Here is a 72,089-nt window from a genome sequence, read left to right as displayed (position 1 = left end):
TTTATTGTTTCCCCACGGCACGGATTAGAATTAATGGAGCCCTTTTCAGACCTGGTCTTGATAAACAACGTTATGAGGCAGGGATGCCCCCTCTCCACTCTTATTTATATATTATGTATGGAGGCCCTTGCGTGTACCATTAGACTTAACCCAAACATTACAGGCCTTAAGGTTGGCAAAGTCGATTATAAATTGGCCTTGTTTGGGGACGTACTTTTGGCTGTCCTATCAAATCCGGTTGTTTCGATCCCTAACCTGATGGATAAGTTTCGGAAGTTTGGCTCCCTTTCTAACTTTAAAGTAAATTACTCCAAGTCTGTGGCAGTGAATGTGCCGACTTCACCTCACTGAGCTAAAACAATCCTTCTTGAGTATCTTGGTGTCAGCCTGCGTACTGACCCCTCCCATCTCTTTGATAATTTCAAACGATTACTCCTTATACTCTGGTCTGAACTCAGAGATTGGGGTACAAAAGGCTCTCGTAGCTCGGCAGAATTAGTGTAATGAAAATGATTGTGCTACCTAGGGTACTATACTAAATTCAAACTCTACCTATGCATATCCCAAAGTTTTGGTTTCGGGACTTACACAATGTTGTTAGAGATTTTGTAAAGGGTAATAAGAGTCCACAGTTTCAGCATGCTATTCTCTTTAGATGCAAACACATGAAGGGGGGCTTCAATTGCCACACTTTTCAGGTTACTATGACGCTGTTGTGTTGGGCAGGATACTGGAATGGTCCCGGCTGACTGACATTAAACAGTGGGTTCACATTGAGAATTACTCTTTACCCATAAATACTGCACAGTACCCTTGGATATCCAAGCCTTCCTTTTCCATTTTGCAGACTAAGTGGAACCTTCCCTCATCTGAGATTTGGAGATGTTTACAATTGAAGCATTTTGCACAAAGTGGGGAATTGCGCTGGGCTTCTGTCAGATCCCCAACTCCCTTTGAGGACATGTGCCTAGCACCTTCACACCCGGCTCATTTACTCTCGAGGGGAGATGTTTCCTGGGGTGCCGGACAGATGTTGACGGTGTAATGCCCAGTTTGGCTCCCCATTACACATTTGGTGAGACTGTAGGCTTCTAAGCCCCTTCTGGGACCAAGTGATATATATCTCTAAGTCAATTGTGGGTGAGGGAACACCCTCTGATCCCTCTTTCTGGCTTCTCTATTTATGCCATGCCCCTTTGGCAATGTATAAAAAGTCCTTATTAAAGTTTCTTAATAGTGCTGCAAAAGCTGTGATTACAGTTCGCTGGCGGTCTACTCTCCCCCCACTCTTAGGGAATGGTTCGGCTGAATAGATATGTATATATGTCTATGGAGGACCTTCGTGTGACACCGGAGAAGAACCAGGTGTTCACCTCTACATGGCACCCATGGTTGGTATTCAAATCTTCAGACACATACCTGATGACTGCGGTAGGAGTTTGGGTATTTCTCCCTTGATAGAGGAGTTTTCATAATTTATTTGACTTCTAGGGCTCCCAACTCTCCCCCACTTTTCCCTCCCCTCTAGTCCCACCCCTCCCTTTTGAGTGCTGTTTTTTGCTTTTGTCAGATTTGCTGTTTGTCTCTAATAATTTGTTTATTTTATGTTGGTCAATATTCAGCTAATGCTTTGTTTTGTAAGTATTTGTATTATATGCTTATGTTGTTCGTGATTTTTATTCCGCAATCTGATATGCTTTTGATTATTGTTTTTATCAAAACATATTACAGAATAAACATATTGCAAAAAAAAAAAAAAAAAAGGATTATTCCCACGTGTTTAGTCGAATCCTACTTGAATTCGATTTATCTGACATTTGGAGGGCTAACCTCTCAACCACAGACTAAACATTTTTTTCACATGTTTATAATTCCTAGTCGCGGATCGATCTGGCGCTCAGATAAATGGACATTGCAGCAGATTAAGAAGGCTTCTATCCTGCCTACAATGTGGTCCGACCATTTGGCCCTGACTTTGTTGTGGGAAGTAGGATCTACTAGGACCTCCCTCTAGATCCTGGTGTCTTGGAGACCACTTATTAAACGACTTAAAAACAAAACATTTCTCAAACCCTCATATTGTATTTGGAAACCAATAAACCAGGGAATACATCTTTGTTCACATTTTGGTGTTCCCTTAAAGCGGTGGGGGGCTCCCCAATTCAATCCGCTGTACAGTTTAAGAAAGCTGCCCTTAAAAATCAACCAGACCTGGAAAAACGACTGGCAGAGCTGGAAACTAGGCATAAAAACGCTCCTTTTAACTGTAAATTATACAGTGAATTACATAAAGGCACGAGAGGATTGGAATGAACTTGCTTTAATAAAAGGTCCATAAAGCCATTTTCAAATTAAAACAACACTTTTATGCATATAGTGATAGGCAGGGAGATTGCTAGCGCCGAAATTACAGGGGAAATTGGTTAGGGACATAATCTGAGCGGTTTTCAATACTGCTGGAGCTAAAGTAACAGACCCTTTGGAAATAGCGTATGCTTTTGCAGTTTATTACTCCAAACTCTATAATTAGTCCACCGGTATTGATACATTTTTAAATAATATACATTTACCCTTACTAGATGCAGATATTGTTTGTTCGTTAAATAAGCCATGGTCGATAGACAAAGTTGGAAAGGTTATAGATTCTCTACCATTGGATGAGACTCCTGGTCCTGATGGATATATTAACAAATTCTATAGGGAATTTAAAGATATGCTATCTCCAGTTCTAACTCAACTCTTTAATGAGGTCTCAGAACAGGGTTCTTTCCCCAAAGAAATATTAGAAGCGAGACTAGTAGCATTCCCCAAACCCAGCAAGATTCCAGTTTTGATTTCACATTATCGCCCAATAGCGCTACTGATATCAAAACTGATACCAAACTCATAGCTAACAGGCTGAATTCCCTACTCCATTCTTTAATCCATCAGGAGCAGGTTGGATTCATTCTGAGCCGACAATCTCTAGATAATACTAGGAGTGTTCTAGATCTTCTTGAAGCCTTCTCAGGTACTCTTTTGCCGCTTTCTTTAGACGCCAAAAAAGCATCTGGCTGAAACTATTCAATCCAGGGTAATCATACTGTGTCCAGTACTCTCAGGCTTGAGCCACAAAATCTGTTTGTTTGCCGACGACGTACTGTTAACTCTTACTGACCCTAGATCTAGCTTACCACACTTACATGCAGTATTAGAGGAATATTCTACAGTATATCATTATAAATTAAATGCTTCCAAAACTGAAGCCCTCTCGATTAATTTCCCCCCTGACCTTTTGGCTACTCTTCGAGCTTCATATTCATATGTTTGGCAGGAGAGAAGCCTTAAATATTTGGGGATCCAGATCACTCCAAGAGTTACATGACCTAATCTCCTGTAACTACCTTCCCCCCCCTTCAGCAAAATTTCATTGATGCTAAAGGATTGGATGATGCAGGACGTTTCGTGGATGGGGCGTATAGCTGTACTGAAAATGGTCTTTCTACCCAAGTTACTTTATTATTTATTTAGAACTATTCTAGTCCCGAAATCCTTACTCAATAAATTTAACACAATATTTGTTCAATATGTTTGTAAAACTAAGAAACCAATATTGGTTAGAAGGATTTTATTGCTTCCTAAATCTGAAGGAGGGCTTGCATCCCCAGACTTAGTCTTACCAACAAGCCTGTTTACTATGGGAGAACCCTAAAACAAATGGGTCCTCGTGGAGCAAGGCATGATCTCAACGTTTTCCTTAACAGATTTGCTATGGGTACCCCAGTCTTGCAAACCACAATTTGCTTCCAACTCGGTGGCAGTGTCAGCCACTCAAAGCGTGGCATGAGTTTTTTTCCAAGTTGGAGGCTGTTACTCTACCCTCAACAAACCTTTACTTATTCCAAATTTATGATTTGATAACTGGAAAGCTAAGGGAGTACTTACCCTAAATGATTTAACAGACAAAATAGGTTTCTTCACTCAGATTCTGGAATTATATTCTATTCTGACCAGGGATTTTTATAAATACCTTCAATTGCGTCACTGGCCATTTAGCTTTACTCCAGCTCCTCATTCAGTGTTTAAAGTTCCTAGATACAATTCTATGCAAAAGTTTTAGGCAGGTGTGGAAAAAATGCTGCAAAGTAAGAATGCTTTCAAAGATAGAAGTGTTAATAGTTTATTTTTATCAATTAACACAATTCAAAGTGAATGAAGAGAAATCTAGGTCAAATCAAAATTTGGTGTGACCACCCTTTGCCTTCAAAACAGCATAAATTCTTCTAGGTACACTTGCACACAGTTTTTGAAGGAAGTCGGCAGGGAGGTTGTTCCAAACATCTTGGAGAACTAACCACAGATATTCAGTGGATGTAGGCTTGCTCAAATCCTTCTGTGTTGTCTTCATGTAATCCCAGACAGACTAGATGTTGAGATCAGGGCTCTATGGGGGCCATATCATCACTTACAGGACTCATTGTTCTTCTTTACACTGAAAATAGTTCTTAATGGCATTGGCTGTATGTTTGGGGTTGTTGTCCTGCTGTAAAATTAATTTGGAGCCAATCAGAAGCCTCCCTGATGGTATCGCATGATGGGTAAGTACCTGCCTGTATTTCTCAGCATTGAGGACACCATTAATCCTGATCAAATCCCGAACTCCATTTGCTAAAATGCAGCCGAAAACTTGCAAGGAACCTCCACCATTCTTCACTGTTGCCTGCAGACATTCATTGTACCACTCTCCTGCCCTTCAGCGACCAAATTGCCTTCTGTTACAGACAAATATTTAAAATTTTGACTCCTATGTCTAGAGCACCTGCTGCACCCCAGTTCCTATGTTTTCATGCATAGTTGAGTCACTTGGCCTTGTTTCCACGTCGAAGGTATGGCTTTTGCCCACAATTCTTCCATGAAGATCACTTCTGGCCAGACTTCTCCAAACAGTAGATGGGTGTACCTAAGCCCCACTGGTTTCTGCCAGTTCTAAGCTGATGGCACTGCTGGACATCTTCCGATTTCGAAGGGAAGTAAGCATGATGTGCCTTTCATCAGATGCACTAGGTTTCCTTGGCTGACCACTGCGTAGACGGTCCTTAATGTTGCCCGTTTCTTTGTGCTTCTTCTTGAACAGCACATCTTGAAACCTCTATTTGTTTGAGCACAGCCATAAAACACAAGGTAGTTATATTACATCAGCAAGGTCTCTCTCAGTCAAAGATTTCAGTCTTGCCATGGTGTATGACCTGTGACATGAAACGGTCTTCCACAACCTCACCTTTGTAGCAGAGTTTGGCTGTTCCTCACCCTGTTTTAAGCCTCCTACACCGCTGTTTCAGTTAATGACTGCTTCAACTTACATATGAAAATGATGATCATTATCACCTGTTTGGTATGATTGGTTAATCATATACGGACTATGATCCTACAAAATCCCTCTGTTCAAGTGTATCTAGAAGAATTGATGCTGTTTTGAGGCAAAGGGTGGTCACACCAAATATTGAATTGATTTAGATTTCTCTTTTGTTCAATCACTTTGCATGTTGTTAATTGATTAAAATAAATTATTAGCACTTTTATATTTGAAAGCATCCTTACTTTGCACAATTTTCTCCATATCTGCCTAAAACTTTTGCACAGTATTGTATGTCTATGACAGAACTGTTAAAGTCTCATACAGAAGAGGTATAACTTGGTGTTATTCTCTTGCTGTTAGCACACAGAACCTTTTAAACTTTCTTCATTAGTGAAATGGGAGGCGGATCTGTCTTGTTCACTTACAGAAGAAGATTGGAATCTGGTATTTTGATAATGTTTTCGGTTATCTAAATGTGTTTCTCATATTGAACAATTATATCTATCTAACCCCAGAGAAATTGCATATTATGTGGCTCTTGGTTTCAAACTAATGTTGGCGTAACTGTGGCCAAGTTGGTACTTCACTACATATGTTATGGTCTTGCCCAGCTTTGTCTAATTTATGGAATCTAGTGTTTGAGCTTATTTCTAAGGTCTTAAATGTCACTATATTCCCTAACCCCATATATTGCCATATAACATATATAGCATGGGGACATCACTAGCAACGATCGATATATATTGGGGCATATATACTTATAACGACCAAATTGCTTACTGCTCATCACTGGCGTTCTGCAGTTATTCTGAGTATAGCTACTGTAGACTCCAGGCTACAAGCCAACTATGACTTTGAGACAGCAGAATGCCCATACTCATCTTCCAAACCTTTGATTCGTTGGTTTAGCTGGAGTGAATATTAGACACATAGGCAACTTATCATTATACAAGGGAATTCCCACTTACCATTTGCATGATATGGTTAGTAAGGTGATTTGCGTCTCGGAGATAATGAACCGGCAATTGCAATTTAACCTCTTGATATCAATTTTATTCCATGTGTCTCTATGCGATTTTAGACCTTTAATATACTATTTTGTTCTACATTTCAGTAGTGTATTTTTTAATGTTTTTTGATAAGTAATTTTTTATGACTACTATGGTTAATACTATTGTTCAGACTGGATCTGTGGACTTTGAGTGACATATGTACCCCTTATTTTAAATTGAATTTCTTTCCTGTTTGTTTTTTTTTTTATTTTAATTTTCAAATTTTATATCTGTTCAGTTGTTTCTATTTTGAGCATGTTGTCACACTGTTTAAAACTGTAAAATCTCAATAAAAATGTAATATTGGAAAAAAAAAAAAAAAAGATTTCAGTGTGTACGCACTGTATACAGTATATACTCGAGTATAAGTCGAACCGAATATAAGCCGAGGTACCTACTTTTTACCCCAAAAAACTGGGAAAACTTACTGACTCGAGTATAAGCCTAGTGTGGGAAATGGCAGCAGCTGGTAGTGCCCCCAGTAGTAATCCCTCCTGGTAGTGCCCCCAGTGGTAATCCCCCCTTTCAGTGCCTCCAGTAGTAATCCCCCCCTGGTAGTACCCCCAGTAGTAATCCCCCCTTTTAGTGCCCCCTGTAGTAAACCCCCCTTGTAGTTCCCCCAGTGGTAATCCCCCCTTTTAGTGCCCCCTGTAGTAATCGCCCCCTGATAATGCCCCTTGGTAGTGCCCCCTGATAATGCCCCTTGGTAGTGCCCACTGTAGTAATCGCCCCCTGGTAGTGCCCCCTGGTAGTGCCCCCTGTAGTCATCGCCCCCTGGTAGTGCCCCCTGTAGTCCCCCCCCCCTAGTAGAGAGAGACGTGAAAAGAATAAAAAAAAAATAAACACTTACCTTAAACTCCCGCTCCTGGTCCCGCCGCTGTCCGCTCCTCCGGCCGCTTTGCATGGGAGAGACGTCGTCATGACGACGTGTCTCCCATCACCCACTGCGGGAGCCGGAAGATGGCTCCCGCAGTGGGAGCAGCAGCAGCCACTGAGAGTCTGACAGACTCTCAGCGGCTGCTGATTACACCAAACACGCAGCTGCCGGCTCCGGCGGCTGTGTGTTTGGCAGTGTGTAGCGCTGACCGAACTCCGTCCGGTCAGCGCTACACTTGACTCAAGTATAAGCCGAGGGGGTACTTTTTCGGCACATTTTTTGTGCTGAAAAACTCGGCTTATACTCGAGTATATACGGTACTTTCTTCTGGGGTTCAAGGGAAATGGAGACGACCACTGCGTCGTTTGCACATCGTCTAGTGTGTACCCAGCTGATCGTTTTCCATGAAATAGGTCTTAATTCTCTAAATTATTTTCGGTAAGAGAGGACAACTTAACTTTGTACCCTTCCTGCATCGAATACTGCACAGTAACTGAACAATTTTAATTATTATATGCATATTATATACGAAAGTAACAATTATAAGTTATATTTTGCTTTTAAATGTTGCTGAGAGCTCCTGGGAGCACCATGGAAAATTAATTCACTCTTAATGTTGAAAATAGTTACTCTCTAACTGCCATGGGTTATCAAGACTATTAAACAATTATTTCTAATACACATGTACTCTTTAGATGTCTAAATTACAACTTTTTACTAGCAACCCATAATAATATGTAAAGTTAAATACCCTATGTGACTATACAACTTAATACCTGTACAACCAAATAGATCACTCTAATGGGATAAGTTCAGTAGCCCAAAACAGGGGATGCCGGCGTCTAGAATACTGGCGCTGTCATTCCAACACCTATCAGATTCCTGGTGCCGTCATCCTGAAGGATGTAGCGGGGTTGGGGGGAGGGTTAGGTTAAGGCACTAGGGGGGGGAGGTTAGGTTCAGGCAGCAGGAAAAGAGAGTTAGGGTACAAAGAGGGGGAGAGTTAAAGATACCTACCAACAGGTGTCGGTATCCTAACCCTGTAGGAATCCCTATATTCCTTTATTTGTTGTAGCCGTCGTTGGTCACTTTGATGGGATGTAATGCCTGTAAGGGGTCTTAGACTGGGTGGACGCTTATATGCTTTAATGCAGATAGGAGCCTGTTGAAGGTAAGAAGGTAAGAAACAGCAAAAAGCACCCCCCAGCACTCGGAATGAGATCAGCAATAAGATTTGAAAAACTACTTGGTGGTAGATAATTCAGTGATCTCAGTTGCATATATTTGCAAAAATATGGCTAAGCCTCCAGGTCACGTCACGGCTTCTGTTTACTGTAGGTCCCTAATACAATGGGCCGTATTAAATTAGCCATGAAAAGCCACGTCCTTTTCGCCTGCCGGACTTTTCGCCTACATCGCGTGTTTTTGGAGAAAACACTTTTCGTACGCACAGCCGCTTTTCACCCTATTCAATTCCAAAGGACGCAAAAACGCATCCCGGCGAAACTCAAACAGGCGAAAAGTGCTGTTAGATTTGGGGAAATCAGCCTGACACCCCCTAAAAGATGCACTGACATGGGGGATCACTATGGATACCCCCGATTAGCCCTGATGAAGGTATTTGTTGTGCTTAAATGCTCTCAATAGCTGTTATTTAGAGTCTTTGCACAAGTGGTGAAGAATAGCATTTAGCAGGTTTTTTTTGCAAAACTAAGTAGTCCCAGCAAATTTGGGGTACATAAAAATGGGTGCAAGCATGGTTAAAAATCGCTAAAGTGCGGTATTAAAAAACGCACCTTCAGCAAACACCTGCAATCAAAAAAAACACCTGGGGCATACTTGGGGGACCCCCTGGAGTCTGTCACTAGTTTTAAAGTTTGTCCCCCAACTTTGAACTTTGGGGGACAAACTTTTTTTGCGGTGATGTAATTTTTTTTTTTTTTTTTTTTTACTTTTTTTGATGCAGTTTACCTTTGGGCGACTGACCCAAGGCTGCAGAGGTGTTCCCGCAACTTTGCACCCCAAACCCCCAATTCTGCACTTTTTTTTCCTGCATTCAGAGGCGAATCTTTTCCGCTGGTTACAAGGCGCAAACTGTTTGCATTGGCGAAGAGTCTTTGGCATTGAATACGGGGATAAGTTCTCGCCTAGAGAAATTACGTAATCAGCGGAAACTTTTTGCCGAAAACGGCTTATGGCGGCTAACTAAATACGGCCTTTAGTCAAAGTCTGGGGCGCGGAACCCGAAAAAGTCGGCGAAGACAGCCACCCCTACGACTGAGGGAAGGGATCCCCTACAATCCCTCCCTTCAGTCAGCGCCCTCTCCTGTTGTGACCCAGGTCTTTTCTTTTTGTCAGGTCAGCAGTGCTCCTGCCTCAGTTCACTCCCTGTTCAACTACCACTAGCTTGCCACTGTCCCTTCTCATGTGATGTCCTGCTGAGCAGAGCAGAGGCTGCTGGGAAGGGATGCAGTGGCATCCTGACTGACAGGATCCCGTACCCAACCTGCTTGGAATAGTGGTCGGCCTGTGTAATGACATGCACATGTGCTGTAGCGCGATGCATAGTCTGCAGTAATATCTATATCAGGGGTATTACATCTATAGCCATGATTTTAAGGGGAAAAACTACTTCTTTATTTTAAGTTTCCAATTAAAAACATTCAATGGTAAAATATCAGGTAGGTCGCAGACTTGTTTTGAGACAAAGCTGTGATTGTGGGATAAGCTGCATCTTCCTGCACAAGACACATTTCCAGTATTTGTATCTATTGGAGAATAGAACACAAATCTCTCAAGATAGCCACAAAGTAAAATCATAATTTGTCCACATTTGCATCCAGCTTAATGTGGTTGGCCAATGACTGCATAATGCTTCTGCTACAAATGGAATAGCAGGAAGTTGGGCACAATTGGACTTTAACTTTAAAGCGGTTGCTAAAATGTGTACCTGTGGCTCTGGAGATTTCAGTTGACATTAGTCTACTGGGTCGAGCACAACTAATGTAATCTGGCCATAAGAGATCACATCCTTCTGTACAATGTGTCTTGGCTGTCAGCAAAAACTGTTGTTTTCACCTTGTTTTAATCTGCAAAACAGTTAATCCTAAAGTGTGAAGGGATTAATTTAAAGACTGTAATTTTGCTATTTACATAATGAAGCGTTTAGACATTCAATAAACGTGTTTGCTTTATTTTCCCCTGGAGCAACCTGGTACTGAACAGGTACTCACTTTACTCCGTTTTAGAGAATGCGTGAACAATTTGACAACGCCTCTATAGGAAATGTACATTACCTTACCTTAATAGTATTTGTTGTTTATTTTGCAAAGCTTAAATAAGCTTTAACCACCATTGATTTTTGGATTACTAGTGCAAGCTAGCCTTGTGTTTTGTGCCGTACATAACCATGGCCTATATAGTACCATTCCCTTGTAATGTGTCCATACTCGCCCACTATATGTGAACAGCACCAGAAAACGACAGTAGGTAGCTACAGCTACCAACTATAAACCTGGATCTCCCCCAGGAAATTACATCAAGAGGTCACTGCGGTGGGAATCAAACAGATAGGGTCCTGATCATAATGATCATTACACATGGCATTTAAAAGTGACTCCTCAAACACACCATACTCCGGGCACTATAACTACCTCAAACCCATATTTTTACATTTACAATCCCAAAAGAACTTTATAGCAACATTTTTGGGTTCTAATAATTGCATAGAAGTAAACATGACTTTATGGAGTCAATCCAATTAGCGGCGAAGGGTGCGAGTTGCAACGGCATTAAAACGAAAATAAATGTGCATCATTAAACCTTCCTCCTACTTTCAAAAATCTGGCACCAAGATTGAGGCTATTGGTGACTGTCCATCCATAGTTTAGAATACCATTTTTCAAACACAGCCTGTGACATGGCAGTTAGGAGCAGATTGGCTAGTACCTTATCACCGTTCACTTTATCTCCTAACACAGCTTAGTAAATAGACCCCTAAAGGCACACATCCACTAGACGACAGGCAAAAGACTGCATGATTACGACATTGTAATCATGCAGTCGTTTGTCTGTCTGTGATGTGCCTTCACTGAATGAGCAGTTGTTCAGTGAAGGCACATCAATCATCAGCAAACATGTTGACCTGACAACATTGTCAGGTTGTACAACATATTTGTACGATGATAGAGGTCTAAACGACCAACGATGTTCAAACGATTATCGAACGATAACGATATCGTTAAATCGCTCAATTTGTTTAGTGGATGTGTGCCATAAGGCACAAAAGTGCTTCAATAGACGCTCTACTCCTGTACAGCGCTAGGATTGTCCAACAAAATGAGAGAAACCAAGAGCTATTCATTGCTTTTTTTTCCCCTGGAGTGGGTTGGGCTTCTGATTGTCCACATATTTTGTGACTGGCAGCCAGCACTGGATTGTCTATTACATTGACCATAAATAAGTTAGAATTGGTCATGGATCAAAGGTGAGGGAGGGGAATAAGTTACTACAGGTGTGAGTGAGGGTAATGTGTTACTACATGTGTGAGGGAGGGATTGTATTTCTAGACAGGTGAGGGAGGGGAATGTCGAATGTGTTACAACACGGGCGAGGGAGGGAAATGTGTAACTATAGAAGTGAGTGAGGGTAATGTCTTACTATAGCAGTGATGCATTACTATAGAAGTACAGGATTATTGTGTTACTGGAGCAGTGAGATGGAATTCGAGACACACACACAGTATATATAGTAGCAAAAAACAGCAGAGTTCGGAGGCTAAATCACATAACAAAACAACCAATTTTCTCAGAGGGCGCCGAAGCACAGAACCCTATTTGAGAAGAGTGCCGCTCATATATATATTTTATATTTCACTAGCTGAAGTGCACGGCGTTGCCCGGGTTTACATCTTCAAGTTATTAAGTTAGTTTTCATCGACTACCATCCAGTGGAAGGCCCAGACAGGCTCACTGGGGCAAAGTTCTGCCTAGCTTCCCTGGGTCAAAGTTATGTGCAGCATACACGAGGTCCGACCTGTATGTAGTATGTCTTCTGGGAGCCAATGTTACCACTTTGTAAAGTTTTCATCCAAATCCATCCAGCGGAAGGCTCAGAACAGGCTCCCCAGGTCAAAGTTCTGCCCTGCATACACCAACAGAAGGTCCGACCGGGACCCTATACTCCCCTAAAACCTGGTCAGGATCCAACTAGACCACCTCTTGTGGGTTTCATCCCAATCTGTGCAGGGGTATCCGAATACATAACCAGACAGACAGACAAACAAACAAACAGACCAATGAATTTTATATATATATATATATATATATATATATATATATATATATATAGTGATAGGATCACTGGTAAAGGGGTCTGTGGCAGTTACATTTGTCCCAGATTCCTGTCCTATGTGTGTTAAATCCCCAGGAGAAAGTCTGCAGTGTAGCAGGCTTGAGTCTCGGCTTTTTGAAAAGCCGGTTTGGGTCCTGGGAGTTGTGGGTGAGAGGAAGGGCTCCACCCACAGCCGCTCCAGGTTTTGGGCCTTTCAGCCTGGTAACAGGCTCATTAGGGCTTCCAGCTGAGAATGGCCAACATATGCTTAGTTTGTTTAGGGCTGAGTGTCTCACCTGGGTGCGCAGACAGGGAGTCTGCTCAGAGACCCTGGGAAACCTAGCTATGAGGACTGTGCTGTGTTTTTGCGGCTGGTGAGGGCATTAGGCCCTGCCAGGATCATGTAGTAAGGGAAGTCACTTGTGAAGTTAGTGCCCCGACAGGGCTAGGATTTATGTTTAAGTTTTCTTTATGTTATTTCTGACATTGTACAATAAAGACTGGCGCCGACAGCTTGTACTCGCATCCAGACTGGTGTGCTGCTTCCCTGCTGCTGTGTGTGTGTAAGAAAGGAGTCCTTCCACCTAGGAGAGGGACCCTAACCCGCCTGACTGAAGGTCACTATATATATATATATATATATATATATATATATATATATATATATATATATAGTGTGGCATTTGAATTTTGGGCACTGTTGGCATAATATGAATTGGGGGCATTATATTACAGTACATGTAATTAAACATGTATCTGGCTTTTTCAATGTATTTTATGTGGATCATGGGGTAAACTATCTTACTATAACTTAAGTCAACTTTACTATATATCTAGAATATAGATATAGTGCTGAAGAGTGAAGAGTATATAGAAGAGTGACAAATTGGGGATGTGTCATAAGAACACGTCCCCTCCCGTCAGCTGCGACCCCTTCCGGGAGTGCCACAGAGAACCCCTACCCATACCTTAACGACCTACCCTGCCCTAGGTCTGCCATGAACACTAATTTCTATAATGCTTTTATAGAAATTATTATTATTTTTTTTTTTTGGAGGGGGCGGAGGGTGCCATTTTTCAATTTGCCCTGGGCGTCATAAACCCTAGTTACACCTCTGGTAGAGGAGATCAGTTCTGCACTTGTGGTCGCATCACATGCAACATCACCAGGGTTTGCAAATTAGGGGCAAGTTTAAAAGTTCTCCTAGAATAACAATACAGTACACTTTTCAGTGCCGGTGAACAATATTCTAATCACACTTAAATTAATACAGCACAAGTGTTGAGGGGAAAGATAAATCCTGCAGAGTGTGCTCACTGACTGCAGGAAAAGTCTGTACTACATTCAGTGCAAGTAACCAGTTTCTGGCAGCCTTACATCGTGACCAAGGGGCATTTCACCATATAGACATAAGGGCAGTACCCTTCAGTTAGAATTCCCTGCCATTTATCAAGGCTCACAGAAATTAGCCCACAAACTCAAGAGAATATTCTGCCTGTATATGTATGCGTCTTTTCATCACATACCTCACCTACAGTTAGATTGTGTATATCATGTGCATATAATTGATATGTTTAACATTAAAGTACATTATTTATACCACTTTCACATCGCAAACCCGGCTCCGACCCGAGATTTGAGCACGTGTCCAGCCCTTTTCCCACTGCATCCGGGTTAGCCCTGCAAAAACGCTATAGAATTAAAAATTTACATATTCAGACTCACAAAGATAAGGTCACAAAAGGGAGCAGTGGGGACTGCTCACAGCAGTGCAGGAATCATGGCTGATGAATTACCACTCTGTAGCCCTGAGTTCATGAGTGTTTGTGCTTTACTGCTATTTGATTCAGCCAGTGAGAGCATGACGCAGCTTCTGACAGCATAGTGTACAGTTCACTTCTTCATCACTTCAATTAGCCATCACTGTAATGACAGTAGTAGTATTAACCCCTTCCAGGCTGCAGAATGCTGCCTCTGCTGTTGTGTGCAGTGTGCTGCCTGTGTGTCTGGCTGCTGACATCATCAAGGGAGACCCAGGAACATCCAATCAGTGGTGTTTGCGGAGTCTCGGTAGGGCCTGTTCACACTGCACTTCAACCAGGCTTGTTTCCGTGTTGTTGAAATGTCGGGTTGCTCAACATATAAAATGGTTCCCACACATTATAGATAATAATCAGAGTTATTAAATGCATTTGTTAGCTAATAATTATGGTGTAAGATGTACTTAAGAGATCTAAGGTTCAGAATACAGTGGACATGTCATGTTTGGTATCATACTAAATCCCTGTTTATTTGCAGACATCAGTTTCTTTCGGCAAAGAAGTCGCATCATGCGTCCGCTAGTTATGGATGATAGGGAGTTATTGAATAGAAAGGTTATTACTTGAATGCAGTGTTGTAGCCAGTATTAACCAGTTCTTTGGCAGGAAGCTACACAAATTGACTGTTGGAAGACTGAGCCATACCCCTGATGACACTGTATGAACTGACCAATGACCAGATTGACCAGAAACAAGAACCAATGAGAACCTGTCAATTTGTCCCTTTGTTAACTCTGAAACCTGTAAAGTATATAGACTTGTGTCCTGACCCCAGTGTACACACATCTTCTTTGCCACCGCAGACTTCAGGACTGATGACTGTATACTGGGACCAGTGCGCACGTGTATGTGTATGTATCGGCTGTCCTATTTTATTGCTTTTTACTCTAATTGTTAACTCTTACATCGTGTTACTCCTTTTTACATAAATAACTTTTTGTGCTTTGGAATCACACAATTGGACTGGAAAGCAATTCCTTCTTAAGCAACTTGCAGCGCTAAATAGCGACTAAACGGTATTCATAAACCCTAACCCTCCCTTCCCCGCAGCCTAAACCTAAGTCTCCAAGGGGGGGAGGCCTAACCTAACCCCCCCTTCCACTAGCCTAACCCTCCCGGGGGGCTGCCTAACCCTAAGTCCCCCCCAGGAGCCCCTAACCTAACCCTCCCTGCCTGCGGCTGTCCGCACCTGGCTTATCTTCGATCGGTATGCCGATCAGTTGTTTGTATTTGTGAGCTTATGCAATGGGCCACTCGTGCCAAGTACATGGGATCTCCTGAGCGGCCCTCTGAGGGCAGGATCCACTATATACATGTACACGCATACAAAACAACTAAGAATGTGTGTGACCACACAGCACACCCCATCCCCCCAGAGGAACAGGATTGAGGGGTGTTATAATATAACAATATGAGTCATCAGACTCCGCAGTGTAATATAAATTTGAACAAGCACAATGAAACAAGACTAGATGACAGACAAAGTGGCTGGGAGGTTGTACGAGTGCTCAATTTATAGAGTTGTATAAAAAAAGCTGCTAGGTGGAAAAAACAAAAACAAAACAAAAAAAAAAAAAAAAAAAAACAGTAAAATGAGAGATATCACCAGTTTTAGTTATGAGAATGTGTGTGTATGTATTATATATATATATATATATAAATATATATATATATATATATATATATATATATATATATATATATATATATATATATATATATATATATATATTAGGGATGTGCGCCGGACCATTTTTGCCGGATTTGGATTTGGATTTGGTTCTAATTCGTCGTCCGGCTTTGGATTTGGATTTGGATTTGCCAAACTGCGGTGACTGGCTTTGGATTTGGATTTGGATTTGGATTTTTTTACAAAAATTGACAAAAAAAGCTAAAATCACATAAATTGGTCTTTTTTTTCTTCCTAGAGTATTATTAACCTCAATAACATTAATTTCCAGTCAATTTAGACCATATCACAGCTTATAATATTGTTTTCAACATTATTGGCCAAAGGTTGCAGTGAGCTGACTGGTTACTAAGCGACAAAGCAGCGGCACAACGACACAGACACCACAGTATAAAGCACATCTATGACACATTGCCACACAGCAGTGGCAGAAATGAAAAGTAGTGCACCCACCCAGTGGGGTACGGCCAGCAGAGTCACAGTACTTGTTTACAAAGTGGGCTACGGCCCTAGGAGTCACAGTGCACAATCTTATTAGCATTACACCGCACATAGGGCCTGATTCACATTACACCATAAAGTAGTGTCTCTTATTTATGTTACGACACACAGTAGTGCCCCTTTTACACAATGCCCACAGTAGTGACCCTTTTACACAATGCCCACAGTAGCGGTGTCCCTTACACAATGTCCCCCAGCAGTGGTGCCCCCTATGCAGTCCCCTTAGTAGTACGGTCCACTATGCAGTGCCCCCAGTTGAATGCTCCCCAGTAGTATGCCCCCCATTAGCAGGCCCCCCCAGTAGTATGTCCCCCATTAGCAGGCCCCCCCAGTAGTATGCCCCCCATTAGCATGCCACCCAGTAGTATGCCCCCCCAGTAGTATGGCTCCCCCAGTAGTAGGCTGCCCCAGTAGCAGGCCCCCCCAGTAGTAGGCTGCTCCAGTAGTAGCCCCCCCTGTAGTATGGCCCCCCCTGTAGTAGGCCCCCCCAGTAGTATGGCCCCCCCAGTAGCAGACCCCCCCCAGTAGTATAGCCCCCCCCAGTAGCAGGCCCCTCTGTAGTATGGCCCCCCCAGTAGTATAGCCCTGCCCAGTAGCAGACCCCCCCCCAGTAGTGCAGACCCCCCCAGTAGTATAGCCCCCCCCCAGTAGCAGGCCCCTCTGTAGTATGGCCCCCCAATAGTGCAGATCCCCCCCAGTAGTATGGCCCCCCCAGTAGCAGACCCCCCCCAGTAGTATAGCCCCCCCCAGTAGCAGGCCCCTCTGTAGTATGGCCCCCCCAGTAGTATTGCCTCCCCCAGTAGCAGACCCCCCCCCAGTAGTGCAGACCCCCCCCAGTAGTATAGCCCCCCCAGTAGCAGGCCCCTCTGTAGTATGGCCCCCCCAGTAGTATAGCCCCCCCCCAGTAGCAGACCCCCCCAGTAGTGCAGACCCCCCCCCAGTAGCGCCCCCGGACCTTTGACAAGTAAAAAAATAAAAAAAATAAAACTTACCTGTATCCCCGCTCCCGCGCCGTCCGCTCTGTCACACGCTGAGGAGGGAGCCGGAAGACGGAGCTCATGTGTGAGCTCCAGCCGGCTCCCTCCGTGCAGCAGCCAATGAGAGTCTGTGTGACTCTCATTGGCTGCTGTAACAAACACACAGCTGCCGCTGGCGGCTGTGTGTCTGTGTCTGTGTAGGGCAGAGCGCTATCACTGCGCTCTGCCCTACACGCGAGGAGACCTGATGTCGGATTCTCTAGTGAGAATCCGACATCAGGCGGCCGCCGTTCGGCCCCGAACGGGGATCCGAGTCAGGCGGTGAACACCCGAACAGGGTTCGGGTGGACTCGGATCCCCAATGTTCGGAGCGGTTCGGATTCCACAGAATCCGAACCGCTCATCTCTAATATATATATATATATATATATATATATATATATATATATATATATATATATATATTAGGGATGTGCAGGCTCGGACTTTTGTCCAGGAATGATGATGTTTGTCCATGCAAGATGACGTTTTGCCTCTTTCTGAGTTCCGTTTTTTTGGAGGGAAAAATCCGAACTCAGCGTGCAAACTCGAACCTATCCGAGCCTGCACATCCCTAATATATATCTATATATATATATCTATATATATATGTATATATGTATATATGTATATCTATATATATATATATATATATAGATATATATATATATATATATATATAGTGTAGGCAGGAAGGGTAAGTATACCCGACCCCTGTCGGTATATCAACCATCGGGATGCTGCTGTCTGTATTCTGACACAAGGCATCCCAACAGCCGGCATTACATACCATTCTGTTAGCATCACAGTATATGGGATACTATGAAGAATATGCATGATAGATGCTGGAGGTAGCGCTAAGTGACAAATGCAAAACAAAGAGTCAGGTATAAACTTAAATTAATTGTGATTTAATTACAACCAACTGGATTTTGCTTTATGTAAAAGGGGTCCAGTGTGTGTGGTTGTAAACCAACACAATTTGTTTGATGGAGACATCCTCAGGGTCATCTGTTTATTTCAGATATAAGATTATTTCATTCACATTTGGATTTTTTCCTGTGAAGATATATAGTTTTACCATTAATACTGAATTGAGGAATTCCATACGTATTCCATCTATTACGAACATTACAGGAGTCAGCCTGCCACTTAACATTGGAAGTACAAAATTTTATGCATGCTTAGTCATAATTAAATCACAATTTTATTATTGTAAATATCTGACTTTTGGTATTGTAACATAGCACTGTGTTGAAACTTTATGCTATCATGCATACTCTACATAGCATCCAAGATACTGTCACCACATAAATTATTGTCCTTTATGCATATGGTGTCACAAGGGGTCCGCAGCACCTTACAAAGTACAAAAACAGAAACAGTGTGAACCAAAACAGGAACGAAAGTGACATACAATATTAAACATTGAGGAACATTTCTGCATCAGCAGTCATGATACTCAAAGAAGCAACAAGGCGGGAGAACCCAAAGGTTAGGTGACGTTGTAGGCAGCGGGGAGGATATGGCGGTAGAAGCAAGGAGAAAAAAAAAAAAAGCAAGAGGGAAGAGGGCCCTGCTCGTGAGAAATTACAGTCTAAAGAGGGGGTGACAGACAGGAGTGACACAGAGTGGAGAGAGATTTAGCAAGGAGTGTGGACCAGTGGGTAAAGGATACCTGGAAGTCTTTTATGAAGAAGTATTGAGAGCCCATTTGAAATTTTGTAGAGAGTTCCAGAGGTGGGGAGCGGCATTGGCAAAATCTTAAAGGTGAGAGTGGTAGGAAGTAATCAGCCGAGAGGAGAGGCAGCCTCTACCCTTCTGGGAAAGCTTTCCAATAGATAATGGAACATGGCTGCCAGAACAGATCAGTTTCTCAAACCCAGTCCTTATGGAACCCCATCAGTGCATGTTTTCCATATCTTTTAGCTGGAGCACAGGTGTGTTAATTGACTAACAATAAACCTACAGGTGGCACTAATTACTCTTGAGGATACCATGAATTCATTTAGTGATGTCACCCCAAACACATGCTTGTAAAGAGAACAAGCTTAAACAAAAACACACACGCTGTGACAGACGGGTAGAGTGAGAGAAACTAATAACCACCAAACCACCATATTTGGCTACATGTCTGACCACCCAACTGTGGTACCAACATCAGCTGTCCCCTGGCAACTACATCCAGAACTTGACTACGGATAGGACAAGGAGGTAAGCATTACTCTAGTCCTACCAGTCATCGTCACTGGGTTTTCTATTGTGATCATCCCACCAGCTCTCATCCCCTACTGCAAATTTGAGCTTTTATCCCTGGGAGCTGAAGTCTGTGGCTTACCCAAGCTGAATAAGCTGCATTCTATTTTGCCCTTCCTATTCTAAGAAAGCTGCCTATATCAGTCAGGCATTGCGCTGACTACAGCAGCCTTACTGCACTGCTGGAGTCAGAGAGCGGTAGCAAAAGGTTCGACAAAGCTCCCACACATTATTGTTAAAGCTATCTGTCTTCTACTTACAGTGTACCATGCCGGATCAGAGCTAAACACCGCCAAGCTCTTTGTTCTGCTAGGTAACAGGTCCACTCCTTAGCCATAGTCTCCATTTAACTGGAGCACTGAACACTACCTAGGGGTCCTACATTTAGGTGAACTATGGGCTTGATTCAGACACGCTCGCTAGGATGCGTTCACACGCAGCCGTCAAAGTATGCAAATCCCGTGATCGCTAGAAAGACATTAGCACGTCCACTATGTCTTGCCGTGCGATCGCGGTGTTTATTTAGACGCCCACCAGCCTGTCTTAAGACGCCCACTTTCCCACGTCATCTCCAGGAAGTGTATGCAACAATCGTTAACATCGAACCCATACGCAGCACTTGTGGCTGACCATACCCTACCCAGGGCCGGCCCGAGCCTAATTTTTTTGGTGGTAAGCCGATATAGATTTTGGTGCCCCCTGTTGAAATAATCCCGATTTTCTGGCGTGAGAAAAAGGCTATTTAATTGTACAGCCTTTCCCCATGCAGCGGGGAGTTTTTACTGTAATTAGTCACGGGAGAAACCCTGTGGCTAAATGAATACCCCCCATAGGCTACCCATAAAGAAAAAAGTGAAAATAATTATGCTTTTATGCTCGCAAAAAAAAACAGGCCCCACATGAAAATAATTAAACACACACATAGGCCCCCACATGAATATGTACTGTATGAAGCCCTTATACAGCAGGACCGCCCTGGGTGCTAAGATACAATTAAACCAAAAGATACATATTCAAGGACAGGGTGACAGGACTGGGTGATGACAGGGAGAGGGTGACATCAGTGGGTGACGGGGAGGGGGTGACATCAGTGGGTGAGGGTGACAGCAATGATTGATGTAAGGTAGAGTGTGACAGCAATTGGTGACAGGGAGAGGGTGAGAGCGACAGCAGTTGGTAACAGGGAGAGGGTGATAGCAGTGGGTGACAGGGAGAGAGTAGTGACATTAGTGGGTAACGGGGGGGTGACATCAGTGGGTGAGGGTGACAGCAATGATTGATGAAAGGTAGAGGGTGACAGCAGTGGGTGACAGGGAGAGGGTGACGACAGGGAGAGGGTGAGAGAGACAAAAGTTGGTAACAGGGAGAAGGTGACAGCAATGGGTGACCGGGCGAGAGTGACCACAGTCGGTGTCAGGGAGAGGATGACAGCCAGTGGATGACTAATATACAAATCAGGCCACAGTATTTAAACTTTCTTACCTGGGCCCAGAACTCTTCCTTGGACTTAACAGTGGGGCCGGTCATGAGATTGATCCCTCCATCCATCCCAGCCATGCCTGTACTCAGGGCCGGTTCTAGACAATGTGGAGCTCAGGGCGGAAATTCCCAGTTGCACCCCCCCTCCGCAAAAACATCTTTGCAGATGTCGTTCCTCTGCGCAAGCCGCTTTCAAAAAAGGGGGAGTGGCCGATCGGGGATCGGTTTTTTTCCTTGCGGAACAACCCCAAATGATCACCCTTTCTAATACATTATGCCACACACGTGTAATGCCCTTTATAATAAATGATGTCACACATGAAATGCCCTTTATAATAAAGTATGCCACACATATAATGCCCTTTATAATAAATGATGCCACACATGTAATGCCTTTTATAATAAATGATGCCACACATGTAATGCCTTTTTATAATAAATGATGCCACACATGTAATGCCTTTTTATAATAAATCATGCCACACATGTAATGCCTTTTATAATAAATCATGCCACACATATAATGCCTCCCCCCCTCTCCTCAGCACTCACCGCCTCCTAATCTTCCCGTTCCCCCAGTGACTTACCTGCTGTGGGTCCCTCCAGGCAACGGCTGCTCCTCCACGTTTCGGTCCTGCAGGCTGCTCCATGTCTACAGTTCTTTCCCCTGCGACCCAGAATGCCAGGCGCGTCCGCGATGACGTCATGCGGTGCGCCTCAAAGACATTCTGGGAGACAGTGGGAGGGACTGAGAGGGAAGGAGGCAGTGGTCATCATGGCGCCGCCGAATTAGCTGCGACCTGAACACTGTCGGTGATTGACAGTACAGCCTGTACTGTCAATCACTGACAGTGTTCAGGCGGCAGCACTGGAGGCGCCGACGGGCAGCAAATGTGGACAGCTGCGGGACACCGGACACGGCGCCCTTACAGCTTGGCGCCGTACGCGGCTGCGTACTTTGCGTAATCGGCCGGCCCTGACCCTACCGCAAGCACTACGAGTGCTGCTGTGTGTAAGTCAGCCATGTGACGTGTATGCTGATGCTGCGTCTTAATTATGTGCGCCCCTCAAACGGCGTTCAGATGCACACACGCCTGCATTCGCACCACCACACCCCCGTTTCCATCGACCACCCCGTCAACACCCACAAACGGCATGTCCTGTCACTCATTCTAGCGGGACGTCTGTGTGCAGGGTGTGAAAGCTTCGCGATAGCATAGACTACTTTGTGCACGCGCACTGCATCCTATACACATACGATGATTGCAAACATTGGCAGGCTACGTGCGAGCTCAGCCTAGCGAACGGGTCTGAATCAGGCCCTATGTTCCTACCATATTCTAGCCTGACGCAGTCCCTGTCTCCCTGAAGAATCTAGCAATCTCCCTCATTTCATCCTTACCCCCATTATGAAGCTGTTATATTAAAAAAACAGAGATATATACCTTCCAATGGGATCAATAGTGTCATTTCCTTGCATTGGTTATTATAAGGCACAATGATCCCTATGAATTTCTGAAAAGTATTTGTTGATGAAAACACACTAACTGCTTTTGGGCTGGTTACATTTGGATGCAAGTCAGGTTGAGGACACGTCTCTCGGATTTATCAGTACACGCCCACTGTAACAAGCACACATAGGTGCTGCTCTCACAATCTCCCTGAAATGCTTTTACAAAAGTAGGCAAGTATGCCATACACTTGCTGCTACGGTACTTACTTACCCAGTGTCACATGCTTAGAAAACAAGAGATATGGTAAGAACTTACCTTTGTTATCTCTGTTTCTACGAAGTCCATAGGGTCCACAGGGTGACCTTGGGGTATAGCTGGATCCTGGATCCTCGGGCACCACGGAGCTAAAGCTTTCAGCTGCTCCCAGGATGCACTTGGGTCCAACCTCCCCTATACCCCGCCCCCGAGCCACAGGCACCTCAGTTGGTAAGCAGCCCAGGCCGGAGGAGGAGACGAAACAGAGAGAAGGAAGACAGGAACACACAAGAACCATACTCACAGAAATGGGAGACGGAAACCCGGTGACCAGTCACAGAGCCCATATGAAGCCAGGTGCGTCAGGGCAGGTGCCCTGTGGACCCTGGACTTCGTCGAAACAGAGATAACAAAGGTAAGTTCTTACCGTAACTCTTGTTTTCTACTTCAGGGTCCATAGGGGTCCACAGGGTGACCTTGGGGATGTCCCAAAGCAGTCCAACTAAGGGCGGGGACGCTCCTGTGCTGATAGGAGAACCCGGCGCCCAAAGGATGCATCCTGAGAGGCAAAGGTGTCAAACGCATAGAACCTCAAAAAGGTCTGAATGGAAGACCAGGTGGCCGCCTTACAGAGCTGAACAGCAGAGGCGCCACGGCTAGCAGCCCAAGAAGGGCCCACAGACCGAGTGGAATGAGCCTTAACAGAGGCTGGAACAGGTAAACCCTCCTGCATATAAGCCTCAATAATAACAGAACGAAGCCAACGGGCTAGAGTCTGTTTGTTGGCAGGCCAACCCCTCTTGTGAAAACCAAAGAGGATAAACAAAGAATCCGACTTCCTCACAGAACTAGTCCGGTCCACATAAACCTGGAGTGCACGGACAACGTCTAAGGAAGCCTCCCCAGCCGAAAGATCAGGTGACTGAAAGGCTGGTACAACAATTTCCTGATTAATGTGGAACCTGGAAACCACCTTAGGCAGGAAATCAGGACGAGTGCAAAGCACCGCTCTGCCCTGATGAAAAATCAGAAAAGGGGGACGACAAGAAAGCGCCCCCAAATCTGAAACCGTCCTGGCAGAAGCAATTGCCAAGAGGAAAACAGTTTTAAAAGTAAGCCACTTGAGCTCCACTGACTCCAAGGGCTCAAAAGGCGGACCCTGTAAGGCCCGAAGAACCACCGCCAAATCCCACGGGGCCACAGGTGGCACGAAAGGAGGCTGGATTCTCAAAACTCCCTGGAAAAAGGTGTGTACGTCCGGCATAGCAGCGATCCTGCGCTGGAACCACACCGACAAAGCGGACACGTGCACCTTCAGCGAGGAAAGACGTAATCCTAAGTCCAAACCCGACTGAAGGAAAGCCAGAATACGCGAAACCCGGAACACCTGGGGATCATAGTTTCTGGCCTCGCACCACTGAAAGACAGTATGCCACACTCTGTGATAGATCCTCGCGGAAACAGGCTTGCTCGCCCTCAGCATGGTGGTAATAACGGAGCTAGAAAAGCCCCGAGACCTCAGGACGGCTGTCTCAAGAGCCACGCCGTCAAAGATAGTCGACCCAGATCCGGGTGAAGACAGGGCCCCTGAGACAACAGGTCCCGCCGTTGGGGTAGGAGGTACGGAGCGTCGATGGACAGGCTCCGCAGATCGGAGTACCACGGCCTTCTGGGCCACCAGGATCAGTGTGCCTCCGTCCTGTTTGAACTTGCGCAGGACCCGAGGCAGCAGAGATATCGGAGGGAACAAGTAAGCCAGTTGAAACAGCCATTTCACCGACAGCACGTCTATCAGACTTGCGCCTGCGTCCCTTGTCCTTGACCCGTACACAGGCAGCTTGTGATTGTGACGGGACGCCATCAGGTCCAGCTCTGGCAGCCCCCACTTGTCCATGAGTAGTTGGAATACCTCTGGATGAAGCGACCATTCCCCGGGATGCACGTCGTAACGACTGAGGAAGTCTGCCTCCCAATTGAGGACTCCTGGGATGAAAACTGCCGAGAGAGCTGGAAGATAGCGCTCCGCCCAAGCCAGGACGCGGGACACCTCCGACATCGCAGCTCGACTGCGAGTCCCTCCCTGGTGATTGATGTACGCCACCGTGGTGGCGTTGTCTGACTGCACCTGAACAGCCCTTCCATGAAGAGCGGTGCCGGACAACTGCTTCCTCCGCCGACCAACGACCCTGAAGTCACAAGGAGCCTGTCACCGCCCCCCAATCCCGGAGACTGGCATCTGTCGTGAGCAGAACCCATTCCGGGATCCAAAAGGGGCGCCCCTCTAGGAGATGAGCCGTCTGCAGCCACCAGGCTAGGGACAGACGCACCTCCGAGGACAACACCAGCATCTGAGAGCGGATCCTGTGTGGCAATCCGTTCCATTCCGAAAGAATCAGCCCCTGCAGGGGCCTGGAATGGAACTGGGCAAACTCCACCATGTCGAATGCCGACACCATGGACCCCAAAACTCTCATCGCTGAGTGCACCGACACTCTGCCACTGCTCAGACAACTGTGAATCCGCAGCTGTAAGGAGGACACCTTCTCTGGAGTCAGAAAAATCCGTTGCTGACGAGAGTCCAGCAGGGCCCCCAAATGAACCATCCGCTGTGATGGGATGAGGGAGGACTTCTTCCAGTTGATCAACCAGCCGTGCGCCTGTAGACAAGCGACCGTCAGGTGGAGATGCTGGATCAGTACCTCCGGGGAGCTTGCCAGCAAGAGGAGGTCGTCTAGATACGGTAGCAACCGTATTCCCTGGCTCCGAAGATGAGCCGCCATGACCGCCATCACCTTGGTAAATACCCTTGGTGCCGTGGAGAGACCAAAGGGTAGAACCCTGAATTGGTAGTGGTTGTGGAGAATAGCAAACCGCAGAAACCGTTGGTGCGATGTTGCTATAGGCACATGGAGGTAGGCGTCCTGGATATCCAGGGAGACCATATAGTCCCCTGGTTCCATCGCCAGAATGATGGAACGCAAAGTTTCCATCCTGAATTTGGGAACCCTGAGAAACCTGTTCAGGGACTTCAAATTGAGGATGGGGCGATGAGAGCCATTGGGTTTCTGCACCAGAAACAGCGTAGAGTAATACCCCATCCCACGTTGAGACTGTGGCACGGGTATAATGACCCCCGCCGTCAGCAAGGCCTCTATGGCTTCCTGAACCTGCAAGGCCTTGGTTTTGTCCTGAGAAGGACTTGTGCAAAAAAACTGGCCAGGCGGCCTGTGCCGAAAAGACAGGGCGTACCCTTGGGAGACCACTTCTCGCACCCAGGCATCCGTGGTGGTATTGTGCCAGCACTGGGCGAATTGAAGAAGTCGGCCTCCCACTCTGGGGTCCCCCAGAGGGAGGCCCGTCCCATCACGCAGAAGGCTTATCTTCTTGCTTGGAAGAAGGGCGCCTAGCACTCCAGGCTTGCTTCTTTGGCTTTGAGGCGGTCTTGGGTGCGGACTGCCTCGGGAAGGACTGACCCTTTGCCTTGTCCTGAACCCGAAAGGCCGAGCTCCGGACCTTAGCAGGTGTAGTAGCTGAAGGGAGGAAGGCTGACTTGGATTTTGCCAGGGTATCTACTATTTTGTCCAGGTCCGGACCAAATAGTAATTCTCCATTAAAAGGTAAGCCCTCCAAGCCTTTCTTTTAATCCGCGTCTGCTCTCCAAGACCGCAACCACAAGGATCTACGAGCAGACACTGCTGCCGCCGAAACCCTAGAGGTCAACAGGCTAGCATCCAACGATGCTTCTCCAATGTAGGAGGCGGCATCTCTCATCTGTCCTAACAACGCCCTCTGGACGTCCGGAGCTTCATCCGTAAACGTGTCCTCCAAGGCGTTGGCCCACCCCTCAATGGCCTTGGCCACCCAGGAGATGGCCATGGACGGCCGGGCTACAGCCCCTGAGAGAGAATAAATAGACTTTAGACAAGTCTCCACCTTCCTGTCCGTAGGATCCTTCAGCGAGGATATAGACGGCAATGGCAAAGTAGCACTCCTGATGAGGCGTGTTACATGGGAATCGACTGCAGGCGGAGTTTCCCATTTCTTACAATGCGCTTCCGGGAATGGATAATTGGACGCCAAGCGTTTCTGTGGCAGGAAACGCTTACTGGGTGTCTGCCAGGCCACCGCCATGTGATCAGTCAACTGATCAGACAAGGGGAACACTGCAGAAGAAACCTTAGCTTTTTTAAAACTAGGATACCTCGACTTGGGAGCGGGTGCCTCATCCTCAATCAGAAGAATGGCCGCACCGCCTTAACCAGAGCCCGCACATTGATGGAAGACTTAGTGTCTACCTCCTGGACTGAGGCATCTGAAGCTGAGTCATCCTGCACCTCACCATCATCCGAGGAACCCTCAGAATCCGAAAGATGCGCAGCCTGCGCCATGACTGAGCGTTTAGACGCCCTTGAGGGCACGTCACTGCGCAACATCGACTGAAAAGCCGAGGATGCTGCCGCCAAATCTTGGACAGTGTGGGAAAGCGTATCCACCCAGGGTGGAGGAGCTGCCACAGGAGCCTGAAACGGCACCACAGCCTGCTGTGCCACAGGGGTGGACTGAATATACATTGGCAACCCCGCATAGGGACCAACAGGCTGAGACCCCGGGGGAGTCTGCAATAATTGTGGGACACCCGGGGAATGGGGGATGGCAGGCAGGGGCAACGCCCTAGTAGGGGCGGCAGTTGGGACCGACAGACGGTCCGCGATGGACACCAGCACCTGGGAAAACATCGCCCATGGTGGCTCCTGCGACATGGGAGGTTTAGACATACCAGGGAGCGCCTGGCACCGTCCGCACAGGCCGTCCTGTGACAAATCCTCCCTATCCACTCCTGCAGAACAGCGCCTGCAGGAGAACAATACCGGAGCCCTGGAGTGCTCAATCTCCTCCTCAGACAAGACTTAGGAAGAAAACGTGCGCACTCACGTGTGCTGAACAACAGCCCACAATATGGTACTGTGTAGCACACAACTGTATGTGATGGACCTCACAAATACGTGATTTATATAGGCGAGGTCTGTAGAAACACCCTTCCCCCGCACACCTGTAGGGCTTGTAGGAGAAGGAAAGGGATAGGTATAGGCTGACAGTAAGTAGAAAAAAGACACAGACAGGCAGCACTAGCAAAAGTCACATACCATGCAGAAAGATATACTCACTGCACCTTTCCACTACAATCAACCTCCCAGATTCAGTGTCTGGGAGGGCTATAGTGCTGTGTACACTGTCCTTGTCGGGGGAGAGGTACACAGGGGGACCAGTCCGCGTGCTCCCCGAAGATCTGCGCTGCCACTTGAAGAAAATGGCCGCTGGAGACCTCAGAGGAGGAGTGGCCCGAGTAGCTGCAGCTCAGCGACGCCAGACTACGAGCTGAAAGGCGCGCTGAGCTGAGGGGAGGAGCCGCTAGACAGGGAAGGCTTCCTCCCCTGGCTAGCATATTTAACCCCCGGGTTGCCGGCATCCCGCTTGCCGCATAATTTACCCTGGTAGTCTAGTGGTCTGGCGGGGTATTCCTCCGCTGGAGGGGGGGCCCGCCGCCACCGCTAGCGCCCCCGGTCTGTCCCCTAGACCGGGGGCATGGGACTGCATTTACAAGGAACCCGCGCACCGCCGCTAATCAGCGGTGCGCGGCTTACCTTAATCTCCCCGGCGTCTTCCGGCAGCAGTCCCGGGGGAAGCCAGAGTCCGGCTAGTACAGACTCTGGCTTCCCCCGCCGCGATCCCCAGTTCAGTGCTGGCGTCACGGCGCCAGCAGGGAGAAGGAGCGGCAGCGTGGGCGTCTGTACAGACAGCCCATCGCTGCCGCTCTGGAGAAAAAAAACTATTAGTAAAAAAAAAATTAAACTAAGTTAAAATAAAAAGCTTTAGGGGGCTGCTCCTGCAGCCCCCCCCCGCAGGGTGACCCGACTCCGGCCGGGCACCATCTTAAACTGAGGTGCCTGTGGCTCGGGGGCGGGGTATAGGGGAGGTTGGACCCAAGTGCATCCTGGGAGCAGCTGAAAGCTTTAACTCCGTGGTGCCCAAGGATCCAGGATCCAGCTATACCCCAAGGTCACCCTGTGGACCCCTATGGACCCTGAAGTAGAAATCGTATATATCCATTCCACACAAACTAAGAGTTTGCATATCACCCTCACATTTACAATGTGCTGAAGATATTAATACAACAGCATCAGAGCAAAGTGCATAAATTTATCTCCCTTTTAACTCTATCATCCACCTGCACCACTATCAGTCTTCTCTCATACAACTACTGCTCTGTCCTTGAGTCCCATCAATTCACTTAATCTACTTCCCACATAGTTGCTCACGTCTTCACTTTAACTTGTGTCTTTCAATGCCTCTATATTGGTTTAATTGCCATACATCATCTCTGCCCCCACAACTGCCATTGTCATCTCTTGCTCTTAAATAGTCATACATTGGGCTCGATTCAATTCAACGCAAATTGAATAGCGCTGGGAAGGAGCTCCCGGAGCTATTAAATTCTGTGCACTGTAAGGTGGTCGGAGAATGCCAGTTCTCCCGCCCCTCGTGCCTTAAACATGGCGTTTAGTCGCGAGAACGGGCATTCGCCGACTAAACTTCCCAGAGCAATGCGGTTTCCACCGCGCTAAGTACAGAAAACAGCATCGCACCTGTACTTTTGTCAGATTTCTGCTCGCATCTCAGAAGGGATGCGAGAAGAAATCCTTAGTCGGGCTTAGCAGGACGCTGAATTAAATAGCTCAGGGAGCTCATTCCCCGGCACTATTCAATTCGGGTTGAATAGAATTGAGCCCTTTGTCTCTTCATCTACAATCCTGTAAAAAACTTGGACTGTTATGGTGGAGTTTGGTAAACTCTTGTGTACTAGATACATAGGACTAGTGTTTTGGCACAGCTAAAGTGGCCCATAGACTAGCAACGGATCGTCACGTTCTTGCAACCCGGCATCTCTGGATCGGTGAATCGAACATGTTGGGTTTCACTGATTTGCCGATCACGATCAAAATATGAGAGATTTGCAAATCTTTGAAATTTAACATGGGGGATTTGATCCTCCGACGAATTGCGGAACATCGATGGCCGCCGGCGTTTCCGATCCCATTGCAGGATCCGGCAATCCGTCGGTAGGTGTATGAGGGCCCTAAGGCTCAAACTCTGTGGAGCGCTAAATGAGGCTATTTGGCACGATTTCAGTACAGGTATATGTGGATTCATTTCTACCCAAAAAAATGCATTGATTATTTACCAGTGTTTTTTAATCCCTCACAAAAAAAGGTACAAGTACATAAAATCACACATTGATACAAGATTTATTGTAGCTTTTATACCCTGGACAAGTGTGCAGATGCTTATTTTATTCATTAGTAAAAGTTAGGGGTGTGCACCGGCCACTTTTCGTGTTTTGGTTTTGGATCTGGATCTTTCTTCGTGTTTTTGATCTGGATTGGTTTTGCCAAAACCACCCTTTGGTGTTTTGGGTTCTGGGTTCTGGGTTTTGTATGTGTATTTTTTTTTTTTTTTTTAAAAAGCATAAAAACAGCTAAAATCACAGAATGTGTGGGTTTTTCTGCTCCTATGCTATTATTAACCTCAATAACCTTAATTTCCACTCATTTCCAGTCTATTCTGAACACCTCACACCTCACAATAGTGTTTTTATGTCAAAAAGGTTGCACCGAGGCAGCTGGATGACTATGCTAAGCGACACGAGTGGCCGGCACAAACACGTGGCCCATCTAGGAGTGACACTGCAGTGGCAGACAGGATGGCAGTTTGAAAAACTAGGCCCCAAACAGTACATAATGCAAAGAAATAAAAGAGGTGCAAGATGGAATTGTCCTTGGGCCCTCCCACCCACCTTATGTTGTATAAACAGGACATGCACACTTTAACAAACCAATCATTTCAGCGCCAGGGTCTGCTACACGACTGTGGCTGAAATGATTGGTTCGTTTGGGCCCACACAAAACAAGCTGGCAATTAATCTGTCCCTGCACAAACTGGCTCTACGGAGGCAAGATGTCGTCCTCATTCTCCTCATCCACCGATTCCTCACCCTCTTCAGTGTTGTGTACATCCTCATCCTCACAGAGTATTAATTCGTCCCCGCTGGAATCCACCACCACAGGTCCCTCTGTACGTTCTGGAGGCTGGTCTCCTTGGAAGAGTTGATAATTCATTTTTATGAACATCATCTTCTCCACATTTTGTGGAAGCAACCTCCTACGCCTTTCGCTGACAAGGTTTCCAGCTGCACTAAACACTCTTTCGGAGTACACACTGGAGGGAGGCAACTCAGGTAAAATAGAGCCAGTTTGTACAGGGGCCTCCAAATTGCCTCTTTTTCCTGCCAGTACAGGTACGGACTGTCTGACATGCCTACTTGGATGCTGTCACCGATGTAATACTTTAACAGACAGACGCACGCTTGTCGCTGCTGCTTTGAGGATGCAGGTGCGGCTACAGCCCACACATTTCACAAAGACAGAAAAAAAAGAGATTTTTTTTATTTTGTTTGGAGTGCACTTTGGGGGTTACAGCACCCTTTAACGGACAAGCCAGCCGGCCCTTTACTTATGACACAGGCGCACGCAGTCGCTGAATGGCAAAAGTGGCCAGAAATTTTTCGGGCCACCCAAAGCGTCTCCTGCACGCCCCTGTTGCTTTACAGAAAATTCTGTACCACCAAGTTTATTGTGTGAGCAAAACATGGGACGTGCTGGAATTTGCCCAGATGTAATGCCCGCACAATTTTGGTGGCGTTGTCAGATATCACAAATCCCCAGGAGAGTCTAAGTGGGGTAAGCCACTGGGCGATGATTTCCCTCAGTTTCTCTAAGAGGTTATCGGCGGTGTGCCTCTTACTGAAACCGGTGATACACAGCGTAGCCTGCCTTCGAACGAGCTGGCGTTTCTGAGATGCTGCTACTGGTGGCGCTGCTGTTGTTGCTGCATAAGGTGATACATCTACCCAGTGGGCTGTCACAGTCATATAGTCCTTAGTCTGCCCTGTTCCACTTGTCCACATGTCCGTGGTTATGTGGACATTGGGTACAACCGCATTTTTCAGGACACTGAGGACACTTTTTCTGACGTTTCTGTACAGTCTCGGTATCGCCTGCCTAGTGAAGTGGAATCTAGATGGGATTTGGAACCGAGACACACTACCTCCATCAATTGTCTAAATCCCACTGCACTAATGGCAGATACCGGATGCACGTCTAACACCAATATAGCAGTCAAGGCCTCAGTTATACGTTTTGCTTCAGGATGACTGCTGTCGTACTTCATCCTCCTTGCTAAGGACTGTTGGAGGGTCAATTGTTTAGTAAAAGTAGTGGTGTTCCTACTTCCTCTCTGGGATGATGAACAACTCCAAGCAGCAGCAACAGCACTAGGAGGAAGTAGTTCTTGATCTTTTCCTATTTTATTTTTATCGGAGAAAGTTTGGTCCTCTGTTTATGTTATATTGATATATACGTGCGGCTAAGGCGCACACAAACACAGAAAATAATTTTTTATTTTTGTTGGAGACTAGTGCACTTTGTGGGTTACACCACCCTTTAAGAAATGAGCCAGCCGGCCCTTTACTTATGGGACACAGGCGCACGCTTTGCGCTGCTCCTTTGTTGATGCACGTGCAGCCACAGTGCACACAATTCACAAACAGAAAATATTTTTTTATTTTGTTTGGAGTGCCCTTTGGGGGTTACTGCACCCTTTAACGGACAAGCCAGCCAGCCCTTTACTTATGACACAGGCGCATGCTTGGCACTACTTTGTTGATGCACGTGCGGCTACTGCGCACACAATTCACATACACAGAAAAAATATTAGAGCACCCCCTTGACAACACTACAGTACCCATTTAGGACCGGGACACTGCACAGGACTTTGGAGTGGACACAGCCCCTATGGACAACTGACTGCACAACACAGTCCAGCCAGCCCCTATGGACTTTGGAGGAGTGGACACAGCCCCTATGGACAACAGCAGCACAGCGCAGCACAGCACAACACTACACTGCACTACACAGCCCAGCCAGTCCTAACTCCCACCCTCCCTCTTCACTGTCCACAGCCGAGTGAGAAAATGGTGCCGACGCGGGTACCTTATATAGGATCCAAAACCCGCGAGACCTGGAAGGCGGGATGATGACGTTTTGCCTCGATTTCAAATCCGAGTCAGGCGGGAAAAGTGGAGCCTGACTCGGATCGGGGGGGCTCGGATTTCAGAAATCCGAACCTGCTCACCCCTAGTAAAAGTAACTGGCATATGAAGTCACCTCGGTCTGCTCGCTCGCCCTGTCCGACCCCACCCCTATTTGTGTCTGCCGCTCTGTATGGTTCCTCCGCTCTCTCAGTCCTGCTCCAAACCCTGCTTGTCACTTACACATTCCCAGCGGTTCATCCTCCTCTCCAGCTAGGCTCAGTCCCTTTGCTCTAGCAGTGAGAGCCTTTGGAGAGGCAGCACGTGTGCCAGACTTCAGGAGATTATATAAATGTCATATTTATCTTTCCAGAACCATATAACCATATATGTTAACTAAAAAGGATTTAAATAAAAAAAATTATGATGATATATTTATTTATATATATATATATATATATATATATATATATATATAATATATTGATGCTGCGTACCATTGAATGCAATCACAAATGTTTACCGTACGATTTGTAAAGCAGAAATTTCTACAAGGAGAACCACGACTGTCATGTGTAATCTTTGTTTCTTCAATATCGCTACCTTGCAATATTATTACTACCAATGCTAGACATCACAGTTTATAGTTAATATGGTCTGATAAAGGATGAGTGAATAGCAAGAGATATCACCGACATTAAATATTTGTGTAAATATAGTATTTTATGCATATAACAGTGATTACCTGATGCTAGCAACAGAAGTAAAAGTGTAGAAAAAAAAAAAGTGCGCAAAGTATTTTTCATGTTTCCTACTTTGTCTCCCCTCAACTTAATTTTTCAGCAAGCTCTACTTAACACAATGCTGGGATTTCATGAACTATGTTCGCACTGATGACTAGAAAAGAAATTGAATGATGTAAATGGTCAAGCTCAGCAGTGTAACTGCAGATCTTCCATTGAGATTTTGTTTGAATAGTAATAAAGCAAAAATTTTTTTTTTTTTTTTATTGTCATAAAAATTTAAATGACTAATTATGTCCCCTGATTAGTAACCATACAACACTTTGGAATTTTCAGCATTTGAGCAACTTTGCCCTCAAAAGGATATGGAATCAATTCAGATGAAACAGTATTTTTGAAAAACAAAATCTTCTAGAGTGAGGTGGGAAATAAAGCCATCAACTTTCAAGTCCCTAGAATTAGGAGACAATGCAAATCTTTGTTCCTATTGAACCAATATGTTGTTTCAGTTCACAAAATGGTTATACAGGTTGAGTCTCACATATCCAAAATGCTTGGGACCAAGGGTATTTTGGCTATCGGAATATTCCGTATTATGGAATATGTGCATATCATAATGAAATATATTGGGAATAAGGCCCAAATCTAAACAGAATGCATTTATAGTTTTATATACACCTTATACACACAGCCTGCAGGTGATTTTATACAATATTTTCAATAATTTTGTGGCTCCAACAAAGTTTGTGTACGTAATTGAATTTCATGTATGTTTCGAATACACCTTATACACACAGCCTGCAAGTAATTTTATACAATATTTATAATAATTTTGTGCCTTAAACAAAGTTTGTGTACATTGAACCATCAAAAAGCAAATGTTTCACTATCTCAGTCACGCTAAAAAAATTCTGTATTTCAGACTATTCGGATATGGAAGACTCAACCTGTATTAACTGTATGGTTGACTATTATCAATGCGACACTATAATCCATAGCTTGTGTTATTGAATACTAACAGACTGAATTTAATGGTTTAAAAAATCTTCAGCTATTTAAATCATTAAATTGGGGCTTCATGTAAACTTATGGAAAAAAAAAAAAAGGTCATAAATAATTGCTCCTCAGAATAAATAGATGCATACCCAAACACTACACTTAGTTATGTGGTAAAGCAGTCACGCATTTTGCCTACTAACATGTATTCCAGGTAGCAAAATACAGTGATATTTGTTCATTTTTACATGTTACTTTCAAACCAAATGTTGTCTTTTTCAACTGTCACGTAGTGAAGGAGGGAACCAACGAATACATAAAAACAATTAGGTAAGAAACACTTTGTCCTCATAAAAGGAAAAACAAAGACCTTAACAAGTGAAGACTCACTAAATACCATTATGAGCCCATCCTGTAGTGTCTTAGCAATAAAATTTTTCATTGAGTAGCAAAGCTTTCAACATGGTTTAAAGGCAATTACATATACTGTATGTGCTAGCAGCCCTGCACACAACTAAAAATGCAAAGCTAAAATACGGCGAAAGCTTCATTTTTGTTAATGACACCTACCCACTATTACAGACATTCTATACAATATAGCTGCAACTAAAAATAATCTAGAATTTATTTGCCACAGAAACTCAAAATGACAAAAAAAAGACATAAGTATACAAAATGTAATCAGAAGATACAAATACAGGGTACTTTCTGCAGTTGCGTATCTGTAGGCATATACAGTTTATCCATAAGTCACCAAATACTTCAGTGTAGCAACATTTCATACTTCCAGTGAACAAAGATTTTTCATCGTGCAGGTACTTAGATATTTGGAAGATCCCTTCACCTGGCACACTCTTTGCTACAGACTTATACAATATACATATTTTGCAAAAAAATCTTATAATAAAACCTTATTGGCATTGGGGTATTTTGCTTCCATGGTTTATTAAAAACAAAGCAAAGTGTAGTTACACAGGTGGTCTCTCTAAGAGCTGGAGAAGACTTCTAAACACCTATAGTGTCATCCGAAACAGTGATTTACAATTTGCATAAACAGTTGTTAGAATAACAATCCTAATTCCTCTTATATCTAAATATTAATAACGTGTGTGCAAAAGTTGAAGAAATGGATCCGAGATTGTCAGCTTACTGATGTATAAGGAAACAAAATGCATGCATACTTAGCAAATTATGATCATATAGTGCAATGCGAAAACGTTATACTGAGGATAATAGCAAGTGTGACCTACAGAATCACAGTGTAGCAGCTCTATCCTTTTTAATACTCTGCTAAACAGAAGTTAAATTGGACATGTTCTGCGCTTGTCGCATGTTCTGGTGACAAAATTTATTTAGAACTTGAAATGCTACTATAGATACTGCAGGTTTAGTTTCTTTCAAGATGCATGTTTTGTCTAAATTTATAGCTTAACATTTGACTTGTTCGAAGTTGCATTTGTTTTGTGCAATTATACTTGTATATGTTTTCAGCAAAAATATGTTGATTACTGTTATGTACACCATATAAAGACTGAGTATCCTATAAGAAATTCCTCATTCCTATGGGTTATATTTCAAGATCTTGGCATCCAAGGTAAAGAGGTCAAAATGGTCATAATATATATAGATTTGACCAAACATTTTATTGAATAAAGAAAACTTGTGACACTCTTATTATGCAATACATTTCTACATCACTCTTACTTGCATAAATGGCGCTTTTAGACATAAATTATAGTGAAGGTGTGTGCTCCTGTCAGAGGAAAGCAGTTTGAGAATGTCACATAAATCCACAACTGCTACACCTTAATATACTATAAAAGAAGACTTGAAAATGGTGTTTGACTTTCCTATCTAGAGACTATTATCAACCCTACCCTTATGTGCAGATGAACAGTAGAAAGTGCTTAGATGACAAATAAAAGTTTGTTTTGCTCAGAAAGGGGGCAGTGTGTGTGTGTGTGTGTGTGTATATATATATATATATATATATATATATATATATATATATATATATATATAAATTCCATGAACACACAGGTCTCTTAGGATTTTGCCTTTAATGGTGTTTTCTGCCTAGTGAGCTACACTTAACACCGTTTTGCAATTTAGTAATATGTCTTTTTCAGCTTGCATCCACAAGAACCAACACAGAAATAATACATTACATAATCATTACAAAAAAACCAAAAAAACAGAAAATGCATATGCCCAAGAATCCTAAAACAAAACGCCTATAGGCAACATAAAAATGTCAAAAGATCAACACCTTACACACTTCAAAAAATGTCAAAAAGCAGATGACAAACACTAATCAAGTAATAATGTTTGGTGTCACTGGTGCAAGAAATTCAGGTTATTTGTTTCTAGTAAAACATATTAAGCTAGATTCTAGGAGAAATGGACTGAACACATGGGTGATGATAATACAGACTGATAAACACATTTCAAAAAAATCCTTTTCAAACGTAAGACTTTTCTCAGTAATCCACATTACACCTCATATTATGGCTTTCTTTTAAACCTCTCCCTTATGCAGCAAACATCCAAATAAGATGCTTTTGATTACATGCTTTAAAATTGTAATAAATTAAAAGTAATACTTAAAAGCTAAAAAAAAAATTAACATTTTCTCGAAGTGGCAATGTAAGATTTTCCCAATCACCCAAATGACAGTACAGCTGAATTCAACATTCATTATTTGATCTTTTAACATCAATGCCACCATGACCGTCAGAGCTATTTTTACAAAGTAATAAACACTTGCAGCAGAAAGATCAGCCAATCTCCTTTAACAAGAGTCATCGTTTAAATCAACAAGTAGTGGATCATTGCTTTACCCCAGCATACTGGGCATACAATTGAATCAATTGCCATATTTACTGTCAAAATCAGGTTAACTGAAAATCACAAACAAACAGAAAATAAGTGGGAATTACAACCTTCACATAGAATAGATATTTGATTCCCAGCCTCCAATTAGAGAAACTGCAATAATAAGAACAACAACAACAACATGTGGCAAATAGGATGAGCCCCCTAGTTCTGCCTGTGAGTAGCAGGATCAAATTACAGGGCTCACACTAGGTACATATGTCACAAGTTTCATTTCAAATACACTGAGCACTAATCAGACAGGACGATTAAATAAGTGTATATTCCAGAAGCACTGAACATTAACAATAAAAATGATTTGTAGGTAAACAACATGCATCTTTTCTGTGATTTGATACTGTCTAGTGTTGTATGTTTTCCTAAAAGAGATTTAAAAGACCAAAACAATGTAACAAGAAGCCTTATCAACACATTGCATGACTTTTAATAGGAGGTGTATTTACAGTTTCAAGTGTGTTGATTAACAGCTTTTAGTTCTTCAAGCAAATGAAAAATAAATTAACTTGTTATAAAAATAAAGTTTATAAACTTTAGAAGAGAAAGGTTTTTTATTTAAAAAAAAAAAAAACTCATCCAGCCAATTGTATTAAATCAGTGTTGACAAAGATTTCAGTGTTTAATTCTATCATTTAAGCATAAACTGAGTTTGTAATGTGAAAACGCAAGACCTGCCACTTTACCAATGTACATGCACTTAACATTAGTGTACACGCAATCAACAAATTATACTGAAATTTTCCTACCTACTGTATATACACAACACGTAAGAAAAAATACAAAATCAATACAGTATTTAGTAACAGCTGATACCAACTTAATATAATTATGCCTTGAATCATAAAAGCACAAGTCACCTATATAACTCATAACAAATCATAACACAAATTGTACTGATAAACTATTAAAACATGTGGTTGGATCATATTGGCAACAAAAGGATGAAATGAAATAACTTTTTCTCTCCTCACTCAGCTGAGATAGCTAGTACTCTAGTCATTGTAACATGTGGATTCACAAGTCTTTGAATCCCATTCTACACACAAAGTCATGCTTCTCTTATAGATCTACAGCACAGTGAAACTGCAGCCATTTCATCTGAGTAGTTCAAGACAATTTGCCATGTTTAAAAACGAGGTTGTGCACACAGAATTTCAATAATGCATTCAATTAAATGAAATTTCAATGCAATTGTTGAAGCCTGTACATATGATCAGAATTACCAACTTTAAATGTTAATGCATGTTACCTTTACATGGTTGTAATTAAGTGCATTGGAACAGGCCCAAATGCAAAAGAATATTTAAAACATGTCATTCAGACAACAAAAGCCATATACACATAGATGAAAAAAGAACACACAATTGAAGAACATGCAGAAACTAAGATGTGGAAGAGAACTATAAAGTACTTTAGTTTCTCAGGCAGAAATTTAATTTATGTACATAGTAATCATTTCACTTACAATAAAACGTCTTACAAAAGGTATCATGTAGCAGTTGGGTAAATAAAGTACATTATTCAACTACTAACAAACTTCAAGAACTATTCACAATCTCTTCAACTTTCTTCTTTTACTTATGAAGGTTGTGTCACACATCATTCTTACAAATCTTAAGCTGCATACACATGTAAAGATTTTCTTAAGCTGCATACACACAAAGATTTTCTGTCCAACCATCCAACTAGTTGATTGGTTGGAATGAAAATCTGGTAACGTATGATCGGCAATTTGCACCTAAATGCCAGAAAACAGATGAAAATGGTCATTCTGACAAGTTTGTTAAATGTTTGATCTAAACAATTTGTTCAAACAACAGTTTTTGTCCATTTTCCAACGTTTGGGAGCAAATTGCTGATTGTCATTTGCTTTCATACCTTGCCAGATTTTCATTCCAACCAATCAACTGGTTGGACAGAAAATCTTTACGTGTGTATGCAGCTTTAAAGCCAAGTACACTTATCTCTAAAAGACAAATTCAATTTTCAAAGACTTTTTTAATTTATTTTGTAGAAAGAGCAAGGGAGTCATCATAAAAGTAATGTGACTTGCACCAGACATGACTTAAATGCTACTGTATAGGTAAACAATTGTGTAATTCAGATGCATTGCTTTCTATGCTTTGCAAGATCTTTCTTTTAGTTATAGGACTGCTGGTCACTTTTTGGACAAAATACTCTATTTGTGCATAATGGAGTAAAGGGGCATTAAGCAATACAAATAAGAAACTAAAGAATCTTAAAAAAAAATTACAGAAATACCTGAAGAGGTGGTTAGGTTGGACATTGCTATTCCCCTTACTCTGGTCGGAAACCGTGTTTCTAGCATTCTACATTATTAATGAATAATGTACTAGGTCTAGTTGTGCAGAGTTTACAATCAAAGTAAAATCTTTCTATCTTATTAAGCTTATTGTATAATCACAACAGCCTATATAATGGATACTGAAATAAAGAAATGTTGCCCAATTCATGATATTCCACCCCCCCTCCCCCCCCAAATTTTAAATTAAGTGCAATAAAATATAACAGGTAGAGATGTTATATCACTAAAATTTTAGCCTTAAAAAGTTTTACATTAGTAAATATACCCGAGAATCTTTTACAAAGTGAAGTGGAGATGTTACCCATAGCAACCTATCAGATACTATTTAACATTTAACTAGCACCTTTTAGAAGATAATCGCTATAATCTGATTGGTTGCTATGGGCAGCATCTCTTCTAAAAACGTTCACTTTAGTAAATTACCCCTTAGTATGTCTACTCTAAGCCTCATTAGCAATTCACTGCAATATTCATGGACAATTTTAGGACACTGTTCTTTAGTCACAGTCAACAAATAAAGGTATAGGAAAGTAGTAGAGAGACAGCCAGTTAAATTTCTATTTAAAAAGGTGAATGTGTAACTACTGTATTATTAGTTAAGAATGAAAATTAGACATGGGTCTTCAGGTTAAATAGTTATCTTACAAAGTAAAAATGCTGATATATAACTTGAATATCTTTACACTTTCACACACATCATCGGTTTCCCAATATAATACAGACTGCAGGACTTACATGACATTATCATAACCTTAATATCTCAGATGGCCATAGAAACAACACATTTGACATGAAAGCTAAAAGGGATAACTGTATAATATATATATATTAAAGATAAACATAAAAAGCTATAAGCAGAAAATTACCACACTATAAACATATATGCTGCCATTCACCTGATGTGGAGCTTGAAATGAGCAACAAAACTTTCTACATTGTAGCAACTGAATATTTTACAATATTAACATTTATTTACATAAAAACTATCTACCTCCAATCAATTTGCAATAATGTATCAGACATGCCTGGTTCTTTGTACAAGCACACAAGTGTAGATGGAAACTTCAATAATGTGCCTTATTACAGTGTCTCCCTAGCCCCACGTGAGGGCAACATCAGCAGCAACATATCAAGGACATGCATACAAAGCACTAAGCATCTCTCTACATAGCCATAGGAAGGGCACAGCCCCATTACACTGAAACAGATGGCTATTGCAGCAGGTGACATTTATAAAAGTGGAAAAACATAACAAAACACTTGAAGGTGATACTTTTCTAGCAGGGAGAAGTTGAGCCCTTGACTATGAAGAAAACAGGCTGCAGCACTAACAGAGCAATGCAATGACTGAGTGGCAGTGGGGCGGAGGGGGGTAAGGGGGGGAAGGGGGGGTGGAGAGCTTGCTTTGCAGAGATAAGTTTTTGTTTTTTTTAGCATGTAGAAAAGTGACAAGAGATAATTTCCATCACCTCCAAAAACCACTGAAAAACACATTCATTAATTGCTCTCATGCACAGATCTTGCCAATAGGAAAAGCCCAGGTTTCAGATTCAGTTTAAAAAAAAAAAAAAAAAAACACATCAAAACCAACACAGTTCCCTCAAATTTAACCATCATGGCACAAAATCCTCTAGTAACGCCAATGCAGCATCCCTGCTTTGCATTCTGCTAGATCTGAAAGTGCTTCAAAGTTTTGCAAAGAAAAGCGAAAATAAATAGATGTATAGAAAGAAAGGCTGAAGAGCCTCTAGTGACTCAGTAGTTGCAGGAGGCAAGCTAGGGAACACCAGATCTGGTTAAGTGGAAAAGAACGGGACGGATCGCCGAATAGGGAATTTCTCTGCATTTTTTCAGTATTTTTTATTATTATTATTTAGTTCTGCCTCTGTTCTCCCTCCATTTTGGTTGTTTATGAAACTGACAACAAGCTGTCCCAGTAACCCGTCCCCGATCCCCTCTGCCCCAATCCTGCTTCTCCACCACGCTACTTGTGTTCCAGGAGGTCTTTGGGGTACACACAGTGATCTGAATACACAACCCCCCATATTACTAGAGGGAGGGAGGATGGCAGCAGCCTCTCTGCAGCCCTGACCCACCTTCACCTACCCGGCCCCCCAAAATAAGCATGGCAACAGTGCGAGAGACCATGGTTTCAGAACTAATAGCGGACAGGGTGCATGAAAACCCCCTGAAGGAACTTTGAGGGAGGTTTGGAGGCTTTTGGCTGAATGGGGGATTTTTAAAGTATTTTTTTACACTTATTTTTTTGCACAGCACGGTCTCCCTCTGCTCCCCCCTCCTCTCCCCCTCTCCCTGCCTCCAGCTCCTGTCACAATATTCACTGAAAGAAAAGAAAACTACAAAAAAAACTTCACACAAAACTTTTAATCTAAAAGAAAAAGGTTTCCCCAGACCCCCCAAGTAGCTGCTCTAACCCACCCCCCAAAAGTGCAAGAGACAGCAAGATGCACCCTAAATAAGCAGCAGTGAGACGTCTGACAATATAACCAGGCACTCTCATTAATGTATTTATATATATATATATATATATATATATATATATATATATATAGGTTCATTAAGGCAAAAAGAAACTTTAGTTCCAACTTTATTTTCACACACTCCTGATTTTTCTCCCAATTAAGTCCCTGTACAGCAGTGCAGGAGGAGGAGGGGGGGGTCTGCAATAACTTTTTTCCTCCTCTCCCCCCTTCCTCCTCCTTTTCTCGACCCCCCCCTTTCCCATAATTTAAATAACCCTGATTTTCTGTGCTTCAGAGTCGGCTGCGCCAGCCCAAACCCCCTGCAAACTCACCGCGGGAGCCTTAACATCCTTCCTACGGTCGATTTCCGCGGTTTAGGTGTCTTTCCGATTTTTTAATAATTTTTTCCCCATATTTTCGCCTGGACGCTGCGGGCCTGGAAATTGTTTGCTTTCCCCTCTCTCCAGCAGCCATTGTAGTTGTATGCGCTGCGGTGCAGCCAAGCTTGCTCCGGGAGACGCGCCCACCACACTCCCCGCCTCCTTCGCCACCGACGCCCTGCCCCTCTGTCCGCTGCCTGAAGAGCCTTCGCCAATACTGCTAGCCGTGCTGTCACCGCACTGGCTACCCATTGGTCGGGCTCGGCGTCAGTCATTTGGCTGCGCTGTTATGAGGCGGGGCCAGGGCTGAGAGCGGGAGGAGGTGTAGCGCTATCTCATTGAGGGGCGTAGGTGGCAGGCTAGAAGAAGCTGTACGTGAATGGCTAGCTGGGATGTCAATGTCGCAAGGGCCGAGCAAGTTAGTATGTGGCAGTACTTAAAGGGAGTGCGAGGGGAGAAGCTGACGTATTTCGAATAGGAGCTGTGTCCGGCCGGCTACGGAGAGGGTGGTAACAGCACCTTCCCGGCCTGAGGTATCATTATCCGGTCACTCATATGTAGCTAGTTCCCCGGCCGCCCGGGGCTTCTGGGACGCAGCGGGGAGGTGAGTGCGGACGCTCCCCCTCCTCCAGAGCACTGTAGCCCAGCCATTGTGCACACAGCATGCCCCAGCACACAGCCAGCGTGCTCCCAGCAGCAGCACATGTCTCCCTCACTCACTCCCCTGCCCTTGCTGCCCCTGTCAGGGTCATGGGAGTTGCACATGGCTGCAGGTCTGTGATCTGGGAAACTCTGATAGGAAATCTGCGTCTGGTTCCAGGAAATGGGCTGAGCCCGGTTGCAGTCATCTTGTTACCCAGAGGCCAGGAGCCGCCACTCTCTTTGCACCTCTGAAACACCTTCATTGGTTTTAGTTTGACATTGTTACGGTGTGTGTGTGTGTGTGTGTGTGTGTGTGTGTGTGTGTTTCCTTTGTCTAGTTTTTTGGTAGAACTTTATAGGGAGCTCTAATATTCCCTTAGTAATTAGTTGATCCCAAAATAAAAAGGGCTGGTTTAATTAGAAAGTGTTTCAGGGGCACAAGGGCTGACCTCTTGTAATTTCTTGGTCTTTGCAGCACATTTTGCAGGTCAGGTATCCAACATAAGATTATGTTGGAGCCAGTTGTATGTCATATAGAAATATTGCTATGCTAACTAAGAAAATATATTTACCACTGGGGGTATGTGGCAATTGCTTATGTTCAAGGTGGTTACTAGAATTCATAGGCATCAGGTGCAGTTTATAAGCTGGTACTTTCTTCAATTTTAATTAAGGGGGTGATTGAATTACTTAAGTGCTGTAGGAACCGTCCCTCTAATCAACTGATTTCCTTTTTCCATTATAGTCTTCCAAGATTTCTCCTGTGCTGCCCCGACCCTATGGAAAGTTCTTCCTCGTTCTCTCACTCTCCCCAATATTAAATGATTCAAATGTACCCTCAAAACACGTTTTTCTGCTAGCCTACCAGATCTCCGCCTCCATGGTATTCCCTCCTTCATCCCTTACCTTCTTTATTCCCCTGTACCTTCACAACTCTCTTTTCTAATATAAGCTCTAGTGAGCAGGCCCCACTCCCTCTTGTTTCATCCCTGGCCTCACCAATGGTGCCTGCACACTAGAAGAAGTGTTCATGATGCGATATTGTGAACGATTTCCCTTACACTCCTGGACACGATATGGTGCTAAAAAGTGTCCAATCTGACCAACAATCTATTGTGTGTCCTTAACTATTTCCAGTGTGTCGTGTACGAGATTGGCATATCGTACCTGCTGTAGGTAAGATCTGAAGATACGACTGTCGACCCGCTGGTACGCGCGTCGGCATCGGTGGACATTAATGATTTACGCATATTGCATGATTTGCTCTGGTTCATTGAAATCGGGCGAATCGTGCAAAATATCGTCTAGTGTGTAGGCACCTTAACGCTGAAAATGGGTATGCACTGCAATTATGTTTACCCTGTCTGTATATTTTGCTATAAATGGAGCTGCAGGAATTTTGTGGCGCTTGATACAACCGCTCAATTGAGCATATTATAATCATTTTTTTTTTTGTCAGGTCCATGCAAGGCTACTAGCAAACCTTGGGGATAGTTGAATCACCCCCTAAATCTGCAAAACCTTTCCCTTACCTAAGGAAAATATTTTCTTTTCTTTTTTAAACAAAAGAATGTCTATGCTTTTATTTCCAAGTGGAAAAACAAAACATCTGCACTTTAGATACATGTCATGTTGACCATCAAATTGAAAGGAGGAAAAAGCAAGATAGACTGGTACGGGCATTATCTAAAACTGGGTACACACCTATACAATGGTCGGCCCGTTTTCTCGATTCCTGACCCATTCATGCAATATCTTCAGTCTGTGTACGCACTTTGGATCATGTTTTCTCAGAAGAAAACTGGTCACATCAAAAGATCAGGTCATATGTGCAGTTTAATTTTCATCTGATTTGATGGTACAATATCAAAGAAGTGTGTACAGTATGCATTTTCTACCGTTCTGTCCGATGCTTCTGCCCATTCTCCAGCAGTTGTGTCACCATTGTCTTTTTTGAAGATCTTTTAGATAGTTGAGTTTCCTGGATCGCATGTTAGATTGTAAAGGTGTGTTTCCAGGAATCGGCACTTTGAACGGGGCGTCCGAACGCAAGTGTGTTCTAAAGGAAAATGCCATTGAAAGTATGATTGTACAAGTGTGTATTTAGCTTAAGTTGTAGCACATTCTATTAAGATGGCTCCAATGTAACATTTGTTGTAGAGCAGATTTGTGACTATTTGCACCTTGTCTCTGACTATTGTTGTGTTGCCAGAGAATAAAGGTTGTGGCACAGTATGTGTCATAAAAGTAAAATATTAATTAGACAAGGATAAAGCCTACTTATAAAATGCTGGAAATATTTAGGAAACTAGTACATTTTTGTTTTAGAAAAGTGAAAGGGGAAAAAAAAGCTACTTGAAGGATGTGTTTTATTAGTGTGGTGGTGTAATTAAGCTAATTAATGCCATTTCTAAAAGAAACTTAGCAAAGGACATTAATTCCTATAACAGACAGTTGGATATACACAGCATGGCGAGTGTTACATTTTGAGAGGAAAAAAAAAATCACTGTTCAATATTTTAGATACTTGAGTTTAACATGAGCAAAGCTATGAACAATCAGTTGTCATAGGGATCAGTGATCCCTTTAACAGCTGCATTATACATGTGATATTATAAGCTTTATCGTGGGAAAAGTCTGAATGCAGAAGTAAATGCACCAGAAGGCCGTTCGTATTGAAGGTTCTGTGTTTTAATACAATTTCTGTATATCTAAAAAAAAAAAAAAAAAAAAAAAAACTCCCCAAAAAAACCGTAAACCCATTATTATGAGGAAAGAAAAAGCAGTGCATACAGTTTCTCCTTGGGTTACAATATAAAGTCTTGTTTGAACATGGGAGGCATATGTGAAGGTAAATTATGAAGTGGGCGAGCTGCATGAATATTTCTTGAGCTGTTCGACCTCATGAAGTTTGATGTGCCTAGTATTTAAAGTTCAAATTATTATTCAAAATCATAGTGCTAATTTTTTTTTTGTACTGTATTTGTACGTATATATGCTAAAAGGCTATTTTGTGAGGATGAAATGGAGGTTCTCAATCGAGATAAATTTCCACCTTGCAACTATCATTCTGCTGGTTTACTTTAAGTCTCTTACCTACATGATTATCACTTAGGTGGGTTGCTGCCCTTACTTTGAATCATTATTATAGTACTCTGTCACATTTGGCTATATAATTCTGCATAAAATGTGTTTAATGCAATTCTTACATGGCCACAAAGACAAGTTTTATATCAAATTTTTAGTTATCAAACATTTTTTTTCATATTTTTATGTAGACACTACAGTTTCTACATAATTTTTATGTTTCTCTGCTCTGTACTAATAGCCAAATGCAGGAGATTTAACAAACACCTGCAAAAGGTAAATTAGTGCTGCAGATCGCAGCCCCAATTGTCAATGGGGACAGCACTGATCCCTATATATAACAGTTTTGCCCATTTGGTTCACGTCATCGTCAGATGACCTAAACCTTTATGGCTATGGAGGCAATTTCGCAGGACAGGAATCTTATGATTCCTCTCCCGAAGCCACCATCTGGCTCTGGCTCTGGAAGTACTGTGCACATGCGCAGTGTCATTCTCAGAAGTCCTCCGATATGCTAAAGATGTTAAGTTGCTGGGACCATGGTTCTTGCAACCACTGTCCCTGCGAGTTAGATTTATTAGGTGGAGGGGATATTGTCTTTGATATGGACTGATTTGACCCCTGGTGGAAACAAATTTAATTCCATCTTCATTTTTTAACAATGTTACTCCTATTTAAAATGATGATCCCATAAAACAAGTGTTTTTTTGTTTACTACCATAAATCACTGGCAGTCTATCACAGTGGTTCTAAAACTCGATCCTCAGGGCCCCACACAGGTCAAGTTTTTCAGGTCACCCGGCAGGTGCACAGGTGTACTCTTTACTCATTGACACATTATAAAAGATCCACAGGTGGAGCTAGTTATTTCACTTGTGATTCTGTGAGGAGACCTGGAAACATGCACTGTTTGGGGTCCCGAGGACCGAGTTTGAGAACTTGTGGTCTATCGGATTGATGATTGTATTTACCATTTTCTCTTGGGGGGGGGGGGGGGGGGGGTTTCAGCCTGCTATTAATGATTAATAATTCCGCTCAGTATCATGGACTACCATGGCAACCACAGTTACACTGCACATGATTTAGTGAGCGGAGACACTTTAATGTTCATCTGAGCTTTTGCTGCTTTGTGTAATGTGAAATCCTCCCTTTCTCCTGCCACATTTGCCTTCACATGGCAGCTTTATTTTTTTCAACCTCCAGAGAGATGAAAATAAGATACATGCTTACAAGGTACTATTTAAAGGTAAAAAAAAAGAGAAACATTGTGGGAATTTTGTATAACAGTAAAACGTTTGAAGTGAAGTATAGGTATACCAGGGCTGTTTTTAGCATTTTTATTGAACCAGTTTGACCTTACAGGATACGTGGCACATGCCAAGGCAACACTTAGCAGATTAAATATAGGTAAACCCCATGGATGCACCCCCTATATGAATTCTGTTTGAGAACGCTCTTCATGTGATGATTGGGTAAGTAAACGGGGGATGCAGCATGTATACAGTTTAAAAAAATATATATATACAACTGAGACCTATTGCTAAAATTGTCCTTTTAAAGGAGAATTACTTATACCCCTTCTACACCAGAGCAAAAACCTGGGTTTGTGCTGGGTCTACCCGGGTTGCAGCTCAGTGTAAAAGGGTCTTGAAAAATAACCAGGTCAAGTGACCCAGCAATCCAACCCAGGTAGCTAACAGGGCTGGACCCAGGATGGACCTGGGTAATGGTGCAGTGTAAATGGTGTATCACAAAACCAGGGGTAAAGTTTTTTTGAATCCGCACAGGAATAAATAGAAAATGAATTTATTAATATACCCAGCCTATTATCAATATATTTATTGTCCTATCATAGACCTTGTATTAAATTACCTTGTGGCTGGTGGTGCACCATGGAAAAAAGGTCAATATATAGTTATATTGTGTGTAGAATCAAAGAATGATTCTAAAGCAGAACATTTCCCTTTTAGGTGCACTCATTATCTGATGACATTTTGTCTAAAACTTAACTTTTAATAATTAAATAAGTAAATTAACAATAAATGGACTCCATAATACACACAAAAAAAGAACATACAAAATTCCTTAAACATAAAAATACTCGCACAGCCAGTTTATAAGCATGTTGTTGCGGTATTAATCTGAATAGGGACAAACTAATAATATTGTCCTCTATATTCAATAAAAACTCTGTCTTATATAAACCTGTCAGTTTAGGCAAAATACTTACATATATCTAGATTGTAATGTATACATTCAAGATTTATTTAGAACAAAAAAAGTGAATTTAAATAACCATTACCCTAATTATTGGACTCATAATTCTCCTGTAGCCAAGACAAGATATAATGTTACTTACTGTCTCAATCTCATAAATACATTCGGGAAAGGTTATTTTGCTGCATAATATCACATCTATTTAAATTGCCCCATGTAGCCTTATAATTAAACCCTGATTAGGTAATTTAAACCTTGGTGCCTCCTCCACCAATTCTCTTCAAAATTCAGTGCACAAAAGAACAATGAAAATATACAACATCATCAGTCATATACTGATAACAATACCCTATTCCTAAAATAGCCTCTTATATTGCTATATCATATCTTATATATAGTACACAGTTAATGCATTCACAAGGTTTATAAAGTGTCAATAAAAGGATTCCCCTACCACAAATGTGAAAATTGTTAGGTAGTGATGAAACACATATATATTCTAAAGTTGTGCAATTGTGTACACAATTAAATATAATAAGCTTTTGTGCACTGAATTTTGAAGAGAATTGGTGGAGGAGGCACCAAGGTGTGTATATATATATATATATATATATATATATGTGTGTGTATGTCAAGGATTCTTAAAATTACAAATGTTTAAATATTTTCAGCAAGTTCTCAGTCTTCTATTCACTATTTTTAAGAATGTTATACTTATTTTGTAGACCACTATAAAGTAGTTTAATGAGGTGCATTGGTTTGCAAAGCTTTTGCAAATGTCATTTGGTTACAATGGGCTCGATTCTATTCAGCGCGATGTAATTAGCTCCGGGAGTTAGCTCCTGGGGCTATTCAATACACCGCGCTGACAAGTCCGACTATGATTTCTTCTCTCATTCCTCCGGGGATGAGAGAAGAAATCCGACAAAAGTCCTGGCGCGAGGCTGTTTTCCGCCCTTAGCGCCGGGAAAACAGCCTCGCGCCGGGAAGTTAGGTCGGGAAATGCCTGTTATCGCGCCTAAACATCCTGTTTAAGGCGCGATAACGAGCCTTCCCCCAACCTAACAGCGCAATGAATTGAATAGCTCCGGGAGCTATCTCCCGGCGCTATTTACATCGCGCTGAATTGAATCGTGCCCAATGTAGAACTAGTACAAAGTGGGGGATATTTTTTTTTTTTTTTTTTTAAAGTGCAGAATTTCTTGATGCATTGGTTGCTGGGGATTGGGTCTGAACCAGGATTCCAGCTCTTCACCAGCACAGGCTTTTATGGGGGCTTGTTTCCTGGCAAGAGAATTTTAGTAAATTCATTAAAAATGTGATTAAATACCACCTTTATTTAATTAACTATGGTAAATTAGTGCGGGCTAATTGACCCCCTGGGGCTATCCAATTAGCCACAAAGTGCGGCTGCTAGCAGCATTTATCGGGTGTTTTGTTCACCACCTCAGCAGGCTCCGATGACAAAGATCCCTCATAATTAGCCTGTTATCTGGAAGCTGGCAGTGAAAACGCACAGGTCTGTGAACTTATCACAGATTCTGTTTTCGCCCCAAGTCAGATTTTTATTTTGGGCGCAAAAAACGGGCTCTAATTATTAAAAATGCAAAAGGCATGGTTTTTGCCTCCCCCCTCCCCTCCCAAAATTGAATTCCCCCTGCCCTCCCAAAGAGTTTATTTTATTTATTTTTATAAACTTTGCATAACATTGAAGGAAGGTACCCTGCAGCGGTCAGTACTCCTCCAACTTTGTGTGGGGTGTGTTTTTTTTTTTTTAAATCAGAGGGTGATATGTACTTAGCCTTGGAGAGAGATAAAGGTCTATTTACTAAGCTGTGAACAGAGAAAGTACCAGCCAATCAGCTCCTAACTGCCATGTCACAGGATGTGTTTGAAAAATGAGTTAGGAGCTGACTGGTACTTTATCTCTCTCCCAAGTCTTATTACGTCTCCCTCAGAATGAGAGAGAGACTGCAGTAAGTAAAAACTAGATCATTGTTGGAGGCACAATGTTTAACTAACCATTGTCCATATATTGCTGTGATGTAGGAAAACATGATTGTGTTTGCTTTTATGTTTTACTATTGCAGCAAGATGTCTTCAAACAAAAGAATGAGAGATGTTGACATCAACCCGTGTTTGGAGGTTAGTTGAATAGCAAGCACAGAATCGCAGTGGATGACTGGGATTTTTATTGTGAATACTATACATAAATTTACATCTTCCTCTCTTTAGAAATAAGTAACATACATGCGTCATTCTAGCCACTCAAAACCTAAACTGGCACATTGCATGCATACAGAAACCTTTTGGAAAATGTGCATTTTTGAAGTTTAACAGCTTATAGCACTAATATATTTTAGTATTATACCATAAAGCATACATCAGTACAATGGCAATTTTCCTTTAGCACCTAATGCAATGAACTTTATAACAAAATTTAACATTTTGAAAAGTTATACTACTGAACCATGGAAAAGTAAATTTTGCACAATATCCATTAGTACTTTGTTAGGAAGCCTTTTGCTGCAATTACATATCTCCTAACATTGGTGGCAAGTGGGTCAGGACCCTTGGCGTGCCTAAGGTGCGCCCACATCAGGAAAGGGGGTGGAGCCTCAAGGCAGCCCGGTTTCAGTCACACTGGGGGTGTGCTCAGCACTCTGAGGTGCTGGGCTGCCACCAGGCGCTCTCTGGACTGTAAATAGATGCTGTATCTATTCACCCGCTGCTATGCAGAGCAGCGGTGTGTGCTCATCCCAACTGTTCCTCCCTCCCCCCCATCCCCACTGTGGGACACTGATGTATTTGCTGGTATATAAAGTGTAATTGATCACACAAATTCGTCCCACACCTTTTGCTGTCATACATCCCCCCACATCATAACACTAACTGGATGCTTCACAATAGGTGTTGTGCACTAAGGTAGCAAATCTTCTCCAATTCTTTTGTGGACATATTTCATTCCATCACTACCAAATATGGGTATTCTGGTTGTCAGTCCAGATGACACAGTTCCATTGTTCTTCTGACCAGTGAATGGTTTTTATTCCGTTCTAAACTTTTCTGTCTTTGAGAGATAAGTGTCTTTTTTTTTTTTTCCTTGGAATTCTGGCGTTTAATCTAAAATATTATAATAATATATAAGTCTGCATTGAACAGTCCTAGCACTGATGTTTACACCGCATTCACTTAAATCATTTTGAATTGCCTCAGATGTCTTTCTGCTGTCACTCGAGCATAGTTTTTTCATTCTTCTATCACAGCATGGTGTGGATCATTCTACCAGTTCGGTTTTGAATCGACTGAGTCTGTTGGTACTTAATCCAGTTTTGAAATTCCTCCTTTGGTTACCACCTTTACATACATTTTTTTTTTTTTTTTTTCTCTTTCTAGGTGACCAGTCCAACTCTTTAAAAAAAAAAAACAAAAAAAACTTTGCTTATCATTCTAAATAAGTTACACAGCTTACTTCCAGCGACCAATTTAGTAAAACCTCTTATTTAGTGGTTTGATTATCACTATCAATTCTGGTAGCAACAAATGTGCTCCCTATCTTTATTTAGCTATAACTTTTTATGTAAAAAAAGAGAATTATTTGAGGTGTAAAATTTATTTCTACTGCATGATCCATAGGGCTCAACAGGAGACCCTGGGGTATAGGTCGATGACATCAGTCGTCGGGCACCTCAATGGTAAAGTCTGTGCTCCCAGGATGCATCGGGCCCCTCTCCTATACCCCGCCCCCGGGCCAAGACACCTCAGTTTCGTAGGTGTCCGGCTGGAGTCGGGTCACTTCCAAGAGGGGCTGCGTGTCAGCCCCAGAAAATAGTTGTTTGCCTGCACGAGTGGTCAGCATGGGCTGTCCAGCGGACACCCTTTCTGCCACTCCGAAACCCTGCCGGCGCCGAGATGCTGGCATCGCGGCAGGTGTCTGGGGGTTTTGGCTAGCAAAACCTCCCAGACGCCCAGGACTGTGGCCGAGCTACACAGGGGACGTCTGGTAAGCAGCGGGCGTCCGCTGATTTCTCAGTCCGTTAGTTCCCAGGGATGGGGAACCCCTGGGAAGCGGCTGCGTGTGGCACCAGGCACGGCACCTGCGCTGCCATTAGACCACCAGGGATAGGGGGCCACAACGTGCGGATGTTGTGGCATCCCAGGGGTTAATAGCACGCCAGGGGAGTGGGCCTTCCCTGCAAGGCACAGCAGGCCCCTCCTCCGCTGCACTGCGCGCCTTTCCACAGTGGTCTGGCGTCTGCAGGCAGCTCCTCCCTCAGGCACGTCCCCTATGAGTCCTCCGGCGGCAACTTTTTGGATATAGACTTTGGTCTTCCCGGGATCTGCGGAGCCTGGGTCCCTCTACATACCTCTCCTCCAGTAGGTCGGTGTATGTAGCACTGTTCCTACTCGACTGTAGGTCTGGTAGTTGATCAAAGTGCAAAGTAGTGCAGGTGTTGTTCTTACATTGTATGTGTCTGATGCTAGCGCTGTCTGACTGATTTTTCTTTCTCTGTCAGCCATTTTACTATCTCTGTACTTTCTATTCTCACTAGCCCCAGCAGTGACAGATACTGACAGGGTGTTAGTTTACTTCACAGCTCAGGTATTTATTGATCTGTGGAGTGACACATACATCCATTATGACTGGAAGTGATTCTGGACAGGCCGATATCCCCCTCACACAGTCCTGCACTAGGTGTTTTGCAGGACCAAAGGAAGAGGAGTTTATTGTGGGATGATTGTGTATCCTGTGTGCCAGGAATGCAGGATTACCTGCTGGGCCCAGATCTTAAGATCCGCCCTGGGCTTGTTTTGCACAAGCATTAACTACCATAATGGGTCGGCTTGCTGCTCCTCCAGTAGCCTAACAATTGGGGTACGCTCCGCAAGTTGCTATGCCATCTACTTCACAGGGGACTCCCCGACGGCTGGTTGTGGCTCATAATTTGCCTTTACAACCTACCCCCTACCAGGCGTCACCTGACCCTGTTTGGGTTAATACTCTCCAACACGGTGCAAAACCTGACAGAGATTTTACAGGGTGAGTCTTTCCAGCATCCAACTAGAAAGGAGGTGCTGTCTTCTCAGTCCACTTACTATCAAGATGATGTGTCGACTGATGATGGGGAGATTCACGGCTTATCTGAGTCGGAGCTCCCTCAAAAAAAGATGGAGCCTAAGTCCATAATTTATGTACACTGCCTCATTTTTGCAGTTCGTGTGGCCATGGATATTGGATGAGGATACCCTGGCCGCCAAATCCAAACATGCTTTCCTTAAGGAAGTTAGAAGTTCAGCGACTGCTTTTCCTCTGTCGGATCAGCTAGTTGAACATTTGGAAGAAGCCTGGAAAACTCCAAGCAGGAGATTTCAACCGCAGAGACTGTTGAAAGCCACTTATCCATTTGAGGAGAAGTATTTCTCTAAATGGGAAATTCCTCCTCAGGTGGATTCTCATATTACACGCCTTGTCAAAAGTGTGACCCTTCCTATGCCGTCCATGTCATCGTTAAAGGATGTTACGGACAGAAAAGTGGAGGTGTGCTTAAAGTCCATTTATTCCCTCTCTGGATATATGCTGGGTGGCCAGGGCCATGGATCGGTGGGCTAATGCCTTGGAAGCATCCTTGCCTCTGGAAGCTACCAGTGAACAAATTGAACTGGTAGGTTACCTCAGAGACTCTGCTACATATGTGAATGAGGCTGCTTTGGCTGTAAGTGTCTTAACATCTCGCATTTCATCATTGGCTGCGGTGTCAGCCAGGCGCTCTCTTTGGTTGCGATCTGAGTCCAAGAAAGAGTTGGGGAGTTTAGCCTTTAATGGCCAGGTCTCGTTTGGGCCAGATTTGGACAAAATTGTAGACACTTTGGCGGCTGCCAAGTCTGCCTGTTTACCCTCTGCCCCAATACCGTCAGGATCTGGAACTCCGTCTTTTCGGACCTTCCAGTCCAGTTCAGCCCTTTCCCAGACTGTAGGACTAAGAAGGTCACAAAGCCCAAGAAGCAGGCTTGGAGTACCAGGCATCCAGCTGCTAACCCTTCAGCCGGACGGGGCAGGTCTCCTTGGGGGACCCCAAGGTGGGAGACCGACTTCTTCGGTTCGCCCAGTGTTGGTGTCAAACCACAACAGACACTTGGGTAAGGGAAGTGGTCTTACGCCCTTTCCTTCCACTACAGACCTCCTCATCAATTCTTCCCTACGGGACTTCAGCTCAAGAAAAGGCATTGGAACTTCAGAAAGTTATACGTTCTATGCTCCTGCAGGTAGTTATAGTTCCGGTACCTACTTCCTAGAGGGGAATGGGGTATTATTCCACCCTCTTTTTGGTTCCAAAACCGAATGGTGCATACAGGCCTATCCTAAACCTAAAGTCCCTGAACAAATTTCTCCGAGTGCCTCGGTTCAAAATGGAAACCCTGCGGTCAATTATACTGGCTATGGAACCTGGGGATTTTATGGTGTCTCTGGACATTCAGGATGCATACCTGCATGTTCAGATAGCTTCGGCTCACCAGAAGTACCTCAGGTTTGCGGTGTTAAAACACCACTTCCAGTTTCAAGCCCTGCTGTTCGAACTGTCCACAGCACCCAGGGTGTTCACCAAACTTATGGCAGTGATGGCAGCCCAACTGCGGCTGCAGGGGGTCCGTCTGTTGCCTTATCTGGACGACCTGCTATTGCTAGCCAGGTCTCTGGAATTGCTTCTTCAGCATCTAGAGTTGACAATCAGTGCTACAAAGCCACGGCTGGTTGATCAACTGGAATAAGTCATCTCTGACTCCCTCACAGAGGATGCCACATCTTGGGGCATTGTTGGATACACAATAGAGAATTTTCTTAACCAGGGACAATATATCCACACTGCAGCAGCAGGTTCGCAGCTGCCTGCACAGTTGCCGGGTGTCAATTCACTCAGCAATGCAGTTACTGGGCTCCTTGGTGTTGACCTTTTGACATGGTGGAGTACGGCCATTTTCATTCCCGGTCTCTTCAGACTCTGATCCTTGCCAGATACGAACCCAGACATTGGTACTGTGTCCGGAAGTACATCTGTCTCTGACTTGGTGGCTTCACACAAGTCACCTTATCAAGAACCACCCCTTTTGGATCTTGGAGTGGGTCGTCCTGACAACAGACGCCTGTCCCCAGGGTTGGGGTGCAGTGACAGGTTCACACCTCTTCCAGGGAAGGTGGACAATAGAGGAGTCCGTTCCTCCCAATAAACATATTGGAACTCAGGGCGGTTCTAAGGGCTCTTCAGCAAGCAGGCCTCATGCTTCACAGAAAACCCATGCAAGTCCAGTCAGACATCGCCACCACAGTGGCCTACATAAACCGCCAAGGAGGAACTCCAGTCGGGCGGCACTAGTGGAAGTGTCCCGCATCCTGACTTGGGTGGAGGGCAATCTCCTAGCCATTTCGGCAGTGTTCATTCCGGGAGTGCTCAACTGGGAAGCGGACTTCCTAAGCTGTCACAACGCGCTCCCAGGGTAATGGTCACTTCACCAGGAAGTATTTCAGCTCATAGTGGACAAGTGGGGCCTTCCCGAAATAGATCTAATGGCATCTCTGCGCGACCACAAGTTGCCAGTGTACGGCTCAAGGACAAGAGATGTGGGGGCTCTGCTGGTAGACGCTCTGTCGGTCAGATGGACCTTCCAGTTCGCATACCTGTTCCCTCCATTCTCCCTTCTTCCTCGGGTGATTCGAAAGTTCACGCAAGAGGGAGGCATGTTGCTGCTGGTGGCTCCAGCGTGGCCCGGACGTCACTGGTACGCAGATCTTCGGAGTCTCTCCATAGACACTCCGATGCTTGTACCTCTACGTCCGAACCTGTTGTCCCAAGGTCCTTGCCTCTACCCGGACCTGAGTAGTCTGTCTTTGACTGCGTGGCTCTTGAGACTGCCTTCTTGAGGTCCAGGGGTTTATTCAGCTCGGTGGTTAACACCATGCTCAGAGCTCGAAAGCCTGCTTCTATGAGAATTAGAGTGTGGCACACCTTCTTTGAATGGTGTCGCCCCAGAGGTTATAATCCTCAGATATTTGTAATATCCAGGGTTTTGGCCTTCCTACAGGCGGGCTTAGATCACGGTCTTCGCCTTGCTTCTCTGAAGGTGCAGGTTTCTGCATGGTCAGTACTGTTTCACCATAGGATTGCTACTATTCCTGATGTACATACCTTTATGCAGGGTGTGCTTCGCATTCAGCCTACCTTTGTCCCACCTGTGTCTCAGTGGGATTTGGCTATGGTCCTCGGGGCTCTCCAGGGACCGCCATTTGAACCACTGGGCTCAGTGGATTTAAAATGGCTTACAGCTAAGCCTGTTCGTTTTTCTTCTGTCCGTTGCTTCGGCCAGAAGAGTGTCAGATTTGGGGGCTCTCTCATGTCGCCCTCCCTTTCTGATTTTTCATACGGACAAGGCGGTACTTCGGACTCGCCCTGATTCTCTACCTAAGGTGGTATCTAGTTTCCACATTAATGAGGAAATTATAGTGCCGGCCTTCAATTCCCCAGACCTCTCAGCTGGTGAGGCCTCCTTGGATGTGGTACGTGCTCTAAGGACTTCCGCGGACCGTGCCAATTCATTTCGGAAATCAGACTAGTTGTTTGTCCTTTATGGTTTCTGTAAGAAGGGATGGTCTGCCACTATGCAGACTTTGGCAGGCTGGATTCGCTTGGCAATTTCAGAGGCTTACATTCAGTAGGGCCTTAATGTAATGTCCTTTGTTAAGGCTCCTTCTACTCGGTCTGTGGGCAGCTTGTCGTGGCGCCTCGGCTGTTCAGCTATGTAAGGCGGCCACGTGGTCTTCTGTCCACACCTTTTTAAGGTATTATGTATTTGATACCTTTTTGCCTCTCGGGATGCTTCCTTTGGGTGGCAGATTCTCCTTTCTGCACAGGAGCGTCCCCACCCTTAAGGAGACTGCTTTGGGTCTCTTGTGGAGCCCTATGGATCCTGCAGTGGAAAATAACAAAGGTATTGTCGTGGCGCCACGACAAGCTGCCCACAGACTGAGTAGAAGGAGCCTTAACAGAGGACATTACATTAAGGCCCTCCTGAATGTAAGCCTCTGAAATTGCCAAGGGAATCCAGCCAGCCAAAGTCTGCATAGTGGCAGACCATCCCTTCTTACGGAAACCATAAAGGACAAACAACTAGTCTGATTTCCGAAATGAATTGGTACGGTCAACGGAAGTCCTTAGAGCACGTACCACATCCAAGGAGGCCTTATCAAAACAAAGGTAAGGTCTCACCATATCTCATCTCTATTTTTACAAGGTCCATAGGGATCCACAGGACTCCCACCCTGTCACACCTGTGCTGCAGATGGGCTGTGTACTGGTCACTGGCTTTTCCATCTCCTTCTAAATGTGTGTGTGTGTGTGTGTGTGTTACAGAATTTCTTCCTTCTCTCTTCTCCGGCCGTTGGCTTGTTATGTAACTGAGGTGCCTGGCGGTGGGGTATAGGAGAGGGGCCCGATGCACCCTGGGAGCACAGACTTAACTATTGAGGTGCCCGACGACTGAAGTCATCAACCTATACCCCAAAGTCTCCTGTGGAACCCTATGGACTTTGTAGAACTAGAGATAACAAAGCTAAGGTCTTACCATTTCTCATTTTCTAGTCATATATACCTTCATAGGATTTTCTTTCAAAATTATGCAGCCAAACGCAATTAAACTCTAAAAAAACAAATTTTCCAAAAGGTTTCCACAATTTTGTGTGTGTATGCATATGTGTATGTGTGTATATATGTGTGTGTGTGTGTGTGTGTGTGTGTGTGTGTATATATATATATTTATTTTCCTCCAGACACCTTTTTTACTTGTAGTTTTTGGTGGAATATCAGACTTAAAACCCAGTTTTAAAATATTACATGGTTATGGTTCAGTGGTAAAGCACCTCTGAGGATACTCCTTTGTCTTGTACACGCTGGCAATGTATTGAGCATGCATACTTTCAAAAAGGAATAAAAAGACCAGGTGTCAGCACGAGCAATTATCTACTGGACTGTACTTGCTGTTGTCGACCAGATAATTTCCAATGGCCAGTGTGTTGTCAAATGATTGCATGCTGCGTACAGTAGTGAGCTGAGAAAAAGTGGGTGTGCGTAAGATGCCGGGAGACCTGCTGGATCGTGTTAGAACTTTCTTTTATTCAAGGTGTTGCACCCAAAAGTAAATTAATTTGTTTTGGTAGTATATATAGTTTAAGTCATTTAATTTTTTTTTTTTTTTTGTACCTCTATTTATTTTTTTTATGACCTATTCTCATGCCAATGGCTTTTTATGCAAATGAGAAACATCAAGCAATGTTCTATGTGTTGGACAAGACAGATGGTTATGACTATTAACTGAGTAGTAAATATGTTTTATGTAATGTATGTCTCTTGGGCAACATCTTTTTTGATATTTTAAGGTTTCAAGTTTTCAACTTGAGATGTAAAAACGTGGACAGCAATTGGTTTTCAATCTGTTTTCAAGGAAAGTGATGCTTCAGCAAAGTGCTTGGATGTCAATTTCTACCAAAGAGATATGTGTTCCTCTTACTTTATCAGATACAAACAGTGCAGAAAGTTTTGGGTAAGTGTAATTCTTTGAAACTCAATCTAAATGATTGACTTATCAGTTCAAAGTAACATTGTATTGATTTAAGTTTAAAAGTAAATAAATAATATTTGTAGGCTTGAATCTTGATGTGTTGCAGTCATTATGCTAATTGAATGTGTTTCTCATATATATATATATATTTCCCACCCCCCCCCCCCCCCTTTACAAAAAAAAAAAAAGAATTTTAAATTATTTTGTTTACCTTTATTTCATAAAGGTTGCCAGATTTCTACAGAAGTCCTATCCACCTCTCCTTCGGCAACATTCTTGTCTTTTCTTTACCTGTTTTCATATTGCACTTTTTTAAAATTGAGATTTCCTTTACTGAATTATGCACTATAACACTGCACATCGTATAATGTTTGCCAACACTGGTGAGGCTAGTGATCCGTGACATATGGAGCAAGACAGCACAGAGTGAAGCAGAGGTATGCAATTAGCAAAGTATAGATTAAGCCAGACTGGGAGAGAGAGTATAGTGGTAGAAATGGCTCCTTAGGTGACAGTTCTCTCCTCATGCGAATGGTGGTGCAGGTGGACAGTATGTCCCTTCAGTAAAAGGTTATCCTTAAGCTTCATACACACGGGACGATTCGCTCCATGAGCGACATCGTCCTGTGTTTCCCTGACAGGGGATGTGCTCAGTGTCGTTAATGGCGCTGAGCAGAAACACTGACAGATATCGTTCAGTGCCGAGCTCCCTCCCTCATCCCCGAACATGCTACAACCTGACAATATCGTCAGGTTGGACAGGAGGTTCGGTAAACACCAACGTCCAGCGGGAGTGCGCAGTGGTTATTGTTCATCGTTTTGGGGCAGAAACTAAACGATATTTTGGACGACTGAATGATATCGTTCCGCCGTCCAATCTATGGCTGACTGTGTACGCACCTTTTACAGTGAAGGGAAGGATTTGTCAGTCATGCCCTTTAAGGAAATTCTGGGGATGTATCTCCCGGGTTAAGTGCCCGGAGCTTTCATTTGCTTGCTCTGTAAACACACGACTAGTGGATTTCTTCTGCGGCTGCAAGCAGAAATTGGTGTAGTAGTGTCTTGGGGCCATTCCTTGTATAGTGTATCTCCAGGGTTAAGTGCTGGGTGTGATGGAGCCAATTGGGTAGCTCCAGGCACTTAACCCGGGAGCTACATCCCGTAAAGAGGATTGAATACCCCTTTTAGTATGAATTTCCTTTTGTTATCAGTATTTTCCATTCCATGTGGCAGTGGAATATTTCCACTGTTCACTGACCACTAAAGCTTGAAATATAAGTAAAATACAAGTTGGTCTGAAATGAAAAGAACTTACTTTCAAAATAAGTAATCCTGATGGCAAATTCATGTAAAGTGTTGAGTAGCTAAATTCTGTTCTCTTGTCGTCTCTTAGCAGTTCCCTGTGTATCCTTGAATAGCTGTATTATGGGACTGTGCTTGTTGTATGGATTGGATAGGGTATATTGCTTCCCTTATGAAAATGGTTCTTAAACTGTGTGCCTCAGGGCACTGCAAGGGTGCCAGGGGTTGGTGGTCCAGGAACAGTTATTCTGGTCATTGTGCTAGGCAAAACCAGTGATGTTGGCAGCCAATCATAATATATGTGGACAAGCAGAAGCACAACAGTCAATCACCAAATGGCTAAATCTAAGGATGACCGCAAAGCACAATTTACTTTATATTTTTTTTGCTGAAATTTAAATAATAAAACTTTTTGGCCTAGGGGTGCCGTGAAAAAAAAAGTTGATACTCTAGGGTGCCATTATTCAAGAAAGTCTGGGAACAACTGCCTTGTGAGCAAAAACTAGAAATCTTTTTGAGATTTGCCTTTTATAAAAATGCTGCCTTAAATCTAGTGGATAAGGGGGCTATTCATGAAAGCTTAGATAATATTGTGGAAGATTAAGTACCAACCATTCTGCTCCTGTCATTTTTCAAACACAGCCTGTAAAATGAGTTAGGAGCAGGTTTGTTGGTACTTTCTTTCTCAATATAATCGCTCTCCAAGCTTTCATGAATACATCTCAAATCTTTTGTCTGCTAGCAACTCACAGGCTATTACATTGGGAGCATTGAGTGGAAAATTATACTTTCAACTATGTTGATGATTTTTAAGTTACAGAAACATAAAGTGGTCTGCCAGTGATTAATAGTAATAGCTGAAACAATGAGATGCAGTTGCTAGATAGCTGCCATTACTTCTGATCTCTGAATAGGACTATATGTACACAAACTACATACTTGTGATGTGAGGTCACATTAGCAAAGGAGACATATGTAACTTAAAACCATACGTTACACAAGTGGGTTTTTTCTTGTAAACTGTAATGTGAGCAGGAATGTCTGGGTTGCAGCACTCTACTTTTGAGTAATAATTAAAATTTGTCAATAAAACTAACCTCTCCTTGAGCTGCGGACAGCTATTCTGACAATCTTGCACCAATAAACCTTTCTTGTATTTTAAAGGAAACTTTGATCAGCTGGCATATAATGAAACTCTGCACTTAGAGAGGGGTTAGGGTTAGGCACCCCTAAGGGAGGGTTAGGGGCGGGGGTTAGGTTAGTAAATAGAAAAAATACTTGCCTGTTGGGATCTTCACTGCCAGGCTTCTGCTGTCTGGATTTGAACCGCGGGCCATACTGATCCCTAACACACCATCTTGTAACTAATTTGTAGAACTGGCAACAGGTATCTTAGGGCCTGGTACTTTCAAATTTTTGGGGGGCTCAGCCCTTTTCAGTAGATACAGAGTTAAAATAAGCAGGGACTTGCCTCTCTCTCGACCCTCATGTCCTGTGCTGCTGCTTGTCTTCAAATTTCAACAAGCAGGTCAGCGGGGCTGTATCTAGGGTTCTTTAAAATTCTTGCTGAATACTATACTAAAGCACACACAAATCACAATTTAAGGAAACATAACTGGGATACTCTCTTGGCGCGTGTCACAGCCATTTAAAAAATTGTTCATATCTGAAGGAAAATCTGACATGTCTGAATGATGCGTGTTCCAAATGGGCAGGTAACTATGGGGGTCATTCAGACCCACTTGCGAGCGGCAGTACGCTTGCAAGTGGGTCGATGTTCCCCACTGCGCATGCGTATGACGGAGGGAGCGCCGTCGTGCGAATGCGCGAGACCCGGCGAGCAAAGGACTTTCCTTCGCTCGGAGTGTCTCACCAAAGGGGGCGTTCTGTCGATGGTGACTGACAGTTCCTATGGGAACGCCTACCGTCTGAAGCCGGCCACACTGACATCACTAGTGATGTCGTCAGTGGAAGTGATTTTGGCTCTGATAGAGCCAAAATCACTCCAGGGCTTGCGGTTGTGAAACCCGGCCACAGGGTTTCACTCGCAAGTCCGATGGTCAAGACCATCGCGACCATCTTGTTGGATGCTCGTATATGCTGTGGGTGGTGACCTACAGCTATACGAGCGTCCAGTAGGACGCTCCATTTTAATGGAGGTGGGCCCTGATTCAGAGCGAGCGCTCTGGTCAGAGCGTCCGGCTCTGAATCAGGGCCTATATCTGATGTGTTTGCAGTCAGATTTGGACTATTCCATTAATTTTAATGCAGTCAAAAATCGGTCAGATCGTTCAATCGTTCATCTGACAGTGTGTATGCTCCATTAGAGACCGCTGATGTGCATCTCTGTACAAATTATAGATGCGTGAACAGATGCAGCTGCAACTGGATTAGTGTCCACCTCTGAATCAGGCCCATTATGTCACACACTGCCTCATTATATTCCAGATTTTGCTCCCAATTCACATGTCGCACTGTCTCAATCACATTAACATGTCACACTCTGCCCCAGTTTACATTGTCAGTGATGACCAACTGCTAATGTCCCAACCTTATTAGCAGTATCGCCATTTGCACCCACGCAGTCTGCTCCCACCACAACAGCTGGAACAACTTCTCTTGCTTCCTACATTATAAATTATGGGCCTGATTTAGAGATGGAAGCTATAGCTGTGATAAAATATCCAAAAGCCGCATAAGGCATCCTTAAGTAAAAAGATGCCCACTGCAGGCTACTCTGATCCACTGCTGCGTCCGAAGACACAGCACCCAATCCTCTGGCTAACAGTTTACTCATGATGTCTGGCAAAATCACGCTGCCGGGGCCAGCAAAGGACACAGCCAGCATGCCCAGAAAACTGGGCTGACATGCCCCTGGTTTTGCGGAACGCTCTGACTTCAACCCCAAATGCCAGCAGCATGTCAATCGTGCTACGGCTTTGGGGCACTGCGACTGAGGTCACAGACACACATGCGCAGTGTGGCCCCCTGTGCAGATCTGCAAACATTGGAAGTTTACTGAAATATCAAATTTATGTTGATCTCTGAATTAGGCCATATATTTGAGGCCCAATAATGAATTTCACATTTTTTCAATGGAAGAATGTAAAGTGAAAGACTAGACACAATCTATGCCAATGAAGTTTAACAACCAGATCTGTGATGACACACGTGTGTGGCTGAATTGGCCAAATCTGTCCTTTTTGGACAGCTGGATCCAATGGGGCCTTCATTGCAGTTGGTCAGTGACAGCGGCCACCGCCCAAATCCAATCTTGCGGATATCTGCACTGTTGAACCGCTGATTAACCCATATACTAGCTTTGGAACCACAGACAAAGGCTTCACTACAGGCTCCTGTGGACAGCCATGTCTGGCGGCGCATTGGTGTGTATGCACAATATTGTTTGTGCATACTGCTTACCAACTCTGTTGGATTAGTCTGTCCATCGGGCTTGGCGATCCATCGATCAGGTGTGTACCCAGTATTGCATGATTAAAATTCAGATTGATTTTGACTGTTAGTGCACCCCCACTCGCATAACAGTTTCAGGCCACATGTGGAACCACCTTAAGTGATAGCAAGTATTGGCATCAGCCACCACGGACAAAAATACACACCCGGTTATTGCCATCTGGCACTCCCTGCTAACCTGATCTCTCGGGTTAGCAGTGCTGTTTGTAGTTACCGTGCTGTATGTAATTACCATTGCTGGAAATTTAATCATGAGCTGTAAGCCTGGAGCCCCAGTTATAGGGTCAGGACTCTGTGCACAAAATGTGGTACAAGGTGCCGGTTGGTGGCTCAGATTTTGCATCAGGGATGAGACTCTGATCGTGACGACGCAACGTCCTTTTTCTCTGGCAGCAGCAGAGGAGAAGAGGGTAATGCACTCAGCCTGCCCACGTAGTTTTTAGAACTTGCACAGTGAGACAAAATTATAGCTGTCTGGTGGCGGGTTGCGATCTGTACCGTTGGTTATGACGAGGGGGGGATTGTGCCAGGACCCCTCGGAAGCTTGTGCCCCATACATGTCCCCCTAGTTACTCCATGGCACCTGTCTAATCTGGAAAAACATTGTTGTTCCAAGGCTATTTTGTGTGTGTGTGTGTGTGTGTGTGTGTGTGATTGATCCCTACGACATCTATTGTTGTGACTGTTTTCAACATGTTTAATACTATACTTATTTCATACAATCCAGTGTTACAGTGTAGTCATTGTTGACTTTAAGTAACCTATCTCAAGTAATATAAAAAAAAAACCTTTAAATAGAATAGCAGTTCAGCTGTAAGCAATGCTCCCCCTCAGCTTGCCTGTGCTGAATAGTTGGTGGCAATATTAAGGTAAACATTAGTTACATGTTTAAATCTTACCGATTTGTACTTAAATTTCATGTTGTAAAATTTTCAGAATGAACATTTTAAGTTTTCATTAACCTCCTAAAATGTTGTTTTTTTTTTAATATGCACACACGTTTAACAAAAACGTAGCATAAAATGAATCTTTTGCTATATTAATAGGGTAGGTTTTGAATGATCTGCTGAACTTTGCACAAGCTCTATAATATATTCTATACACTGCATATAGAAAATACTGTTGTACTGCGTAAATTGCATGTTTCATCTGAGGGGGGCAAGAAGTTAATCAGGCCATAGATCTACAACTTATTGATTTTCTGATTAATTTCAGACATGCCCAAATTTATTTAAAAAAAACACTATCTAAAAATTCAAGCTGAAACTATAATTCTTACGTTCAAAGGAGAAATGAAAACCACATAATACTTCATATAAAAGAGATCAGGTTAAGGCAATGGTAATGTAGTGTTTTTATATCGTTTTGATACAGAAAAATATTAAGCGATCTTTGATTGCTTGTAATACTTGTGTTTTAATGTTCTGTGTCTGTGATGGTAATGGTTAAGTCCATTGGTTCCCAAAATCAGTCCTTCGGACTCCACAACAGTACATGTTATCCAGGTCTGCTCAGAGGATCAGAAGTGAGATTATTAGTAATATCTGTGGATCTATTTAAAATGTCAGTCAGTAATGAATACATCTGTGCTATAGCAAGGAGATATACAAAGCATGCACTTAGGGTGCTCAGAGGTCTGATTTTGGGAAACCCTTCCTTAACGTGTGTGTGTGTGTCAGGTTTTTTAAACTGATACATATTTCTTGCCTTTGTCATTAGAAGGACACATGATGGGCTTCTCACTCTTTCTAATGCCCTATAACAGAAAACCATAACCTGCACTCTGCTTTTAAGTAGAAATTGGGATGTGGCAGCATGGAAGAGTGCTACAACCCAAGCAGTAGAAGTGGCGGTATGGCATGTTGCCGTATATTGGCTACTGTCTTTTGTTTGTTTTTAAATGCAAATAACTTTACTTTGAATATTATGTAATGTTTGAGGAGGCTCATAGTAGCAGTTTCCTCTAATACAAAAAAAAGTTTGAAGACTGAAGCATTGGAGATAAATATATATCAAAAGTTGTGTATTACGCAGCTCAACAATTTAAAGTAAACCATTTTGTATACTAAACTAATTGGTTCTATCATTTTTGTTTTACACTTTAAACCAGGTTGACATGTTAGGAGGGAGATACTGCTCCACCTGAACTAGCAGAGTGAAAATTTGGGTGTGTTGTGAAGGATATATCAGTGATACTCAAACTCAGCCTTCTGGACCCCAAACTTTTTTCATTTTCTGGGTCACCCAGTAGGTGCACAGGTGTATTCATTACACAGTGACACATTTGAAGAGATCCACAATTGTAGACCTGGAAAACATGAAGTGTTCGGGATCCTGGGGGCCAAGGTTTAGAACTAATGTAATAAATTCATAGGCTGAGTCGGGCCAGTGATGACACAGCAGCTCATTTGATTGTGGTGTCAGCTTTTAAACCTATAAAGTGTCCCTTTTAAGGACTCTAATGAGAGGGGGCACCACAGCTGTTTCACTTACAGTGGGTAGTTAATAACGTTGCTTTTTATCAGAGCTATAGTGGAATATCTGGTCAAGGGTGAAAGACTGGTCCATCTATCTCAGCTTTTCAGAAATTGTATTTTTTTTGTTTTTTTTTATTCCAGCACAATGTTATGCTAAAAAGAAGAGGTGATGGTGTGAAACCTGCTATGCCCACTGCTGAAGAAAGAAAGCAAATATTAACCTCACTTGGAACTGTGCCATATTGAAATACTATTACCTGTGCAATTGTATAATATTTTATGCTTTTTTATTTAATGATTACAAAATCCTTGTTTAGGGGGAAATGTTGAAGATCTGTATTAAATACATGCTAAACCTATCTTCCATTTTTGTTTTTGAACTTGTCTAATAGTTACATTTCATATAGAGTAAACATGTTTCAGGGTTTAACTTGCATAAAGTTATTACCATGCTTTCTGGTGATTATGTGACACCCTGCAATCGGAAATGAAGCAACAGCCTATGAATACCTAATGATGTATACACCCTAAATGTTGCTATTTAGTGTTGTATGTCGCACAAGAAATAATTGCTTTCCAGACTTTGACTGTGGTTTCAAAGCACAAAAATATATTCAACAAAAAGCATATAGTTACTCTGTATCATTTATTTGCGGTAATTGTATTTAGATCACAATCACAAGGTACAGTTGCACATACTCATGTGCTCTGGATCCAGATTTCCCGGCATCAACTATGAAACTTCAGTCAACAGAAAATAAAGATGACTAACTACCTGATCCAAGGTGCTTGCATATAAACCCTTGCAGAGGTAGGCAATACAATAGAACAAGTTGGCATAATCCCATTGGTTCTTCTGTTATGATGCAGTTCATAGGTCAGTTTGTATTGTAATCGTTCAGCCTCCAACAGCTTTGTGTCTGTTTTCCCACCGAAGAACCAGTTTAAACTGGCTAATAAACATTACATTACAGAGTACATTTCAATGCCTATCTCTCTATGATCCATAATTCAGACTCATTTTGCGATTTCCTTGCTGATGGAACTGGAAGTCTGCAAATAAACAGTGGTTCAGAATAGCACCAAACACGGTCTGCTTATCATGTACTAAACCTTAGATCTTAAATACAGTCAATTCATAACATAATTAATATAACCTTGAATATTTCCCTTAATGCTAGGGAACCTTTCTATGTAAGTATGCAATGTGTAGGGATATTAAGAAAAGACACTAGTTAACGTTGTGTGTCTACGTGTTTGTTGTAATAAATTTATGTATTTATATAAAGAGGACTTTTAACAGCGTTCTATTGCGTGGGAATCGCACAACGCTAAATAATATCGCCATATGTACTGATATTGTGAGATTAGCTAAAATGGTGTTGTGCAGATTTTGATTTTAACAGATTGTCTCAGCCAATCATCCAGCTTTGACAGTCCACCCTTTGATAGCAAACAATACACTGTGACACTCAGATTTTAAAATTAATTTAGGCTTACACTATGACATGTTATATTATGGGATGGCACAAGGTGGTTCTTAAACCAACAATAATGTGTCACTGAGAGAGACCTAAAACTACCCTTATACGCACACTGCGGATCTTGAAGATAATGGGAAAGATGTGGGGATGCACCTAACCTATAAAGGAAGTCTTGAAGGGGATATGGACTTACATTATTTAAGATGTTTAAAATAACATTTAATCCGTTTCATGCATTGGTAAAACTATACATCATCTGATGGTACATTCTAGTTCAGGGTTGTAATGCAGTCCTTCATTTACCTCAGTATTCATAATGTTACTACGGACCACCATCATTTCATACCTTTTTGATTTACCTTCTTTACATTTTCCACATTTCAACACAGTAGGAACACATTTGGTACATAAGCCAATTACTATGATGACAACCAATATGAGGATCAGGAGTTTACCTATACTAGCAATCATTTCCTGGCCCACTCTCCTAGACCAGAGAACCATTTCACTGGGTTCAACCAAGAAACCCATTCTTCTACCTTTTCAAGCATTATGGCTCTTTCGAAATTCCCATTTTAACTGCAGAATTTCATCCATCTTCCGGTCTATCACCACCTTGGTGTCACTAGTATTGTTTGTGATGTATGTGCAACACTTTACACCAAATTGGGTGGCTAAGGTCACACAGTACCCTCCAGTGACATCTGTTAAATAATTTAACACTAGCCTATGTTGCACAAGTTCTTTCTTATAAGCTTGCAACTCCCTATCTGTATACCGAAATGTGTCATCATAAATCTCAGTGATATCTATTAATTTAGCAAGATCTTGGATATATCTGAAATTTAGAGTACCCCAAGCGATCCTGGTGGGATCCAATGCTACAAAAACTTGAAAGCCAGTTGTTTCGCTAATCAATTGTGTGGCTTTATGTACATCACCAGGTATCATGTTTCTCTTGTCACGGTGTTCATACTGTGTGTGAAGATATGGTGATGGTGTGTTTCTATGAATACCAAGCATTTCACAATGTGTAAAGGTCATAACTTCTGGAACTACTCTTCCCAGGTAACACAAACATATGCTTTCCTTCTACATATAAAGTACACATCATCATGGAGTACATAAGGGATAGTAAACCATTATCGTTGCACACATTTCCCTAGCGAGTGATCCTATTTCAGGTTCTCCCATTTGACTCATACCAGCTTCTGGTTGTAATACCTTGGCACAATACCCTTCTGGTACCCTACCAACCATTTCTTTGGTGGAACTTTGTGTATATTTATACTGGAAGTGTGTTCCACCTAGTGTAATTTTGTGTAAAAGTTCAAGATTTATAGGTTCATTATCAGCTCTTAGGGAATAACCAGATGACCTTCTCACTATCACCTTCCAACTTCCTGGTTTATTGAAGTATGTGATGTTCAAACATAAAAGTGATCTATCTACTTGGTACTGGTGGAGTTTAAAATGAGGTGGTTTGGACTTAAGAAATTTTCCATCCAGTGCATTCCCTCTTTGTAATTCTAAAACCTCAGAGATATTCAATGGGAATGGCACTAACCCTACATTATGCTGTCCTTGAGGCACGTGAGAGCACACCCAACAGTCAGTCTGGTTTAAAACTTTGGCCACCATAGTATGATAATCCTCTAAAGGACACCCACCCCAATACTGGTTATACTTAGGTTGGCACCATTGGATGCAATTCTCATCAATTTGGGACCCACAAAACTCACACATACAATAATCTTCAGACGATAGACCTTCACACTGTCTCTGAGTTTCCAAAATAACAGATCTCTCAACAATTACTGTACTGAGTTTGGTCAGATACCACCCTTGTGACTGTATTGCGCCTTCTCCCAACTCCACTCCATCGATATCGCCCTCAGCTCCCCTCTCTGTTCACTCACAGAAACCAGAGATCCCCAAACAACCCAGGATGACGATAAACTCCTGGGAGAAAACACAAAGATAACCAAAGTAGGCCACTCCATTGCTGAAAACAATGATCTACAAATTCTTTAGCTTGGGTATCTCGCTGTATCCTTTAACCCTCCCGGAACAGACTCGCAATTGACAGGTCCACGTTATCTGCCATGCCTCTCCACTGGTTGGTTGAGTGAGTGGAATGGACCCAGGTATCTCTCCACCACTTTCAAGGAAGTTGTACTTGTCAGCAACACTTGATACGGACCTTTCCACTGATCTGTCAAACAACCTGAGTGCAAGAAATTCCTGATCATAACAAATTCTCCAGGTTCAACATCATGACAGTTTGTTTCTGGCATATCACGTGACAACAATTTCAGTTTCTGCTGTTGCTGCTTTAACTGTTTACTCATTGTTATGAGATACCTTACAGTAACCTCGTTGTTACTTTTCAAATCTTCCTGCGGACTTATAATCACATGAGGTTGTCTACCAAACAATATTTCAAAGGGGGACGGATTGATAGGGGGTCTAGGAGTTGTCCTGATACTAAGAAGGACAACTGGTAGTGCTTCTGGCCACCCCAGTCCTGTTTCTGCCATGATCTTAATTTATATTTAATAGTACCGTTCATCCTCTCCACCTTGGCACTGGCTTGCGGTCAGTAAGGGGTGTGAAGTCTATTAATACCCATCAACTTACACAAGTTTTGGAAGACATCACCTGTGAAATGAATACCCCTATCACTTTCAATAATTCTAGGGATACTGTATCTGCATACAAACTCCTGAACAGTTTTCTTAGCAGTAAACGCAGCAGTATTAGTGGCAGCTGGGTATGCCTCAACCCAATTAGAAAACTCATCAGTGCACACTAATACATACTTGAGATTCCTGCAGGGAGGTAATTGGATTAAATCAATTTGTATTACCTGAAAAGGTCCGTTGGTTGGAGGAATGTGGGATGGCTCGGTAGGGATTGTTTTCCCAATGTTTTTCCTCAAACAGGACATTGCTCTCTTTTCCGCTTGAGAAGAAAAACCCAGTGCACATCAGTATGCTCTCACCAACTTGCACATACCTTGCTTTCCCAGGTGAGTCAGACCGTGTGCTGCCTCAGCCAGGCTTAAGTAGTACATCTTTGGAGCTACTGGCTTACCTTGTCCATCTCCAGAGTCCAGAGGACTCTTGTCCACATCCCTTGGACCTCCAGACTGCCTTTTCCTGAATGGAACACACATTTTGCATCTCAATTTCTACTTATCAATCATTTTAAACATCATTTGGTTAATTGGCATGTTCACTTTTAACCCTGCTGCCCATTTGGCAGCTTTGTCTGCCCTGTTGCTGCCCAGTGACACCGGATCATCCTCGCATGTATGGGCTTTACACTTAATGATGGCCACAGTCTTAGGCATTTGGATAGCTGTCAGTAGTCCTTTTATATGTCTGGAATGTGCGACTGGTGTGCCTGCTGCTGTCATGAAATTTCTCAGACACCATAGAGCACCAAAATCATGTACTACCCCGAAGGCATACCTAGAGTCAGTGTAGATATTAGTAGTTTTGCAATTTTGCTAATTCACACGCTCTTCTTAGTGCCACCAGCTCTGCGACTTGGGCCGTGTGAGGTGGACCAAGAGGTTTGGGTTCTATGATGTCTTCGTCATTTACAACAGCATAACCTGTACATAACTCTCCAGTGTCAGTCTGTCTATGACAACTGCCATCCGTGTAAAATGTCACATCTACATTTTCTAAAGGTGTATCCCGTATGTCGGGTCTTGTAGTAAGGGTCTGATTCAGATATTCCATACAATCATTTGCATCAAT

General features: G+C 43.2%; 1 protein-coding gene across 3 annotated transcripts; it reads left to right on the top strand.

Annotated features, from left to right (window-relative positions):
* The first annotated feature begins 43,326 nt into the window (after positions 1 to 43,326).
* CHCHD7 (coiled-coil-helix-coiled-coil-helix domain containing 7) lies at positions 43,327 to 67,194 on the top strand. Of its 3 annotated transcripts, none has more exons than XM_088469520.1 (4): positions 43,327 to 43,449; positions 51,068 to 51,122; positions 59,466 to 59,564; positions 66,977 to 67,194. In XM_088469520.1, exons 1-4 carry the CDS (start codon positions 43,424 to 43,426, stop codon positions 67,079 to 67,081), a joined length of 285 nt encoding a protein of 94 aa, XP_088325646.1. In that variant the 5' UTR covers positions 43,327 to 43,423; the 3' UTR covers positions 67,082 to 67,194. The 3 variants fall into 3 exon arrangements, with proteins under 3 accessions (XP_088325646.1, XP_088325648.1, XP_088325647.1); XM_088469522.1 differs by lacking the exon at positions 43,327 to 43,449 and adding an exon at positions 43,462 to 43,564; XM_088469521.1 differs by lacking the exon at positions 43,327 to 43,449 and adding an exon at positions 43,477 to 43,635.
* Positions 67,195 to 72,089: the final 4,895 nt, after the last annotated feature.

Source organism: Taudactylus pleione, unplaced genomic scaffold, assembly GCF_031769625.1.
Source record: "Taudactylus pleione unplaced genomic scaffold, aTauple2 ptg000093l, whole genome shotgun sequence".
Taxonomy (NCBI): domain Eukaryota; kingdom Metazoa; phylum Chordata; class Amphibia; order Anura; family Myobatrachidae; genus Taudactylus; species Taudactylus pleione.
This window is presented reverse-complemented; position numbering and strand designations above follow the sequence as displayed.

Bases quoted from the DNA above. Each gene is read 5' to 3' on its own strand.
- CHCHD7 (XM_088469520.1), top strand. From the start codon at position 43,424: ATGTCAATGTCGCAAGGGCCGAGCAA. The intron at 51,123-59,465 runs GTTAGTTGAATA...TCTGTTTTCAAG, and splicing joins ACATCAACCCGTGTTTGGAG to GAAAGTGATGCTTCAGCAAA. The intron at 59,565-66,976 runs GTAAGTGTAATT...TTTTTATTCCAG, and splicing joins AACAGTGCAGAAAGTTTTGG to CACAATGTTATGCTAAAAAG.